Source organism: Medicago sativa, chromosome 3 (assembly GCF_051527215.1).
Source record: "Medicago sativa cultivar Bolivia chromosome 3, Bolivia_mono, whole genome shotgun sequence".
NCBI classification, from domain to species: Eukaryota; Viridiplantae; Streptophyta; class Magnoliopsida; order Fabales; family Fabaceae; genus Medicago; species Medicago sativa.
In genome coordinates, this window is record NC_140751.1 from 51,768,777 (window position 1) to 51,840,865 (window position 72,089).

At 32.8% G+C, this 72,089-nt stretch overlaps 2 protein-coding genes and 1 long non-coding RNA gene across 3 annotated transcripts; 2 read left to right on the top strand and 1 right to left on the bottom strand.

Annotated features, from left to right (window-relative positions):
* The first annotated feature begins 5,327 nt into the window (after window positions 1–5,327).
* LOC146938153 (uncharacterized) lies at window positions 5,328–6,517 on the top strand. The gene has a single exon (XM_085752164.1). It carries the CDS (start codon window positions 5,721–5,723, stop codon window positions 6,012–6,014), a length of 294 nt encoding a protein of 97 aa, XP_085608290.1. The 5' UTR covers window positions 5,328–5,720; the 3' UTR covers window positions 6,015–6,517.
* An 8,662-nt stretch (window positions 6,518–15,179) lies between these two features.
* On the top strand, window positions 15,180–16,392 carry LOC146938154 (uncharacterized). The gene has a single exon (XM_085752165.1). The coding sequence runs from the start codon at window positions 15,381–15,383 to the stop codon at window positions 15,684–15,686; it is 306 nt and encodes a 101-aa protein (XP_085608291.1). The 5' UTR covers window positions 15,180–15,380; the 3' UTR covers window positions 15,687–16,392.
* Window positions 16,393–27,420: 11,028 nt separating this feature from the next.
* LOC146938155 (uncharacterized) lies at window positions 27,421–29,328 on the bottom strand. Its single transcript, XR_015033352.1, has 2 exons — window positions 29,217–29,328; window positions 27,421–27,706 (listed from the first exon to the last, which is right to left on the bottom strand). It is a non-coding gene; the product is annotated as an uncharacterized LOC146938155 (long non-coding RNA).
* Between the last annotated feature and the right edge of the window lie 42,761 nt (window positions 29,329–72,089).

The following is a 72,089-nucleotide window of genomic DNA, read 5'->3' on the forward strand; positions in this document are numbered from 1 at the left end:
ATGCTGAACGAAAGACTCACAACATTTTTACAAGTGTCAAACCTTTGCTGAAATTGTTCTGCATTCACTTAGAATTTCTGTGTCTCAAAGTTCATCTTAGAAATTCTTAAGTTATTGAGTCTGTATCTGATTTGTATTGTGAGCACCTCTGATTGTATATCAAGTGTTCAACCTTAAACAATTTTCTGTGTAATTTTGTTTAGTTAGAAGTCTCTTGCAGTTGTGCTTGAGCAGGGAAGTCTCTTGATTGTGTTCTTGAGCAAAGGAAGACTCTTGCAAAGTGTGCTTGAGCAAAGGAAGTCTCTTGCAGGTGTGCTTGAGCAATTGTAATCAGATATTACTCTTAGTGAAATCTCCTTGGAAGTGCAAGGGGGACTGGACTACTTCCGGATTGTGGAAGGAACCAGTATAATTGCTTTGTGTCATTCTTCTTCTCTCTCTCTCTCTGTTTTATTCCGCTGCATTTAGATTCTCATTACCATTTCAGAAGCTGTCTCACTTAGCTTCTGACCAGTGTGCTCAGTTTTAGGAGAAACGAAGAATTTTCCAAAACACAATTCAACCCCCCTTCTTGTATTTTTCTCACCTTCAGATCAGAACTGGGAAAATCATGGAATGACAACTGTGCTTTAGTTGTTCCTTATAATGAGGAATGCAATTCAATAAACGTGGAAAACAATTGTAACTACAAATAAGACAAAACTAATGACTAAGTAAAAGAGAGAATATTCTTAAGTTGAGATAAAATAGGCTCATTTCAAGCATCAATACCAACCCTCATTTGCAATTTTGACTAAGTATATTAACATGTGGTCAAAATAATAGTTAAGTAAAATAAAGCTTATTTTTAATTAACTTTTGAAATAAAATAAAACTCTAAAATTACAACAATCCCCCACATATTTCAAAAGTTAAACTAAAAGGTAAAAAAGAGTTTTTCTGGGTAAACATCGTAGATGTAATGCATCGGAACGGTATAGCAAGCTGTGGTACCCGTCCTAGACTAATAAGACTTAACACACAGTGAATTGGTTTAGCAAGCTATGGAACCCAATACACTTGTTGTATGTTAGAGGTCTTATAATCACACTACACCCCCACAATTCTCGCTGTTACGCGGTTGTGCGCGAATAGGCCATGCGCGTGCCTGGTATTCATGAGTGCTCTAGAGACCCGCCACGGTCTCATGCAAGCAGTCCCACTCAACACCCATATAGGCGATTTCATCAAGTGTATGCTGCAAGTCATACACCACCCATAAGGGACATGATAATCGTTGAAAGCATTATAGCTTATCCTCTCAATATTGCAGTGTCTAGCACTTACTCAAATACACCATAGGAAAGAGACTAGGATTAAATTTAGCGCTAGCAGAACTAACATGTGACTTGTTCTTACCACATTGAACCTTCTTCATGGGATCTCCAATCACAAAGGTTGGGTTCCTATCACATGTCAATTTTGATTGGCTTAAGTCTCAATCCCCTCGATGCTCACAAATTTATTTCATCCCAGGGGCTTTATTAGTAGCTACTTTATACACAAATGATGAAGACAATTTTCTTTCATCATATAAGATTGACTAAGACGTCTCTAAGTCAATTAACCTCAGATATTTATCAAAGTCTATAACAATAAACTTGATCTCTATAATTATATTTATAGAGGTCTGATCTCTATAATTATATTTATACAGGTCTGCTTGAATGACTTCAAGCGACAACATCCCATAAAATAATTCTACATTTTGATCTATTCTCATTGAAATTTAATTTCAATTAACATCATTGCATTATTTTGATGCAATGGTTCATCAACTCTAAATAGTTCATAAGTACCAAACTGACTTCTTTGATATACTTCATCAGGTCTACTTAGATAAATTCTAAGTGACGAACCCCCACATTGAGAAAATATAACTCTGTGTTGATTTATATTACGCAGGTCTACTTGAATAAGCTTCAAGTGACAATACCCCCACATTGAGTAATATAAATAGATTTGTTCAAATCTACTTGGATGATTTTCAAGTGACAAGGTGAACTCAATATTTTCTTCAACAAGCGTTAAAATCATAAAGGATTCTAAACGATTTTAAATGAATATCTTATGATAGTTTTATCGTAGCACTCTTCCTTACGACTTATGAGTTAATTTCTTCCATTGCAATCAAAAATCATATTTTAATCATTGTACTCAACCACATAAAATAAAAGCTTTCCATTTTCATATATAGCCAACAATAATCTAATAAATCTCAACACATTTATCAGATGTTGAGTAGAGAAAGTTTTGCACACAACTACACTATATATTCCAACATAATAAATCATGTTTTTTAGGGAAACATTCATTCTCATAAATAAATTAGGGTCTTGTTAACGAGTGCCCCCGGGGCACTCTTTAAGCATCCCATATTTAGAAATTATTCTTTAAAAAGAACTATTACAATTTCCAATGCATTCAATACACAACTTTTCATTAAAAACTTACTATATAAAGTGCTTAAAGAGTGCCCCGGGGGCACTTGTTAACATTTTCCAATAAATTATGAAGTTAGTTTATATCATTGAAACTAGGATCCGAAGAAATCAGAAACTAGCTCAAACCAATATTACGTGTATCATTACTTCAACAATTAACTAATTATGACTTCACAACCAAAACATTACATATATAGTTCCCAACAAAACATTTCATCTTTATTCACATAAGCCTGGGCTCTTCAAGGTAAATTTAATGAGAGAAGAGTTTAAAGCTTACAAAAAGTTGATCACACCATACTGTCATCTCCCATCCTCTTACTTTTTCCATTCCTTTTCTATTCTTCTACCAGCATATGAAAGCTGCGGCAACAACTTACGATTGTGAGTTACATTGTAGGGTTTAATTAATAAAATCCTCAAGATTGTTGTAAATTTAGATGTGGAATTATTATGTATAAGAAGAAATTAAAAGAAGTAATAAAGAGAAATAAAGTAAAGGAACTTATCGAATTTGGTTGCCGACACAGCTCAATCAAAGTCTACACAAATCAAATTAGAAGAAACCTGCAAAACAACACACTGTTAAGTAACCTGAGGTGTGACATAGTCACTGTCCTTGAGGATTTTATCCGCCTCATAAGCGCATATTCTCCCAGGATACAACAGTTCTTCCTCGTTATGAATCATAAGCGGAGGTGACAGAACAACTCAAATTTATCTCATAGATATCATGAGATGTAACCCAGAAACTCAAATTTTTTGGATGAGGGAAAATAATTTGTGTATAGATAAATATGAAGTGAGGGAGTATATATGTATTGTATGCAGGTTGATTATTTTCTGTCTCTTGCGTATTGCTCAAAGCAATATATATATATATATATATATATATATATATATATATATATATATATATATATATATATATATATATATATATATATATATATATATATATATATATATATATATATATATATATATATATATATATATATATATATATATATAGGCTAATGAATTTATTGATCAGAACTGGGAAAATCATGGAATGACAACTGTGCTTTAGTTGTTCCTTATAATGAGGAATGCAATTCAATAAACGTGGAAAACAATTGTTCCTACAAATAAGCCAAAACTAATGATTAAGTAAAAGAGAGAATATTCTTAAGTTGAGATAAAATAGGCTCGTTTCAAGCATCAATACCAACCCTCATTTGCAATTTTGACTAAGTATATTAACATGTGGTCAAAATAATAGTTAAGTAAAATAAAGCTTATTTTTAATTAACTTTTGAAATAAAATAAAACTCTAAAATTACAACAATTAGGCTATGTGGAACGACAGAATTATTTAGTAAGAAGTGATGTTAGTCATCATGTATTGTCATGACATGGGAGTTATCCACAAAGTTACCAAGTCTGAGAAGTTGAAGGTTCCAAGATTTGAAGAGGTAGTTGTGGGTTATGTTTTTGATAGTAACAATATCTGTGATTATGCTAGTGCTGCTAAATAGAGGGAAGTATTCATGAAGCAAAGAGGTTCGATGGGAATGGAAGCATTGGCCAATTTGAATTAAGGTGTTGTGCTGTGTGTTGTAATCAATTTAGCCAATTGTAATAATTTACTTGTAGTGAAAGTAAGAAGTGTCGTAGTTCAGAATGTTCAGCACAAAACGTTCTGTGGTGACAATTAGTTAGTTTTAATTGTCTGTTAGTTACTCCATCCGTTTCAAAATGAGTGTCGTTTTAGCCAAACAAAATTGTTTCAAAATGAATGTCACTTTCAGTTTCCAATGCAATAATAACTTTTTCTTTTCAATTGTACCCTTCAATTAATACTATGTTACACTACTTTCAAAGTATTATTTTTTCTTTAATGAAAAACAAACCAATAGTTGATTAGGATAATTTGGTAAAATTGCTATGACATTTGACTACTTTATTCCATTCCTTAATTTGTGTGCAATTGGCTAAAGTGAGACTCATTTTAAAACAGAGGGAGTAGTTGTTTATACACAACTGTATCGTGTAAATTGTATAAATAGTTGTATATCATGTGAAAAAATATATATTTAATAGAAAGTGTAAAGTAAAATAGTATATCATATGAGGAAAGTGAACCCGTCATTGTAAAGTGAGAATCACAAGGGAAATGATCAATTTTATTCAACAATTTTCTATCTCCTTTCTAAACTTCATTTTCTTCTTCTTCTTCCAAAAACGAGCAAAGAGATCCTGGAGGAATGATGTATCGGGGTGGGACCTTAGTTGGGGGAGAACCATCTTTGTGTGGGATGAGGTGTTGGTGGAGAAGTTGATGTATAATCTATGTACATATCATACAAATTAGAGTCATTAGATATGATAGTCAAATAATTATGCTCAAATAATTAATAAATCTCAATTAAAGATATATTAGGATGAATCCGAACTCAAATTTTAACTAGACTATGTTTTAAGACATTGGGATGAATCCAAATTCAAATTCTAACTAGATTTTATTTTTTTACCATACTTTACTTATATCTTGATTGAATTTCAAATCATTAGAGCAGATCTCTTCCCCTAAAAGTCAAAGAAGTCATGAAACATAATATGAGAAAAAATAGTATTGAATCCTGCAATTGGTTTTCAATATGAAGCACGGATACGAACACGGACATCAGACACGACACGACACCGACACCTACACGCCGACACAGTTAAATTTAAAAAAAAAATCACATAATTCAGTGTAATTATATGTGTCGTGTTTCATAACTTTTCATGGCACAATTTTGTACAAACTAGTATACATACCAACAGACCAATTTGTGCATCATCCACACGCATACAACACTACTACTACTACTATACCTTTCCGTGGTGAGTTTATCACTAGAGTTTATCTAAAGTGTTTGGACTAAAATGATATGACTATCATTATCATCATTAGACAAAAACAAAAAAAGCAGCTACCATTTCTAGCATGGGCTCCACTCTCCCATTAATTTTCACCTAGGAAAATAAATAAAGGAAACAACCACCTTCTCTCCATCAAATAAATGAAGTATCGACTTATTCTCCCTTCCATGCATCTTCATTTTTTCTCTCCTATATATCACCCAACCATCTCCAATCTTTAAAATAAATCTCCCTCTCTCTCTCTCTCTCTCTCTCTCTCTCTCCATAATCTAAACAGCACTCAATTGAAAAAGTTGCAAATAAAAAAAAACTATTGCAAAACCAAAAATGGGAAACTGCATGAAGCATCAAAAATATGCGACGGACGACGAGGATGATTGGGATTTTCAGGTATCAGAAGGTAACTCTCCGGCCAAAAGCAACTGTGCCAGTGCCAAAGCAACGACTGAGGTGAAGATCAAGATTACAAAGAAGCAGTTAGAAGAGTTGTTAAGCAAAGTGGACATAAGGGAGTTGAGGGTGGAGCAAGTTTTAGCCCAATTGATGAACCATAGTAATGGCTATCAATCACTTCAAAGATCTTGGAGACCTTCACTTCAGAGCATCCCTGAAGTTGATTGAAGTTGATGAAGATGAGTATTGACCAATTGGGTCAATCTTGCTTTTTGCTCATTCAAAAAATATTGTCCATTTGAGGTGGATTATGACATTCGTCACACTCGGTTTATTCTAGTACTCATCAATAACACGCCTATGCCAAATAGAGAGAAAACGAAATTGCCAAGATTTTGAAGGTCGTAGACCAGATAAAGCTATTGTCGTGGTCATGGTTTATTTCTGGAGAAAGAAGAAACAAGAAACTATTTTTCAAATTGATGGATTTGAGTATAAAGGATTTTAATTTGTCACTGGAAATCAATGCTAAGTTGAAAGAGGAGACTAGCCGTTTTGTTGGAATTTCTTTGTGAACACATCCCGAATTTCTTTTTGGTGAACACATCCCGAATTTCTTTGTGACTAGAGGAAAAATTGTGAACTTAATGATACATGCTTGTGCATATTATAAACTTTTCCGTTTTTGCTTAAAAGCAAATCTACATGATAATTTTGGATGGTAGTGTAAACTTTGTAGTGTGGCAACTAGTAGGGACTGCTTTGACAAGAGCAAATTAGGAATGCATGTTGAGTTTATCTGCTAGGGTGAAGGAACCAACTTGGACCACTTTCAAAAGCAGTATAACATACACTCATAAAAAGTCTATAGTTATTAAAAAATAGTAGTAAATTAAAATAGTAGTTTAGCCATCACACTGACATAATACTCATTATTTCCCATCACATTAATTATGTGTGGATGTTGTTAACTAATACTCTAAGGATAAACATGTCAAGTTTAACCCAAATACATCTCTACTTTCTGTTTATAATACTAACATTTTGCTACGGGCAGGGACGGATCCAGACTTTAAGTATATGTGGAGCTAAAATTTCATAAAAACAATAATGCAAACTATATTAAAAATAAGAAATAACATTTTTTTTTGTTGAAATGGCAAATTTTATTCATCGACAAATTAGGTGTAAGACACACCACCAACTCGCGGGAAAATAGGAAAAAACAACAAAAAGCGCATCATATATAGGCGGCACGCCAAACAAGCAAACACATTGCTTATGCAAAGGATTCAAAATATTTTAAAACCTAAAACAAACAATTGGAGAATGAGGGGGAAATTGAAGAATCAATGGCTTACATTAGAGTGAGAGGTGAGAGTTGAGAAGGAGGAGAAATTTGAGATTGAGAGAGAAGGAGAGCTGCTATGTTAGTTGAGATTGAGAGAGGATGAAAAGAGAAGAGAGGGGTACGTTTACAGGAAGGGAAAATGAAAGAGTGAGAGTGAGAGCTGTCTTTTATTTAAAAAAAAAAATTGGGAAAAGCACGTGGAGCTATAGTCCCACATAGCTCCTACATGTATCCTTCGCTGGCTACGGGGAATGTTGTACTTGTTAAATAAAAAACTAAAAATTAAAAAAGTAAAGACAAAATAATTAATACTTATGTTTTATTACTATGGACTGGGGTTAATTCTTTTAATGACCGTTTAAATAAGCCATTGGATAATAATTTAGGAATAATAATCAACATACTCTAAAGCTGTATAGTCAAAGCTACCCAATTATTTAAAGACCAAATTAACACCACACAAATCATCCATAGTTTTCAGAAGGATGCATACCTAGTGTATAAGCTTTGAAAATAAGAATAGTTTTGTCCATATATAATTAGGTGATGATGATTAGGGAGCACATATTCTTGCTGTAGTTATAGTACTATAAAATTATGGACGTGGTGATCAATATCACCAAGAAGGAAAAAAAAGTTTACTCGTCTTTTATGGACGTGGTGATTTGGTGATCAATAGAAGCAAATAAAAGTTTACTCATCTTTTATGGACGTGCTGATCAATTGCACTGTTTAACTAACAAAATGTTGATCAATATCATCGAGATTGTCATTTAACCATCAATTACCCATCTTATTACATAGTTGACTCTTCATATATTTTATAGTACAGAAAACACGTTCAACACTTACGGTTGTTACCGGCAGAATCAAAGCTAACTTCATTGGATGAATGTGTATAATTTTTTTACTCTGTCAATGTATATATTAAATTGATTTAACAAAGTATCGTTTTTAAAAATTATTAATTTTTTACCATTTTTTGTAGGCCATCCATATTAATCAAGTTTTCTCCATTGGTTTGGCCATTTGTTTAAAATTTCTGAATCTTTTGTTACTCGACAAACCGTAAGATACATATTACTCCTTCTGTTTTGAAATACGTGTCGTATTTTTACAATGCGTGCCTTTTAAAACATACAAAAAGAATACATTATTCACATAACTTATTTTGATCCTATTTTTTAACTTAAATATAAAATAAATGTTAGCATGCAAGATGTTGTTTGATTTGTCTCGATAAATTTTTCAAAATATCTAATTTTTATAATTTTTACTATATATAATTAAAGATATCAACAATTAAAATTGTATCTTATCATGTGTAAAATAGTTGACAACGACATCTATTCTAAAATAGAGAAAATATATTTTCAAGGAGGATATAATGTAGAGAACCAAATATAAAATATTAATGGTACAGTTCGTGCATTCAATTTTTTGAAGTTTAAAATTTATCACTTCCAAAATGAAAATTCTATCTTTACATTTGATGACACATGTTAGCATGCATAACAAATGAGTGTTACCAACATACTCTCTAATACACTCTTTTTATCATTTAAATTTTATAGATTTCCACCAAATTTATATTGGATATATGATTTAAAAGACTCAATATTAATAAAAGATTAAGTGTTGGAATGTCAGCTGCGAGTGTGTTGATAATATTATTCCTTTTGGTACTGATTAAATCCCAATTATCTACCAAATCTATTGTATAAAAATGGGACAAATCATGCATAAAGCATAAACTGATTTTACTATTTCATAAATAAATCTCATCATTAAATTAAATAATTAATATATTACAACTTTTATATTTAATAGTAGAAAAGATATTTGTGTACAGAAAAGGAAAAAAACGACATTTGTGTATAATACAAATCCATATTATGTATGCATTTTATATAAATCAAATCCCAACCTAGATATGATAAAGATAAAGGAAATTGTTTTTGGGTGAGATATGTTGACGTGACTGTGAATGAGTAATGGCCAAATAGCATCATCTTCACCCAAAGATCCCTTTCGCTAGTTTGTGTTCACACGGATGGATCTATTTGATGTAGACCCTTTTCACACACTTAACGTAACCATTTAACACTCATTCCACTACTATGTCGGCTGCTCCCATGCCTCCATAAAACTATTGAAGATGTGAGTACCGACAGCAAAATGTCTTTTTTGTTAAAAAAATATTAATTCCAAAGAGATAGATTAAAAATTCCAAAACAAACAAATAAATAAATAAAAAGCTCATACTATATGTGGAAATCTCCTTCTTCTGCGCCAAGTATTTCGCAGTTGGAAAATATATGTTCCAGAACCCTCTCTTGAGTTGATCTCAGGTCGTGATTGTACCACTTGCTAGCGTGTTCAGCAAATCCTTTGTCATTCCGGTTAGAGAATATCCAAACAAACCTAAGTCGCTTGTCATATTATGATACCCCCTGCTGGATTGATTGTGTTGCAGGCATCCAGAAAGTGTGTTAGGTGTGCATTGCAATCTTTTGACTTCATACCTGAAAATTGATTAGATTTCAAATTAAGCATGACATTATTGTTATTGACATCAAACACCGCAGGGTTTGCTGGTTGGAACCCAAGTGATACTTCAACAAAGTTATCCAGCCTCACATAGTTTCCTAGAGTTATGTGAGGATTTTCGTCTCCCATTTTTGACTCGTCTGATTAATAGTCTTGAATTGGGATGATTTCATTTTGTTATAGCAATTCGGGTTGCTTTCCGAAGTGCTCGTTCGGTTCTGTCTATGTCAAGATCGAATTGCAGAATACCAGTTTTGGAATCACGCATGAAACAAACTACACACAAAGTTCTTAGTAAGACAGAGTCAATTGGAATATATCTTTTTTTTTTTGTATTTTTGGATTTTTAAAACAGAAAAATAAAATGCAGAAAAGTAAAAAACAGATACGAATAAGTAATTTAAATTGCTTAGTCGAAAATATCAACAATCCCCAGCAACGACGCCAAAAACTTAATGGTCGTATTAGGCGAGTGTATAAAATCGTTTTCCAGGTAATAAAGTGATAAGTAAAGTATCATATCTACAAGGAATGTCGTTTCAACCAAACAATTCGCGTTACTTAGTTGGGAACAATAAAATAAAATATAGAGATAAGTGTTTAGAGTTTTGCAATTTAATCTGTTTGCAACAGAGTAAAGTTTACCTGTTTTGATTACAGAATGTTAGCAGCGGTTAGGATTCTTCGAATCCCCTCTATTTATTTGTTGGAATTAAGTAACAGTCAAGTTAAGTTCAGTATTTCAAGGGGGACTATTTAAGTGATGAGTTTGTCAGGAATTTGACTACCTATCAGCTGTCAAGTTGCACCTGCTAATCAGATGGAATGGTACATGTGGGGCCTTACTCTCTCAGAGTTATGCAGGGGCGGATCTGGACTCACAATGTTGGTGAGGCACAATTTTTTTGTCAAATAATTAAACAAAACTAAATTTAATAAGAAATTATATTAAAAATAGTTGTAGCAAAACGATCATTTATTTGACCATTAATCATCCATCTTGGTACTTAATTGACTCTTCATATATTCTTCATCCTGATTCAATTTCAATTTCAAACAATATAAAATCAATTTTAGTAGTCAAAACCCAATAATATCTTGACAAACATACGATGCTAACGATGAAAACTCAATTCTTAGGTCTTTTGTAAAACCATTTTCCAACAAGCAACACAAAATACATAGCTTGATAATCACAAAAATTGATATTACTTATTATTAATATTAAATTAGATAATTAATTTCATTCTCTATTTTTTTATAGAAGTAATTTCATTCTCTATATGTCGAAAAAAATACTTCCAGTTATATATGCATGTGCTTTGTAAAACAGAAATAGATACCAAGTCCCACATCTAATGTATAAGTGAACAATTCCCTTTGTGCTTTATCCAATGCATTGTGGGTCATTGTTAGTATTTGGTTTGAACAATACTCACTAGTTTGAAACCCATAGGGTGAAAAACTTTAGGCTTTTCAAGTACGTGGTGGTACTGGTACATGGGTTCTTTGTTTTCTGCTAATTGTGCAAGAATTCAAGAGTACCAATTCATAAAAAGTTTTTGGCTGGGCTGGTGTGGCACTTGCCACACCAGGACCTGTTCAGGTCCGCCCATGGAGTTATGGTATATGTCCCTCCAACTGTCAATTGCAACTATTACACCAGAGTGCCTACGAGTTTCAGTTCTTAAGAGAAAAGTACACTTACACTCGTAGGTTTACGTGTAGGTTCTTACTTTGTCTGAGGTATTTGAAACAATAACGAATAGGGTTCCTAAATTCATAGTGTCCTAAAGGTTCTCATGCTAATGAATCTTAGAAGTACATAATACACTCTACCTTTTAGTAGTTCTACAAACGGACAGCTCTATAAGCGTCTACCTTACCAAGGTGAAAGGATAATTGAGTTACTGAGCTGATTTAAGTCATGAAGTCACCTGTTTTCTTAATTACTAACTAGTTACTTCCTGATTCTGGAAGATATGTATCAATAATAGGTATGTCACCTCCCTAAGTACCTTTCTCTCAGGGTTCTCCTCTCTTTCGGCGTGTTTTCCTAGTTACTAATTAATTACTTCCTGATTAGACAGATATATATCAAATTAGGTAATGTCACCTCCCTAAGTGCCTAAGTCAGGGTTATGCTTCAGAGGAAACAAGTCTTATGCACTATAGTAAAACTAAATAGCATTTGAGAAATAACTAAATAAAAGACTTTAAATTAAATAAATATCCAACAAACAAAATAGAGGTTCATCTTAGAACCCTAGCCTAAAAAGATTTAGTTACACATGGTAACTAAAGACAAATTACAAAAGAAATAAAACATACCCTAAAGAAACTTTGAGTGGGGATAGAGAAATTCCTATGTGGAAGCTCGTAATGCTTGCCTTCCTCTTGAATCGTTTTGTTTCGAATGAGAAATTATGAATGAAAGGCTTGGTATTTATAAGGAGAGTTTCCACCGGAAGATGAGCTTAAGAACCGCGCCTTTTCCACTTAAAAGTAGCAAAAAGCAATTTTGGCCCGTATTCAACAATGCTCAGAGCGTCTGGCTCCTCCTCGGGGTGCATGAGAGTGCATAAAATGCACTAAAATGCACTCTCGGGGCGCCTAGGCACATGGCCATGCTCGTGGTGCCTGTGAGTGCGTTTCGAGGCTTAAATTTCTGTTTCCTCGTCCTTTTGGGTGTTTGCTTCTATATAAGATGTATTGGGACCTGAGAACAAAATTTCTCCATCTGTAATGTCTTTTGAGGCCTCTTGGATCTTCATTATTGATCTTCCTAAAGTCTTCACAAGTCTTCAGATGTCTTTCTTTTTCGATTTGCATGATTTCTTCGTGAATCAAATCAAAACACCTTAAAATTGGTATGTTTCAGAAAGAATAGAATTACAAACTCAAATATAGAAAACATTACAAATGTTCCAAAATCATAAGCAATTGCTCTAATACTGCTCTATTCTGGATGTGAAACCTACTGAATATGACATAAAAACATGTTATGAATAACGTAAGATGATCTGCCATCATTGTTAAATTTGTTATAATGTATGTGAAAAATATATAATGAATAAAGAGAGTGTAAAGTAAAAGACCGTATCATATGAGGATATGAACCCATCATTGTAAATTGAGAATCACAAGTGAAGTGATCAAATTTTTTTTCCACATTTTTTCTCTCTCCTTTCTAAACTTTCTTTTCTTCTTCTTAATATTGTGATCGAATTGTGCTATGGGGAAAAGACAAAATTATTTAGCAAGAAGTGATGTTAATCATCATTTATTGTCATGACATGGGAGTTGTCAACAAAGTTATCAAGTATGAGAAGTCGAAAGTTCCTTGAAGAGGTAGCCCTGGGTTATGTTTTTTCTAGTAACATTATGTGTGATTATGATAGTGCTGCTAAATAGGGTGAAGTATTCATGAAGCTAAGAGGTTTGATGGGAATGGATGCATTGGCCAACTTGAATTAAGGTGGTGTGTTGTGAGTTGTAATTCAATTTAACCAGTTGTAATAATTTACTTGTAGTGAAAACACTAAGGGTGTGTTTGGATCACCAAAGAAAGTGAGAGGAAAGATTGTAAGAGGAAAGATTGTAAGAGGAAAGAAAGTATGAGGAAAGTGAATGGAAAGTGAGATGATTTGTTAGGTTGTTTGATTGTAGTGAAAGTGAATAGAAAATGAGAGGAAAGAAAGAAGTATACTTATAAAATGACATACATGCCCTTAAGTAAAATAAAATATAAAGATAATTTTTTTAAAATATAATCTTAATAAAATACACATCTTTAATAAAATAAATACACATATATAGCTGAAATATATCACTAAATATATAGCTCAAATATATAATGATAATATATACTCTTTATAAGATACTATTCTCACGTTTTTCAATAAAAAATATTATATAATAATAATAATATAAAATAAAGATTATATTTTGACATTAGGTTGTTTTTGTCTTTTTGCAATGCCCCCCTACCATCGAAAACTTTCTTCTCAAATTAGGAGGGATGGGAATCTTGTGTGGGACCCAGAAAAAAGTGGTCTTTCCTTCCTCTATCTTGTGCAACCAAACCATAGAAAGTTTCTTGAAATCTGTGTTTCTATCCTTGATGCTTTCTTTCCTTAGATGATCAGCTGTTCCAAACAGACCCTAAGTGTCGGAGTTCAGAATGTTGAGCAAAAACGTTCTATAGTGACAGTTAGTTAGTTTTAACTGTTTGTTAGTTGGTTGTTAAACACAACTGCATCTTGTAAAATGTATAAATAGATGTATAGTATGTGAAAAATATATAGTGAATAGAAAGTGTAAAGTAAAGAGTGTATCATATGTGTAAAGTGAACCCATCATTGTAAATTCGAATGCCAAATGAAGTGATCAATTCTATTCTCTCTCCCTCCCTCCCATTTCTAAACTTTGTTTTTTCTTCTTACAAGTGATGTATGGGGGTAGGACCTTAGTTGGGGATAACCTTCTTTGTGTGGGATGAGGTGTTGATGTCTATTCTATGTAATGTATGAGATAATACTTTCTCATACAAATTAGAGTAATTAGACATGATAATCAAATGATTATGCTTAAGTCATTATAAATTTCAATTAAAGATATATCAAGATGAATCCGAACTCAAATTCTAATTAGATTAATTTTTTATGAAACTTTACTTATCTCTATCAAATATCAAATCACTCTCTTCCCCTAAAATACCAAAGATGTCATTAAACTTAATATGAGAAAAATTAGGATTGAATGCTGCAATTGATTTTAGGAAAATGCTAACTTGTGCCCTCAAGGGCACATGTTAAGAAACTCGTTATAGAAATATAAATACTAAAGTTGTGCATTCAACTTCTTAAAAGTTGATATATTATGTTTTCTAATGCAAAGTTGCTCTCTTTAGGTTGTTTAACATGTGCCCTAAGGGCACAAGTTAGCATGACCTTTCATTTTATTGTACAATTTTGTACAAACTACTCCCTCCGTTTCAAAATGAGTGTCGTTTTAGGTGTTTACACACATATTAAGAAATGCAATGATTAAAAGAAAGAGAATGTTTATTTTACCAAATTATCCTTATTAACTATTGGTTAGATTTAAAAGTAATACTTTGGAAGTAGTGTGCAGAGTATTAATTGGAGGGTACAATTGAAAAGAAAAAATTATTATTGCATTGGAAACTGAAAGTGACATTCATTTTGAAACAAATTTTTTTGGCTAAAACGACACTCATTTTGAAACGGAGGGAGTAGCATCTTCCACACGCATACTACACTACTGCTGCTAGCTTTCCGTGGTGATCAGTTTATGAGTAGGATTTGTCTAAAGTTTTTGGACTAAAATTATTTGTCTATCATTATCATGAGACAAAAACCAAAGAACTGCTACTATTTCTAGCATGGGCTCCACTTTCCCATTACTTTTCCCTTAAGAAAATAAATAAAGGAAACAACCACCTTACCTCCATCAAATAAATGAAGTATTGACTTACTCTCCATTCCATGCATCTTCATTTTTTCTCTCCTATATATCACCCAACCCTCTCCAATCTTTAAAAGAAATATCTCTCCCTCTCTCCCTCTCTCTCTCAATCTCTCTGTACATAAGCAAAACAACAATCAATTTTTTCCTTTTAGGCAAAAAACAATACTCAATTAGGTTTGTATATAATTGCAAAAACAAAAATGGGAAACTGCTTGAAGCACCAATCATCAACAAAATACGTGACCAAGGACGATGATGGTGAATGGGATTTTTCAGCATTCGAGGGTAACTTTGCGGGAAAAAGCAACGGTGCTGCTTCCAAAACAACAACTGAGGTGAAAATCAAGATTACAAAGAAGCAGTTAGAAGAGTTGTTGAGCAAAGTGGACATGAAGGAGTTGAGAGTGGAACAAGTTTTGGCCCAATTGATGAACCATAGTAATGGCTTCGAATCACTTCAGAGATCTTGGAGACCTGCACTTCAGAGCATCCCTGAAGCTGATTGAATTTCAGAGTATTGACCAATTGGGTGATCAATCTTGCTTTTTGCTCATTGAAAAAATATTGTACTAGAATCTTGCTTATTCTAGTACTCATCAATAACACGCCTATGCCAAATAGAGAGAAAATGAAATTGCTAACATTTCGAAGGTCGTAGACCAGATAAAGCTACTGTCCTGGTCATGGTTTATTTGTGGAGAAGGATGAAATAAGAATCTCTATTTTTCCAAATTGGTGGATTTGAGTATGAAGGATTTTCATTTGTCACTGGAAATCAATGCTAAGTTGAAAGAGGAGACGGGCCGTTTTGTTGGAATTTTCAGCATGGTTGGTGCTTTTATTGTATCAAATGGTGTTGACTTTCAGAGGAGTGGCTTGAACCGGAGTTGCATTAAGTGTTGCAGGATATTTTTCTGGAAGTTGCAGATCCGTGGCAGGAAGTATTTTTCTAGTGAAGGTTGTGTTTATGCAACTATGCATATCTTGTGCTAGTGTGCTAGGACCATGAGGATAATTTGACATTTGGTTTATTAGGAAATTATTCCTTTTACAAGTATACTCATACCAAGTCTATACTTTGAATGTTTGTCACTTAAGATGTTTGTCTCGCAAGTCTTATACATTAAATTTTGCTTCTCAATTCTGTTGCAAACTTGCTCATGCAAAATTTTGATTTCATTTTGGCTTAAAAATCCATCTGGTCTTGGCAAATAGAGTTCATTTGGCTTTTGGTCCTTACAAAATCAAAATCATCCTTGTAAAATTTATGTCTCTTAAAAATGTCCTTGAACCCACCAAAGAGTTGAAGTGACATGGTTTTGCCGACGTGAAGGTTGATGACTGTGCAACTTTTGCCACGTGGCGCTGACGTCTCATTTCTCTTAATAAAAAAATTAAAAAAACAATTAAATCTTTCTGGAAATTAATTTTTGAAATTAAAAAATCTGAAAATAAATTTCCGAAAAAAATCTGAAAATAACTTTTCGAAAAAAAATTGCTTGTATGTTGTATTTTTGTCTCCCTCCAAAAGTGCCACCTTACTTTTGCCTTTTAAAGCCAAATAACTCCTTTATTAAGAGCAAATTCCAGGTTCTTTTGAGCCATTTTTCTTGCTGCATAAGAATATCATTATGACCATTATCTTGAATTTGCTTACAACTATGATTCAGCTTCACTTACCCTAATGTACATTGCCAAACACATCTTTATTCCAAGCTTTCAAGTTAACTTTCAACAACTGAAGCTTCTTGTTTAGAATGGACATCCAACAATGTTTGCTTTTCAAATTGAAGAAATTATGTTTTTACAATCATTATGAACTATGAAGGCTACAAATTTTCATAAATTTAAACTGAGAATTGAAACTATGAACTCCTAATTTATATTCTAGTGAAATTGGGAAGTGGTCTATTCTTGTCTTCAAAAGAGTTGAACATCGAATAAAAGTGCATATATCTAACCATTCTTGATTAAAAATGCTTCTATCTCTCTTCTATTGGTATTCCTTCTGCCATTTCTACGATTTCTCCAAGTGAATTCTACACCCCTAGTAGGCAAATGAATTTGGTCACCAACATTTGTCTAGTTCTTAAAATCTTCCATTGCAATTATAGAAGGAGAATGATTGGCTCTATGCTCATGTTTCCACATAATTCTGTTAAAATCTCCCATAAAACCCTAGGAAATTCTGAAATTCAACTGAATAGCTAGCAAAGTACTCCAAAGATCCATTCTTTTAACACAACAAGTGGAAGCATACACAACAAGAAATTTAAAATGAGATCACCTTAAATAGAATTAGAACAACTTTTAGAGATCTTATGTTAGCCCAACTTTTCTCATCTATCAACAAAGTATTGTCTGCAAATTGAAGATGGAATATCATAACTCCATTATCATGTGCGCTAACCTTATACCCAGAAAATAGGCCTTCGACTACAATGGCTTTTCATCATAACGTTCAGATCTTCTGCCGCAATTAAAAAAGGAAAGGTGAGAGTGGATCCCATTGACCGAGTCCTCGTTGAAAAGAGAACTATGCTATTGGGTTGCCAATGACAAGAATAGAAGTTATAGCGGCACTAATACACTCCTTAATCCACTTCCTCCAAAACGTTGGAAAATTCATTTTAGACAAAACAACATCCAAATAATTTTAATCCACCGAGTCAAAAGCCTTCTCAAAATCAACTTTAAAAATAATTAGTTCTTTTTCTAACTTTCGTGCTTCGTCCACCAATTCGTTAGGAATTAGAATATCGTTAAGAATTTGACAACCCTAGATGAATGATAATTGCTCCTCAGAAATAACCAAATCGATCACTGCTTTTAAATGATTAGCTAGAACTTTATACAACATCTTAAACAGACACCCAACTAAGGAAATCGGTCGAAAAAAGCATATAATCTTTGTGGACTATCCACCTTAGAAATAAGGACGATGGAAGTACTATTGATATGATCCTGTTACTAATTTACCATTGCAGTGAAAGCCTGTAATGAAGGGCATCAGATCCTCTTTTAATTCCCCCCTAAAACTCATTAATAAATCCAATATTAACACCGTTAGGACATGGACTTTTGTAATTGTCACAATCCCATATAGCCTTTTTCACCTCTTCCAGGCTAGATGGTTTTATGAGATCACTAGGTATTCAACCCGTGCGTTGCACGGGTTTCATTAAAATACTGTTAAATATAATTATTTTTTATTACAATTTTATATTGTTGATTTTGTCACAGAAACAATGATAAATCACAAATATTATTTTTTATGAAATTGCAGAAAATTAACTTTTACATGCATCAGCTTCTCACTTTTAATCTCTTAAATCTTACTTAAGTTCTCTCATATTCATTCAAAATTTAATTTTTGTGGCGATAATTTTCTTTTACGTTCCCTAATTATGTCCCTAAATAGTTGAACCCATTTTCTTAATGAATTATATTTAGAGCTGATTGATATAATTAAACATACTATTATTATATTTTGGTTAATTTAAAAAAATATTGTTGAAGTCATTTTCTTAATAAATTATCGTGACATTTAATTGTAATATACTATAAAGTTAGTTTTAGAATTTGAAAAGTGGCTTTACATAAGGTACTCAACAAAATTTAAGTTAAAATATGTAGGTTTAATTGTAGTTTTAGTCCCTTATTTGTACTTAGTTTTAGTCCTTTAGTTTTAAAATCATTCAAATTGGTCTCACCTTAAGATTATTGGATTTAAGTCCGCGATATAGAATTGTTACCTTCAGATTATTGGATTTAAGTCCGTGATATAAAATTGTTAAATGATGTGACATGTGATCTAATAATGTCATAAAATTTAAAAAATATCCCCGAAAAAGTCAGACAATTATGAATTATATTAGAAAATGTAAATCATACATTCGACGTAGATAGTTTAACATAAACTCCAATTCATTACTTCAACCATTAACCGAATTTAACAGAAAATCAATACGGGTTTGACTAAAATAATATTTGCCATATTTTTACAAATGAAGAAATAAAAAGTGCGATAAGTATTATCATATACAATTCAATGATTTTCTTATTTTTTTTTCTTTTCCTTTTCTGATGTAACCAAAAGAAATAGTGAGAATATAGCACTATTATCTTATAATTAGATTTCTTTTAGTATTATTAAATCATATATAAATATTAATAGAATAAAAAAGGTGTTTACATGAGTATAAACTATAACGAACCATTATATGTCTATATAGGAGTATAAATGAATCATCATATTTTTAACTAAGACCAAGAAAAGGAAAAGAGTGCAGCAAATAGTGCCAATGAAATAGAAAAAAGAACAAATTATAAACGATACATTTATACAAAAAAAAAAGGAAAAAAAAGATACATTTATGGTTCTAAATACTAATTAGGTATAATTAAATCCTATTTTAAAAGTTATTTGTGAAGTGTAAACTGGTGAGTTAAAATTCAATCTTGTATACAAACAAATAGCAACGAAGTTATAACTTACTCAATAAAAATGAATTTTGTGGAGTTTGATTTTATGGTTTTTTTTTTTTGGTTACGATTTTATGGTTTGTTAAGGAATGGTATTATATTTAAAAGAATTGAAAAATAAAATTAATTTTATGTATATGGTCATCAACTACATATAAAGAAACAATTTTCACAATTATTTATTCATTAAAATAATAATGCCATTATTAAGATGAAATAAAACAATAATTTCCACAATGATAATTTTATCAAATAATGTAATTGTTAAGATAAATTAGGTACATAATATAGAAGATACTATGTTGGATTGACAATTTAAATTTCAAAAGTGAGATAATTTTAAGAATAAGATGACATGTTGAATCTTACCTTCTTTTAAAAGTAAAATCCTTTTATCTAGGCCGGATAGTTAAAATGTAAAAGTAAATATATGACATCCAACATCAAAGCTTTTACAACAACCAAAATAAACTAAATATTCAAAGTTTTTTCGAATCAACTTTGTCATTTGTAAGTAGTATTTTTTTATTAGATTAAATAGTTATGAAAAAAATAGATTAATAAACATTATATCAATAAAAAAAAATGAAAGGTGAAATATTTGACAAATCTATATAATGGAGTAACTTGAGTCTCTAAGGCTTGTCACAAAAACCAATAAATAGTTGAGAGATATGTAAAGAGTAAAAAAAACAACAACAAAAACTATCATATAAAATGGAAGAGTATCACCCAAAAATTGTTTGGAAAAGATGACAATGATCCTAAACTTCACAATTCAGCCCTTTCTTCCTACTCCATTTTTCCTAATTTCGTATGACACTCCTTTTGTTGGGATGAAGGGTAAGATAAAAAGACCCCAAAGCCTCACCACATATTTATACACACAATGATCATGAATATGAATAGAAAAAATTATAACTAACCAATAATACAATGAATGAATGATGAATGTTCATATTTAGGTAATAGAAGTTAAGGAATAGGAATCAAATTGTAGTTTAAAGGTTGAAGTGATAAACTTATTTTTAAAAATAATAAATATGACAATACAAATTTTGGGAAATTGTAACTAATTAATTTATATATATTATTTTACTACATGTGGGTTGCTTGTTTTAAATTAATTATTTAATTAAAATGAATTGTCGCAACAATGAGTAAAAATTAATATGTAGTATCATGACAGCAATGGAATTTGACTATACTTATAACAGTCCTTAACTAAACAAACATGCCACTAATTTACAATGGATTAATTATTATTATACAATTATACAATTAATACATGACTATGCAATTTTCTAAACGTATAACTATAAACATACCAAGAAAATGAATAGTGGGATGAGTGTTTTATATAAGTTTAGATAAAAGAGAGAGTGAGGCTTTTTTAGAGGATGTATTAAATTGATATAGTGGAGAGTTGGAGAGTTTTAAGAGAGGTTAGATATTTAATTGATATAATGGAGAGTTTTGTAGGATTTTAAGAGAAGAAGAAAACTCTTTGTTAATGGTTTTTATGAATAATTAAGTAATGTATAAAAAATAAATAATTAAATTATAAAATTGATATATTGCTACAAAGCCACATCAATATCATTTTTTTTTTTGGGTATATCCGTGTAGATATGCCATTACAATGGATACATGCAATGAATTCAAAGTCACAACAATACCAAGAGGATATGCAGCAAAAACCAATATATAATCAAGAGTTAACCTTATACCTAAGGTCACAAACATTACCAAAGTTCTTACTTGTCTTCAACCTTCATACTTGTTAGGCTTGATTTAACCATCGACAAAGTTTTGAATAATAATAAAAGATAGTAGCTATATTCTCATAGCCAATCTACCTTATAGTGTGCTTGAAGAAAGCTATCTTACCTCTTGAGATATAAATCTATCGTACAATACTAAGGAATTCATATATGTGTTTGTGCTCTTGGTTGATGCAAAGTGTTACCACAACAACATGATAAGAGATGAGAGAAAAGATCAATATATAAATGGAACAATATTTGGTTTTCAATTGGTTAAATAAATATGTGAATTGAAAAGGTGAACTAATTAAAAGGTTATGTTCAAGTGAAAGGTATAGATTAGGAATACAAAGTGAACTTTTTTATATATTCTATTCTATATATCTTCTTTAGTGTTTATAACAAAAGAAAAAAACGTTCATAAAATTTAGAGCTTCCTTGACATATTTAATGCATAAGTATTTTGTTTTAGAATGTGTACCATTAGACCTTATTAAAAAATAATTACGTTGGAAAGGTGGAAAGGTTTTAAGAGAGGGATAATAGCAATGTTTCAATGCAATAGAGAATAAAGAGTTGAAGCTTTTTTAGATATGCCACATCATCCTAAAGCTTGCATGAGAACAACTCAAGTTTCCTTTACAAAGATATATAGATCGTCCTGAGCCATAATCAAAGATTTGAAAGCAAAATTACCCACCCCTGAGCGCTCAAAATTACCTGACTAAAAATACCGCTTCTATGGTAAATTTAACATTTTAGAAATATTCATTAAGACAAATCAAATATCTTACATATTAACAGTTGTATTTATATATTAATTAAAAAATGTTATCAAAGTTATATGAATACAAATTATAAAAATGCAATATGTATTTTAAAACGGAACGGGTGCATCATAAGACTAGGTAATCGTCCAGTCATATTGAGGGCACGATTGTTAAGATAATGGTCAAAATTAATCAAATTTAATAAGAGCTAGCCAAAACATAATGAATAAGGAGATAAACATGAGCCCTTAAAAAAAATATTGGTGGTGATTGGTGAACACATTCCAATTTCTTTCTTTGACTAGAGGAAAAAATTGTGAACTTAATTATATATCCTTGTGCATATCATAAACTTTATATTTTTGCTTAAAAGCAAATCTACATGATAATTTGGATGGTAGTGTAAACTTTGTAGTGTGGCAACTAGTAGGGACTGCTTTGACAAGAGCAAATTAGGAATGCATGTTGAGTTTGTCTGCTTGGGTGAAGGAGCCAACTTGAACTCACCCACCACTTTTAATTGTACTATGATGTACACTTCGTAAAAACGAAATGATATTTGATCAATTATTTTTTAATAATCTTAGAGATAAAAAAAATAATAAGAAAAATAAAAAAAGTTAAGACAAAAAAAATACTTATGTTTTATTAATTACAATATTTTTTAAGGGACTGGGTTTACTGTTGATAATCCCCGTGAGTTTAACTCAGTTAGTAGGTGCCGAGGTTTGAACCCCGGACACTCCACTTCTCTACAATTAAATTGTGTGAGATCTAGCCACTAAACTACTTCAAAAAAATAAATAAATAAGACTGTTGATACTAATTTAAGAATAATAATCAATCCACTCCTAACTTAAAAACAAAAATAACTCACTCTAGCCATCCATTACTACATGTCGTGATCAAGGAAAGCCACTAGTTACCAACTTACCATCTTCATTTGTGTTAGTAGCTACCTAGTCATTTAAAGACCAATTAACACCACACAAATCATTCACAATTTTCAGAAGGATGTCTACCTAATGTATAAGCTTTGAAAATAAGAATAAGTACGGTCCATACATAATTAGGTGATGATAATTAGGGAGCACGTATTCTTGCTGTAGTTATAGTACTATAAAATTATGGACGTGGAGATCAATATCACCAAGAAGCAAATAAGAGTTTACATTACTTTTGCTAAAAGAGTTTTACTCTAACGGAGTCTTGCCTCAGGCTTCGTTTCATAGAAGGAAAAAAAAAAAGTCTTGCCTTGATCAATAAAATGAAAATAATTTGCTAAGTAATTTTTATCTATCACATCAAATAAATTTAAATAACCGGAGAGATCAAAGCAAATTTTAGTAATTAGAGGATTTCATGGTTTTAGACCGAGCCAGCCCAGCCAAAGAAACTCCAACTTAGAACGGATCCAGACATAAATTATTAGTGAGGCTAAAAATTTTGGTCTAAGAAATGAATTATGCTTTTTTTTTTTTTTTGAAGGGTGAATTATGCTAAATTTACTAAAAAAGTTATACTTAAAATAGCTGCAACAACTAAATTTATAAAGAAAATAGTACATATTCCATTTGTTGAAAATGAATTAAAATAACATCATTATTAATTGTTTCAAGAACATCTCTATATATAAAAGTTACAAAACGATCATTTAAGAACAATTACACATCTTATTACAAGCTTGTATACCACATCAAACTTAAAGAAATTATTGTAATTAACTACCTTGAACTAACTCATTATATATAGGAAACTAACTACTACCTTGAACTAACTCATTATATATAGGAAACTAACTACCTTAACCTAATTCAATATATCGTTCTACTCAAATTCATGTTAGAAGTAATTGTCATGCACTAGTTAATCATATAAATATCATTCTACACAAATCACAATCATTACCAAATGAACCTACAAATGGGTAGCTTTCTTTTTGGTCAAGCAAGATGTGAATTGCAATTATAAAAACTTGAAATAAAATCTCAAAGATAACCTCACAAATTGACCGTGTAAAGTAAGCATACAGCTTTACAAAATAAGAAAAATGAGAGGTTAATAACTTTTTTTTGTTATCTGTAAAAAAAAAAAACTTTTTTTTGTTATCAAAAGACAGTTTTAAAATAGATCAAATGGATCCTTATTTATAGATGATGAAAACCCTAGAGAAGATGGGATGAACGAGGATTTCAATATGAGATTTGAATTCAAATAAACAAAAGAGAGAAGGGATTTTTAATCAATGATACTAAAAATAGACAACGACCTTGAATCGATGGTGAGAGATTTAACACATGGACGGTAGGAAAAAATGATAGGTGCACCCCTCTTCTCATAAGTATACTAAGCATTTTTTGATTATTTTTTTTGCTAAAAAAAGTGTCAATTACATGTTTGTTCCTTTATTTTTATTAAGGTTTCAATTTGGTCATTTATGTTTTAAAAGTTTCAAGTTAATCCAAAATATTACTCACGTTGGAAAGTCTCTTCCATCAGTTGACCGTTTCAATTTGACATGTGGTTAATAGATCACACACGTACACACACATTTTAATAATTAAATAATAAAAAAATGTTACATAATATTTTTAGAAAACAGAAAAAGCTTAATAAAAAAATATAAAAATGTTTCATATTCATTCTCTTTAAAATATAAAAAAGCTTAAACAAGCGTTGAATGAGAGCCAACCTTAAGGTGTGATTTTCACTTTTTAGTTATAACTTTGATAAAAGACACCTTCCTAAAAGTAAGTTGGTGTCTTTTCGCAAATGCTCATAGAGTAACTTGATAAAAGACACATTCATAAAAGGTGACTTCTATCATAACCCATATATATATATATATATATATATATATATATATATATATATATATATATATATATATATATATATATTCCAATCTATTTCTACTCTTTTCTTTCATTATGAGTGTTCCATGTTGGATTCTTATTTTTCTCGAAATTTCGGTCGTTCTTTATGGACTATTGGTTGTATTGTCATACATACGAGGCATTTGTTTTTGGTACCTAGAGCCTTTAAAATAGCCATCCTGAATATCATTATTAATTTATCCTTTATGAAACCACGTTGAGCCTCTATGCATTAATTTTTTATTCGTTACTTTTATGTGATTTTGCATCATGAACCTAAATGATTATATATCTATTTGATTTCCCTTTTAGAGTTAGATAGGTTAGTGAAATACTTGTCATTGTTTGAAATTAAGTTTGGGGTTGCTCTTTGGAATTAGCAACATCTTAAGTTTGGAGTGGGGAACTAGTAGAACTTGGTTATCAAAAGAAAGAAACATGTAGATAAAACATAAAATGATGGTCTACTGATGACAGATCATCTTACGTTATTCTTAGCAAGTTTTTCAGACTATTTTAGTAGGTTTTACGAACAAACCAGAGGAGTATTAGAGCAATTTCCTATGATTTCAAGATATTTGTAATGTTTTCTATATTTGAGTTTGTAATTCTATTTTTCTCGAAACATAGCAATTTTAGAGGGTTCTTGAAGTAAATCACGAAGAAGTCAAGCAAATCAGGCAAATCAAGACCTCGGAAGATTATTGGGCTTTGGAAAGATGAAGAATGAAGATTCAAGAAGCCTCAAACTTTAAAATTGTAGGAATTCTGTTCTCCATGTCCAAGACAACTAAACTATGAAGAAAACACCCCAACAAGCGAAGAAGTCAGCAAAACGGAAAGTAATGAAAGTAAAAGCCTAAAGCACCTGGCGCATGCATTGGGGCGCCTGGTGCATGAAATCTCAATGCACATGCGCCAAACACATGACTCTAGGCGCGGGGCGCATGAGTCTTGCGAAAATTCGTTTTTTATGACTTTTTTGCCTTTGAAAGCCTGTAATTTTAGCCCATGTTAGGTGGAAACTTTCCCTATAAATACCACCTTCCTCATTCATAATTTCTCGTTCAGAACTAAAGCAATTCAAGAGGAAGGCGATTCTAGGAAGCCAAAGAGGAGTTCTATCTTCTTCTATCTTTTCTAGGGTATGATTTTATCTTTTAGTATTTTTGTCCTAGTTATCATGTGTAACTAGATATCTATATGTTAGGGTTCTAAGACGAACCTCTGTTTACTTTTGTTAGATAATTATTTAATTTAATGTCATTTTATTTTAGTTTATTTTATATTCGCTATTAAGTTTTATTTAGGATTTATTTATTTCAGTGAGGTGCTAACCTAGATTTGATACAGGGTCGTTCCTATGAAATAGGAGGCTCGACTCTCCTTTTAAAATAGGCCCCTAATAAAATAAAAATGCAATTTTTTTTTTGTATCTAAGCTTCATTAAGAATCAGAAGAACTTCTAAACATGAAACGTAATAAAAAAAAATTAAATGAAAGAAAGGTGAAATTTACCTAACGGTATCGTTTGGATTTGTCACTCCTCCATTGTGGGAAAGGGGAAAACGAATGGTTTGAGCGAAAAAGAAATGATTGTTGTGATTCTGGTAATAAAATAGCTTTCCAAATCGACTGATTAAGTGATTATACAAATTGGGGGTGGTTTAATAGCATCAGATTTATGTCCAGAAAGGAGAATTAGAGTCTAGAAAAATCGCAAACGTGTAACGAAGAAAGAAAAAGAAGTAACATATAATTTTTTTATTTAAGTGGGGTATGAATATTAGACTTAATTATTTTTTTGAGGCTCGTAGCTTTTAGAGGCCCGGCTTGGTTGAGCTGGTTGCACACCCCCAAGGTCGGGCCAGATTATATGCTTAGGTTGTGGCAGAGCTTAAAATTGTTATTACTATCTGGAAGCATATATCTTGATATTTATTTCCTTATACGTTTAAGTATATCTCTAGGAAGTAAGTGATTAGTAAACTAGCGAAAGATATCGAAAGAGAGTTGACCCTAGTAGTAAGTACTTAGGAGGTGACATTATTAATATTGAGTAAAATCTGCTTAACCTAAGATGTAACTAGTTTAGTAATTAGGGAAACAAGCACTGATGAGGATAAACCTAAATAGAACCATTGTCCTCAACATCTAGGTAAGGTATACCCCGATTACTTCCTGTTTGTAGAACTACTTAGGGGGAAAGGAGAATGTGTTGTGAGTGTCCTAAGATTCATGGATTGGCTGTGTAACACCCCGTTTTCCCAACATGTAAAATAATACATAAAGATCAGAGTATTCAACTTAAAATAGGATGTCACACTTCTTAAAAATCATAAATGGAATAAATAACAATTCATCCTTCATAAATTGGTCAACATAAATATTCAAAAACTTCGCAGCGGATTTTAATTCAACAACATAATTAGTCTTGGCACGAAGGCCTCATCAAAACATCTCGTAATAATCCAAAAACTAAATCATAGTCATGTAAAATCATAAGCAGTACGTAAGGAATAGAAAATAGCCACAAAAGTTCCCATCCCGTTACGTATCAGAGCACCTAAAGACACAGTGAGAGATAGCCACTCACGACAGCAATCAATAGCTACTTATTCTCGATCACCTGTAAGTTACTCATACGAAGAGCAACATTTCCAAGCAGAAGGGGTGAGATTTCACATCCAATAATAATAAGCATATAATTCATCAGCAGAATTTAACAACATAAATAACACTTATTTAACTATGTTACTTCTTCGTAATACTTCTTAATTCAACTCCTTAATTTATTGATAACTTGACAACAACGACAATAGATCAACTACGACATCCACAACTTCGACTAGACATCAAGGACGATGCAACAACAACTCTTTAACTTGACAATGCAACAACAACTAAGACATCATGCATGTGGTACCATTCAGGGCATAAGCCCTCGTCTCTATTGAGCATAAATGGCTCCCAGGGCTTGAGCCCTCGTCACTTTTGAGCACAAGGCTCCAGGGCTTGAGCCCTCGTCGCTATTGAGCAAAATGCTCCAGGGCATAAGCCCTCATCTTTAGGGGTGATTGACTAGCATTCCAGGGCATAAGCCCTCTTCTCTGACAATGATGATGCATGGACTCAACAACAATACTTGACGACCAACGACTTCGACGACATCGATAAACAACTTACAACTTTAACGACATTGACGACAACAGTGGTGACGACAACGACAATGACTTCACATCATAATTTCATGCTCATCAATCATAAACAACATCATATAACATCGTATCAAATATCAACAATTCATCATGCATCTTTGTAAAAACATAATAAATTATTAACAACATATTTTCATGTTAAACCAAGGCTACTGGAAAGATATCACAATTATCAACAACTTTCATGTTTACAACAAAGATCAATTCAAAACAGAAACATATGAACAAAACGCAAAAACATGAAACAGAGAATGTTGTCACTGTTCAATTTCGCTAAGACCTCCTTGGAGTATTTTCATCATAACTCAAAGACCAAACATCATTTTTACGTCAAACCAAAGCCACTGGAAAGCTAACAAAATTATCTAAAACTTTTATGTTTACACCTAAGACCAATTCTGTACCGATCAATACCAGTTTTCATTTCAAATTCGGAAAAGTTGTGCTGAAAGTCCATAAAAATTCACTGTGACCTACGTGCAGTAATTTGACCATAACTCAAGTTCTATAAATCCTTTTGAAGTCAAACCAACAACATTAGAAAGCTAACCCATACCTACAACTTTCGTGTTTACACCTAAGACCAATTCCATACCGATCGATACCAGTTTTCATTTCAAAATTCTGGACAGAGATAAGAAAAAACTAGGAAAAGCAACTTATATTATTCAAGCTTCACATTCATCCAAAATCATCACAATCAACAACAACAACAACTCAACATAATTCATACCCAATTCATAATATGACATTAACAACAACAATCATCAACAACCACAACTCAACAACAACATAACATAAATCATCAATTATCACTCTTAACCCTAATTCTCCAATTCTCAAAAACTAAACCTACAACATGTTAAATGAAATTGTCAGAATCATAGACTCAAGATTATTGAATGATAGTCCCACCCTTACCCTAGATTGATTGATTGCAAGGATTCTACAGACTTCTCTTCTCTGGTTCTTCTCTTCTCTAGGTTTCTCCTCTTTCTCTAGGTTTCTCCTCTTTCTCCCAAAAACAATTTGCACGTAATCATTATTCTCTAACTCTAACTCTCCTCTTTATATATAAATCCTTAACCTACTTGTTTTCCCTTATTTCTATTTCTGCCCCAAAGCCTCATTATTCTAAATAATTATATTTTTTCACTAAATATATTCTCTCACTAAATATATTCTTCCACTAAATATATTCTCCCTCTAAATATACTCTAATAAATAATAAAATAAAGTCACTCAATAAAATATCAACATATCACATAATTAAATAAATCATATATTTCGACTCTATCTCAAGAAAAATAAATAAATAACAAGGAGGGCGTTACAACTCTCCCCAACTTAAAAGAATTTTGTCCTCGAAATTCAGAGCACAGGAGAAAATGAATTTAATTATTGCCTACATATCTTAAACTATATATAACAAAATAGAAACTTCAAACAATACACAAACCACATTAAAGTTAGTCAGTTAAACATGATCACATAATAAAACATAACCATTAATTAGAAAACACAACGACAGTATTCAACCGTCACACGACACAACGACTCATCTACTTGGCCGGACGGACCGACCTACTCTGATACCAATTGTAACACCCCGTTTTCTCAACATGTAAAATAATACATAAAGATCAGAGTATTCAACTTAAAACAGGATGTCACACTTCTTAAAAATCAAAAATGGAATAAATAACAATTTATCCTTCATAAATTGGTCAACATAAATGTTCAAAAACTTCGCAGCGGATTTTAATTCAACAACATAATTAGTCTTGGCACGAAGGCCTCATCAAAACATCTCGTAATAATCCAAAAACTAAAGCATAGTCATGTAAAATCATAAGCAGTACATAAGGAATAGAAAATAGCCACAAAAGTTACCATCCCGTTACGTATCAAAGTACCTAAAGACATAGTGAGAGATAGCACTCACGACAACAATCAATAGCTACTTATTCTTGATCACCTGCAAGTTACTCATACGAAGAGCAACATTTCCAAGCAGAAAGGGTGAGATTTCACATTCAATAATAATAGGCATATAATTCATCAGCAGAATTTAACAACATAAATAACATTTATTTAACTATGTTACTTCTTCGTAATACTTCTTAATTCAACTCCTTAATTTATTGATAACTTGACAACAACGACAATAGATCAACTACGACATCCACAACTTCGACTAGACATCAAGGACGATGCAACAACAACTCTTTAACTTGACAATGCAACAACAACTAAGACATCATGCATGTGGTACCATTCAGGGCATAAGCCCTCGTCTCTATTGAGCATAAAAAGCTCTCAGGGCTTGAGTCCTCGTCACTTTTGAGCACAAGGCTCCAGGGCTTGAGCCCTCGTCGCTATTGAGCAAAATGCTCCAGGGCATAAGCCCTCGTCTTTAGGGGTGAATGACTAGCATTCCAGGGCATGAGCCCTCTTCTCTGACAATGATGATGCATGGACTCAACAACAATACTTGACGACCAACGACTTCGACGACATCGACAAACAACTTACAACTTTAACGACATCGACAAACAACTTATAACTTTAACGACATTGACGACAACAGTGGTGACAACAACGACAACAACTTCGCATCATAATCTCATGTTCATCAATCATAAACAACATCATATAACATCGTATCAAATATCAACAATTCATCATGCATCTTTGTAAAAACATAATAAATTATTAACAATATATTTTCATGTCAAACCAAGGCTACTGGAAAGATATCACAATTATCAACAACTTTCATGTTTACAACAAAGATCAATTCAAAACAGATGAATATGAACAAAACGCAAAAACATGAAACAGAGAATGTTGTCACTGTGCAATTTCGCTAAGACCTCCTTGGAGTATTTTCATCATAACTCAAAGACCAAACATCATTTTCACGTCAAACCAAAGTCACTGGAAAGCTAACAAAATTATCTAAAACTTTCATGTTTACACCTAAGACCAATTCTGTACCGATCAATACCAGTTTTCATTTCAAATTCGAAAAAATTGTGCTGAAAGTCCATAAAAATTCACTATGACCTACGTGCAGTAATTTGACCATAACTCAAGTTCTATAAATCCTTTTGAAGTCAAACCAACGGCATTAGAAAGCTAACATCCATACCTACAACTTTCATGTTTACACCTAAGACCAATTCCGCACCGATTGATACCAGTTTTCATTTCAAAATTCAGGACAGAGATAAGAAAAAATCAGGAAAAGCAACTTATATTATTCAAACTTCAAATTCATTCAAAATCATCACAATCAACAACAACAACTCAACATAATTGATACCCAATTCATAATATGACATTAACAACAACAATCATCAACAACCACAACTCAACAACAACATAACATAAATCATCAATTATCACTCTTAACCCTAATTCTCCAATTCTCAAAAACTAAACCTGCAACATGTTAAATAAAATTGTTAGAATCATAGACACAAGATTATTAAATGATAGTCCCACCCTTACCTTAGATTGATTGATTGCAAGGATTCTAGAGACTTCTCTTCTCTAGTTCTTCTCTTCTCTAAGTTTCTCCTCTTTCTCTAGGTTTCTCCTCTTTCAGCCAAAAACAGTTTGCACGTAATCCTTATTCTCTAACTCTGACTCTCCTCTTTATATATAAATCCTTAACCTACTTATTTTCCCTTATTTGCAATTCTGCCCTAAAGCCTCATTATTCTAAATAATTATATTTTTCCCCTAAATATATTCTCCCACTAAATATATTCTTCCACTAAATATATTCTCCCACTAAATATACTCTAATAAATAATAAAATAAAGCCACTCAATAAAATATCAACATATCACATAATTAAATAAATCATATAATTCGACTCTATCTCAAGAAAAATAATTAATAACAAGGAGGGCGTTACAGGCTGACCTAATGGAACACCGGCACTTCCTAGCTTTTGGAAAAACTGGAATGCCAATTTAAGTCTGTGTCTCAATTACCTTTGAATTAGCAAGACCCCGCATGTAAAGATCACAGTGCGAGCAGCAGGTGCAGTTAGCCATCGAAGGGATAAACCTAGATCAACTGCACATAAGCATCACCGTACGAGCAGCAGGTGCAGCTTGACAATCGACTAGGTTAGAACGTCTCAATGGCCTCATCACTTGTATAGTCTACTTAAGACAACTAAAAGCGACATGAATGTTATTTAAAATACAACAAAGTAAATAGGGGGATTCAAAGAGTCCTAACCACTGTTTCCTTTTATGCAACCAAAAACAGGTAACTTGCTATGATACAAATATATAAAAATTGTAATCTCTAATCCTTATCTCTTTTATTTTATATCGTCAACTTAAAATATGTAGCGCGAATTGTTTGGACGAAACGACAATCCCTGTGGATACGATACTCTACTTATTAATTAATTACTTGGTAAACGATTTGGTACACTTGCCTAATCCGACCATCAAGTTTTTGGCGCTGTTGCCGGGGATTGTTGATGTTTTCGACTAAGCAATTCAAATTACTCATTTCTATCTTTATTTTTCTGTGATTTGTTTTTCTGTTTCAAAAATTAAAAAAATTAAAAAAAAATTAGAAATACCAAAAATATTTAGTCCTAGTTGAGTCATTTTAATTTTGCATTTAGGATTAGATTTAGCATCTAGTAATAATAATAGTCTTAGATTCATAAGTAGGTTTAGGTTTTATTAAGTAATAGGTAATTACTATATTTATTAGTTTAGATCGAGTTTGCATAACATCTAGATATTAGGAGTAAATCGAGTTTAGAAACTTAGGAAATTAATCTTAGGATTAATAATCATATAATCAGTAACTAAAATCCAATCAATAAACAATTATCATAATCTTAGGCTAAAATACGAACTTGTTGTTTTATTGTTCCTAGGAAAAATGAAGCCTTTGAGGATCTTTTTTAATTATCTTTTTATTTTATTTTATTTTTGTCATTTCTATTCTACTGATTTAGGTTTATGTCTCCCAACTTTTCTTTTTCTTTTTTCATAGATAAACTTAGGGATGACAATGGGTACCCTATGGGTAGGGTACTACAGTGCCTTTTCCCATACCCGCATTTGTAAAAAATACCCGTACCCATGCTCGTACCCTCGTGAGCAACAACTTTAGTGCCCTTCCCCATACCCTATGGGTACCTAAGTGTCCATACCCGCACCCATTACCCGCACTTCAAATATGAAAAGACAATAAAAACATCACAATTGAAATAAAACTATGATCCAAATTTTTTAAAATTAACTCATAAAATAGTACGAATCGTAGTATTTAGTCAAATAAAAAAATCCAAAATATCCGTAAAATATTGTACATCGGCAGGATGGAGTTGTTATTGTATTAAGTAGTTTTTCTGGTTTATGTTTAGGTTTAGGCTTAAATAGCTAAATAAATTTATTAATTATGCACCAAAAATAAATAAATTATTTGTGATATTATATAAATATGTATATGCGGGGTTGCGGGGCTGGACAGTATAGTACCCTTATTCGTGCCCATACCCATTAAAATTTGTGAGTATTACCTGGACCTGTGCCCAAACCCATGAAAGCGGGGTTTTACCCTACCCATTGTGGGTATTTTTTGCGGATACCCACGGGGCCTGGGTCCAATTGCCATCCCTAGATAAACTTGCGAATTTATCTATAAAAGATATTTAAGTTTCATTATTTTAATATTTGCTGTATTTATATTCATGTATCCTAATTGTTTATTAATAATTTTAAATCTTGAAAGGGTCTTGGATCCCAGCAGGTACAGAACTCATACACAATAGCCATCAATTTAATTTTCACGTTTTGCATCATATGTTTCTTAGTATAAGCTATAAAATTCAAAGTCAAGTAAAATATGGCAATTCAAAATTGGCACATTGACAAAGAATGAAAACAATCACCTGAAAAAACTTTTCGGTACAATTTGAACATTGTGACGATATTGATCTTCTTCTTTTTTTCTTTCTTTCTGTTTTATATTGATCTAGATAACGATGACCGTATAAGAGAGGAAAAAATGGTATGTTATTAGTAATGATCCATAAAACTGAATTTCAACAATAATATAAATTGCAATTATCTACCCAAAAAAAATAAAAATCGACTACTTGACTAGAATGATTGTAGCACATTGAATTTCTTGAATTTTACATGGACTGCTTGACTAGAATTATTAAGATTCAAAACAGCTAAATCATCTTTGAAAGCAGAAGCAATATGTTCTAGAGGTAGTATTATGCATGACATATTTTCCAACCTAATTTTATTACTTCATTGAATTAGTCAAATCCTATCTTAATGAATTTTCATTATAAAAATATATACGTCCCACTCAAAGCTGAATTCTTAGTTACTTTTCTTTTTGACTGAAGCTGAATTCTTAGCTTCTAATAAGTATTATTTATTAATAAAATCAACAATTTTAATTTCTTACCATGTAATAGGTGTTTTGGATGGGTCATGAGTGTTTTTTCCTTTTGAAGGAAGGAATGGGTCATTATGAGTTATGACTTATGACGTATATATTGGTGTTAAGACCATGTCTTTAAGAATGATTCCTTATAAGGAGGTTTTAATTTTGAGTATCTTGTTCTCTGAGTTATATATATACACACACACCCCCCTTTTTTTTGTCAAATAAGATATTTCATTAATTCAATTAGCTAAAGAGCGAACATTACACCATGTGTAGAACACTACCCACTATCGGGGTAAAGTACAGAATTAATGCATAATCAAACACATAAAAAAATTAAGCACTGGATTTACTCCTGACTTGTACATCTACAAGATCACGGCTAACTTCACAAGCTAAGAATGATCATGGTTTAACACATACAAACAACAACAACAACCATCAAAGGCACAAATACATAAATCAAGAAGAAACTAGAGCAAAAATTAAACACCAGAGTCAAATCTCCTCTCATGCTGCAATACAACTCCAAAGCAAATTTGTAAACATGTGGACCCTAACTATGTGCATCTAATGCTGCCACTAAGTTAATTATACTTAAAAAGGATTGATTTCTTCATATGGGCCATGCGATACTTTCTTTTTGAAGGATGAAGCCATGCAATACTTAAATATGTTACTTTTATTAATTATGTTTGGTTCAAATAAGCTAACTCAATTCAATCATTAATAACAAGTCAGTAGAATAATTCAACCTCAAACCCTTGTTTGAACCGGTATTATAACATTTGGCGGTCTATAACCCTTGTTTGAACCGGTATTATAACATTTGGCGGTAGTATTAATTCCTTAAAAAAAAAAAAACTTATATTAATCGAAGGAAGTAATACCATTTGGATGGACTAATCCATTAAATTTTTTTGTAATAGTTCTTTTTATTTTTATTCCGGTCTTCCTTACTTATTTCTGATGTAACTTAAATTTTCTATTTTCTTCTCTCTAGAACACCTTATGTGAGGCAAGTAAAAAATTTTGGTTATTGAAATTTCATTTTCACTTCAACAAAAAAAAAAATCAATCAAAATCAACTAATGACTTATTAATTACTCCCTCTGTCTTTTTTATAAGCATCCATTATCTACTACTACTAGCAATAAACATGACAACAAAAGCCCTACATGCGGGTATCTGTCCAAACTCATCCCAATTTGACGTATTTTCCGCTTTAATCGGGTTTAGGTATGAGTTTGAGTTTTCTCTTATTTCAAAAAATGAGCATGGGACATCTCAAATAATTTTATATAATAGAAACTCAAATCTTAAATCATTTCACTTACATAGTCAGAGTGTGAGACAACACTCACTCACTTCTCTGAGTCCTCTCTTCTCTTTATATAAATTTTAAATGGCATAATGACGTGGTTTGTATTTAGTTATGTCATTTTGATAATTTGAAATTATCAGTTAATTTAAAACATTAATATTTTGGCTATATGTTGATATACCATGCTATTTTGTTTGATAATTGGGATGTTATAAAATCTGTAATTCATATTTAAAGGAGCAATCAAATAATTATTCGGTAAAAGAAAAGTTAAAGTGAGCATATTGCTAGATAATGCATTACAACATTATCCTTGGGGTTTTAATAAACTTATTTTTTGTATGAAAAAAATGCAGGGATTAGATGGGACGAAAATACCGGAACCTGTCAGAGACAGGAATGCAATTCAATTTCTCATCCCTGACGGATATGGGTAGGTAACAGGTAAATACATGAGAGTCTGGGATGGAGACGTATAAGGTAAAACATGTTCCCATCTCACTCCATTGTCATGCCTAAATTGAAGTGTTTAAAATGTAATATTAAGAAAATTACATAAAGATTTGTTCATTTTAAAAACACTCACAAGTATAGAATACATTACATAATAAACTTGTGGGATAACTTTAACGTCCCAATTTGAGTATTAAAAATTTAAAACTTTTTTTTATCTTAAATGGAATTTTACTTTGAAGTTAAAGTTTCAACTTAAAAAGTCAATATAATTTAATAACCTTTAATGACTTTTTACAAGAAATACGTACAAAATATTTACAAATACGTAAATGACACTTTCTAAAATACAATGGATGAATAGATTCTAAATTAGACTTTGATTGTGATCCAACATCTAATGATACATTAGATTGACTTATACCAGAAAAAATAGAATCAACGTGGGTTGAGATATTGACTATCTCAATGAGCTTTCTAAGTGGGAGAAAACATGACCTTGCCATTGAACAAGATTATTAATGAAAATATAAATATAGATGAAAACTTAAATACGAACAATTAGAAATTCATTAGTTAATTATATTTAAAATTATATATATATATATATATATATATATATATATATATATATATATATATATATATATATATATATATAAGGCTTAAATATGCAAAACGTCCCTGTAATTTGAGCGTGTTTTGATTTTCGTCTTTGTAAAAAAAAAAAATTTAAAAACATCCCTGTAAAAAAAAATTGTTTTAAAAAGGTCCCTGGCCCCACCCAAACGGTGAAGTGGCATGGATTTCGCCGCGTGGTAGTTGCTGACTGTGCAACTTTTGCCACGTGGCACTGACGTGGCATGCCACATAATTAATTTTTGTTTATTTTTTTTAAAAATATAAAAATTCTTTTCTAAAATTAAAAAATCCGAAAAAAATTTAAAAATTGGAAAAAAACTGAAAATTAAATTTTTCGATATTTAATTAAAAAATATTTTTTTCGAAATTCTGAAATTTTTTTTTTTAAAATTTAAAAATTAAAAAAAAAAATTAAATTTTAGAAAATACATTTTTTTAATTTCAGAAAATTATATAATTTTACATTTTTTTGCATATTTCAAAAAATTACATTTTTAAAATTAATTATATAATCGGAAATTATTTCGAATTTATTATTATGATTTTTAAAAAAATCAGATTTTTTTATAATTTTTGAAATTATATATTGAGATTTTAAAAAATTAAATAATTTTCCATTTTTTTTCATTTTTCAAAAAATTATATTTTTTAAAACTATATAATCGAAAAAAAATTTAAAATTTTTTTACAATTTTTTTATTTTTTAAAATTATTTTCACATTTTTTAATTTAGAAAAACATTTTTCAGAATTTTAGAAATGTTTTTTGAAATTTAATATTACGTGGCAAGCCACGTCAGCGCCACGTGGCAAAAGTTGCACACTCAGCAACTACCACGTGTGCACGGCCATGCCACTTCACCGTTTGGGTGGGGCCAGGGACCTTTTTAAAACAATTTTTTTTTTACAGGGATGTAATTAAATTTATTTTTTTTACAAGGACGAAAATCAAAATGACCCCAAATTACTGGGACGGTTTGCATATTTAAGCCTATATATAATTAACTATTCGTCTAGGTCACCGAACGTGGGAAGACTCTGATAACCTACGTTATTCTCATAAATTATTTGGTACGACGGAGATAGATTAACTCCAATAGACAATGCCCCCATTTACTACTTCTTACATGTCCCATTGTAGACGGAAAATCCACCTAAATAGGACAATCCTTATATTCCCACTTAATCCTAAACATTTTTTTAAACAAGAACAAAATAGCTTGTAAATAAATTCAAGTCAACTTCAACGGAACATTTAACATTTAGAGGACAAGAAAGACAAGTCTAACTTTCCTTATCATTCTTTTTAATTAGTTCAACCATTCTAATTCATACCATTTTCTAATCATATCAATTCACATGTACTTAAATCATAATTCTTATTCCAACATGATTCATCATTTCAAAATTTGTTACAACAATATTTTAAGCTAACTGGATTGTACTTATTAATTGAACTCTAAACAAATCCACAAGTATATATAACACAATATCGTAAGTTCAATAATGACGTCAAAATAGTTCAATTTGGCACAAAATAATACATACAAGCAATTAAACTCAACTATCACAAAATCCAACATATTTGAGCATGCAACAATAACCATATTCTTAAATGTATCATGCATACATTATGAAACCCATTCTTAAATGTATCATAAGTTAATTTCAATATCCCATAATCCCAAAATTAACAAATTAAAGATTTATACATGAAGAATGAGGGAGAAGGAAACCCACCTCAATTTAATGATGATATATTTGCTCTCAAAGTTTGTTTCTTCCTCCAATTTCCAGATTTTCCCGAATTATTCTTCTTCACCTACCTGAAACCCTAGACCTTTCTTGATTCTTCATATTTCAGCCCTCTTTTCTTTAAATTGGTACTAGCTTTTCCATTTATCAATTGCATGTGGCTTTGTGTTGGAAAAAAAAAGTTGAAACTTTGATGATAGTATATGGTGATTTAATGGTGAAAGTGATGTTGTTGTTGAGACCGAGAGTGAGGCATAGGGAGAAGAGGAAAAATGATAAAAATTTTGGTTTTCCTTTGCTTCAATCCTTTATATAGTTGTGTGGACCAATAACCCTTTTTCCCTCACTTAGAAAATTGATCTTCTCCATTGCTCCCTCCCACATGAACTTCCTAAATGCTGCTCACGTGACTTAAGCCATGTTCGGTAGCATCAACGTGAGTTAAGTCACTTTCAGCCAACGTGAGTTAAGTCACGTAGGTACAAAGTTAACGTGACTAAGTCACGTTTGTTTTAGGTAAGTTAAGTTTTCATCAATTTTTTGCACAAAGATGCTACTTTTTGAAGACCCCAAACATACAATGTGTTATGTTCATTTTTTAAAAGCATGTCATGTCTTAGAAACAACAATAACAACAATTCCTTCATGATCCAAAATAAACTATAACTAAAATTATTTACTTATAATTTAATCTCCGTTCAAATAAATGAAGCGCTACGTTGCAATACATTATTTTTAAGGATGTTGTATCATCATGATGTTGGATTAAAATTAAATTCATGAAAGTTTACCGAAAATGTTGGCATTGAAGTGTCTTATACTTAGTGTAAAAATTTGCAAGACTCTTTCAAAACTCAAACGAATGAAGAGAACACAACACATGTAGACCGAATCAACTATATAGGTTATCACATCGAATCCCTTTATATAGGAAGAGTCGTCACAAAAAGGAATGCATTTAAATATATTCTTTTGAACTTAATCCTTTACAAAGGAATTCGATGTGAAAACTTATATAGTTGATTCGGCAGAATACATGTTGTGTTTTCTTCATTCTTGTGAGTTTTGAAAGAGACTTGCCAAACGTTACGCTAACTATAACACACTTCAATGCCAACATCTTCAACAAACTAACAAGAATTAAAGTAAAATCCAACAAAATAATGGTACAACAAAATAATCCAACAAAATAATAATACTACCTAAATCTAATCATCTGGCAGAATCAAACTCTTGAGAATATCTTCAGGAGATCTCAACAACGTAGCATCCATCTCAATCCTCAGGAACATGTTGTGTTGACCAAATATAAAGAACATGCTCCTCACGTCGTTGTTCATTAACTCATGCCGACTAAACGTCAATCTCCCCTCTGAGTCGAACGATGGACGTTCATACCAAACGTATTCAACCCACCTTGTGTCTCCGTGGTTTAGTCCTTGGTTGATTTCATTTAGTTGATATTTCATATCTTTAACGTGACATCTTCCTGAACCTTAAGCAAATTAGGGCTTCCACCGTTGAAGCATACTTGAGTGCTGAATAAATTGGTCATTTTTTCAAATCTACACCATATGAAATTAAAAACAATCAACGAAAAATTCATTCAAACACATTTCATCAAACACATGGAATGCAAATTATACATAAACCCTAAAACTAAAAACTACAATATAAACATATAAGCATCTAAATATTTATGCAACATAAGTCATTTACATGTAAACATTATATCATTTCTTGCCAAAAAAAATCAAAATTTAAACAAACCTTAAAACTAAAAAATCTCTAATTGAAGAGGAAAAATGTAATATATAAACATAAAATGTCAATGATACTTGATTACGGAAACTTACTTGTCGTTGGAGTGTTGGTTGATTTAAACTTTGAAATTCTGGCACGCAGTAAAAGATGTTGAGCACGATGTCAAGACATGAGGAATGTCAAGAACAATGTCAAGACATCATGACAACACAAATAACAAACTTAAGATAAGTACTAAAAGTAAAAGGCACAAGTTATTTACTTTTAGTACATCTGGGGGCTACCAAGCCCGGAAGGAAATCCACGATAATAGTATTAGTTTGAAGCCTGCATAAACTACCTCCGGTCTACTAGCTTCACACCTAATCACTACCCATGATATTTTCATATAAGACACTCCTAGATATGACACCCTTCTCACGTTCCCCAATCACTCACCAGTGATAACAACAAGTACAATAGAAATGGAGTCACATTCCGTGAAACATAATCCACTCTTATTTAAAAGCTTATGAGTGATTCACAACTTAGAACTTAACTACAAGTCCAACTTAAGCATCAAGGTGATACGTGAGTGGCTCACAAACAATAAGGGACAAACTATAACCTAAATGACTCTTTTGCAAATGACGGCTTCAGTAGTTCTTTAGGTCTTGAGCCTTCCAATATATAGCTTGAATATAGAATGGGCTTGATGAAAAAATCAGGCTAAACACACAACTGATCCAATACCGTCTTCAACATAATTTTTCGGAAGCATATATATTGTTTCCTTAAATGTTACAACATCACACTTAAGAAACACGGCAAAGCTTAAACAACTTATCACTGCTTCTAGAAAACACATGCTTCTTGGTAAGAACTCCACATGAATCAAATCTTCATAGAATCTTCTGAGATCTCATGTTAAAAATAAATCTCCAATAAAGCTAAACAAGGAACATTATGATGTCGTACCAACATGTCAAGACATCTTGCCATGATACTTGTTTTAACAAAATGCGGCCAATTACAGTCTACAGACCTAACAATCTTCCCTTTTGACAAATTTTAGCTAAAACAACCTTTGCACAGCACATCTTTAATAAACCAAAAAACTTGCACAGATATAAAGAACAGGAGGGATACAATCATACCTTCTTTCATTTTAACACAAGAACTCATCACATTACTTCAAAAGGATTCATGAAGCAATCAACTCTAAAAATCATTTTCAACAAGGTTCGTCTCTCGAAATCACAACAATAGAAATAATTGAGCATTTAAGCTAAAACCAAGTAAACAAGTTCCGACGCCTCAAATAAGCATACCTCTAGGCCACATATGAGTGCAGTAGAGGATACAATGACGTTTCACCGGCCAAATACGATGAATTCATGAAAATCACAAAGTTCGTCTCACTTTATCATTTTTCCAAATAAGCATACCTGTAGGCCACATATGAGTGCTTAGTTTACGGGTTTCACACCATTTTCACCCCAAAACCCAAATTTTGATCCCCCAACATCCAGATTTATTCCCAAAGGTTGTTTACATGTATATGTACTCAAAAGGTTTGAAAAACACAACCAAACATGAAATCCAACATCATTCCAACACAATTTAGTAAATTAAACCATGTTTATTAAACCTTCAACAATCCTTCAATTCTCATCATAATTTACCAACGGCTTAATACATGCTTTGGTCCCTTAACTTATTTTTGAATTTCATTTTGGTCCCTTAACTTTAAACTGTCACAATTTGGTCCCTTAAGTATCTCTCCATTTACCAAAGTGGTCCCTTCCGTTAGTTTTCTGTTATGTTTAATAAAAAAAAGTTAAATGAGGGACACGTGTCATTTTGTCATTTGTTGAGAACTTTTTTAAAAAAAAATAAAAAAATCTCAACAAATGACAAAATGACACGTGTCCCTCATTTAACTTTTTTCATTAAACATAACGGAAGGGGCCACTTTGGTAAACGGAGAGATACTTAAGGGACCAAATTGAGACAGTTTAAAGTTAAGGGACCAAAATGAAATTCAAAAATAAGTTAAGGGACCAAAGCATGTATTAAGCCTTTACCAACACATGACACCCAAAGCATCAATTCATCAGCAACACATCTAACAACCACAACAACAACATCTAATCATGATTTCATCCTCAAATCTAACAACCACAACATTGTTCATCATCAAATTCACTCAAACCCATCATGTTCATATATACCCATTTTGACATACAAATTCAACAACAGCAACACAATTAACATTCAATTCATGCACATAATCATGTCATCAAAATTAAGCACGAATTTCTACAACAAAATCCCAATTAACTACTTAAACAAAGAATTAGGGATAAACTACAACTATTGATTATGCTTGAATTCTAACCCCCTTACCTTAATTCTTCACAATCAACACTTGGGCTTCACTTTAGCTCCAATCCTAGCTCCAATCCTTGAAGCTTGACCTCCCTCTAGCTCTCCCTCTCTAGCTTCCTCTTCTTCAAACCCTTTTCTCTTCTTTTGCTCTTTCTCTCTCTACCTCTTCTCTCTAATGAAAATGAAAATGTTGGTAAAACCCTATTTCCTCTACCAACTAGAGTTTATATAGGCTTTACTAATTGGGCTTAACTCACAATGCCTTAATGAGTCTAACCCATTTCTATTTAAACCCAAAATGTTACTACTCACTTAACGGTAAAATGTAATACTAACGGTCAACTACCGGTAATAAAATAATGGCTTAAATATGGAAATGGTCCCTGCAAATATCTGGCGTTTTGGTTTTAGTCCCTATAAAAATATTTTTTTTGGTTTTAGTCCCTGCAAATATAGAATATTTTGTTTTGGTCCTTGGTATTTTGTTTTAATCTTTGTAAAATCATTTCATATTGAAATTGGTCCATATAATATTCATTTTAGTCCTCATTTTGAGGGACTAAAATCAAATATTCTACATATTACAAGGACCAGATCCAATATGAATCAATTTTACAAGGACTAAAACAAAATACCAAGGACCAAAACCAAATTTTTTATATTTGCAGGGACTAAAATCAAAAAAATATTTTTACAGGGACTAAAACCAAAATGTCAGATATTTGCAGGGACTATTTTCATATTTTAGCCTAAAATAATTTACCACACTCTCTAGTAACTTAGTAAAATAACCACTCTCACTAAGGACTAAAAATAATCCTCATCAAAATTACAAAATTACCCCTACTCACAAAAAAAAACTAAAATACCCTTCTAACACCGAATTCTACGGTCCCCAACCAAAAATACACACAGAGGCAAATAATCACATATGCGCACATATAACACACATAATTAAATAATAAATCTAACGAAAAATCGGGCTGTTACAACTCTCCCCCACTAAAAAGAATTTTCGCTTCGAAAATTACCTGAAGGAAACAACTCTGGATACGAAACCTTCATCCTACTCTCCGATTCCCAAGTGGCACTCTCACCAGTTGGTCCAACCCAAATCACTTTAACCAAAACGACCTCCTTGCCACGCAAACACTTCACTTCACGATCCTCAATCCTAACTGGCCAAGTCTCAACGGTCAAATTATCCCTTACTTCCAAATCATCCACCTGAATCACATGAGACACATCATACACATACTTCCGCAACTGAGACACATGAAACACATCATGAAGATTCGACAAAGATGGTGGTAACGCAATCCGATACGCTACAACCCAACTTTCTTAACAATCTCAAACGGTCCAACAACCATGAGTTCTGGGCACATATGATTGCATACCGTCTGTCAGGACAATCCTATATGTGAAGGGTTACTTACTACTTAAAATAATTGAATTCCGTCCGGGGGGATCCTGTCGGGTTCCTCCCCCCCCCCAAAAAAAAAAAAGACAAAATGTACGTGATAGTTTCCTTTCATACGGCTCGAATCATTCTCAGATGCCAGGCATCCTTTCCTTTTTTGTTGGAATAAGTCGCCACACTTTAAATAAGTCGTTCAGGATTAAATTGGGTTTAACACATAAGGAAAAATCTCAGCTTAAATATGATGTTATTGGTACCACATGCATTTGCATTGTCAAGATGATTTAAGATGTTAAAAGTTGCATAGTCGAGTGGAAGTTGCATAGTCGAGTCAAAGTCGTCAAGTCGTTAAAGATTAATTTATGAGGTTGATTATGAAGTTGATGTTGATGATTGATTATGAAGTTGATGTCGATGATTAATATGAAGTTGTTTATGATGATGCTATGATTTTACATGATCATTATTATAATATGTTGATGATGTTTATGCTGTTAAATGAAATTGATGCATTATATGCTTAATATTGTTGTTTGTGAAATCTCACCCCTTCTGCTTGAAAATGTTGCTCTTCGTATGGGTAACTTGCAGGTAACCAAGACTAGTTGCGGTCGTGAGTGGACTCCTTACAAGTGTGTGTGTTAGGTGCTCTGATACGCAACGGGATGAGAATATTTGTTGTTGCTTTATGTTCCTTACGTATTACTTTATGAATTTTTCAAGAATTATTGTTGAACTAAGATTTTATGTTGAGGACCTTGTGCCAAAGATTATTTAAGATGTTGTGTAACACCCTCCTTTTTATTTAATTATTTTAATTAGTTTTAGAATATATTTATATATTTATATGATGTATATGAGGGATATATGATTTGTTGAGATTAGATGTCTTTTTATAATTTAGTTAATATATTTTGTTGAGTGATATTTTGTTATGTTATATGTTGGTATTTACTAGCATAATATATTTGTTAATTGTTATAGATATATATTTGTTATTTGGTGTATTATTATATATTTAGTAGAGAAATATTATTTATTAGAATATGAGGATTATTAGTGTGAGTGGATTTGGGGTTAGAATAGAGAGAAGAATAAGTTGTTGGGCCTAAATAGATTTGGGAAGAATATTTTAGTATTATAAATAGAGAAGCTTAGGTTGGAAAGAGTTTACCTTAAACCGCTTTTTGGAAAAGAGGAGAACAAGAAAGAAGAGAAGAGAAGAGAAAAGTCAAGAGAAGAGGAGAATACCTTAGGAAAGAAGAACGCTGCTGCTGATTAAGGAATTAATCTAAGGTGAGGGTGAGACTATCTTGCATTAATATTAAGTTGTTAAATCATTAGATTACATCTAACAAGTTGGGGAGAGTTTGTGAGATTAAGAGGATTAGGGTTTATGAGCGATTTTGATGATTAGATGTTAAAGAACCATAGAATTGATGAGAGAATCATGAACAGACCTTAGATATCCTATAGGAATGTTATTAGAAGTAGTCTGATGGTTAGAACCATGAGATTTGATGAAAATTGAGATTCTGAGAAAAAGTGATTTTAAGTGTTTTTGAGAAATAAGTGATTCTAGGATAAGCTGTTTTGGAGATTTAAAAATATGATTTTTCAGTAAAATATGATAGGATTTGTCGAATAGAACGCGTACGCGAAAACGAAATTGGAATTAGGGTAACGGTTAGGTTTTTACGGACGAAACGGTAAAATCGGAAGAAAAAAAAAACCAGGACTGCACAGAGCTGCTGCGCAGGTCACTGGCTACTGCCTTCCCACGCCTGGGCGCAGCTTTCCACGCTTGAGCGCAGCAAGGCAGCCCCTCATGGGTGACTGCTTGTTGTGTTTTCGTTGCGTGCTGTCAGAACTTCGATTGTTGTGTTCTTGTGTCTTTATCACCCGTTTCCGTGTTGAATTAGCTTTCGGTGTAAACATGAAATTTGTAGATAATTTAGTTAGCTTTCTAGTGGCTTTGGAGTGACTAGAAAATTATTTGTAGATTTTGAGTTATGATGAAAATAGTCCAAGTGAGTCTTCAGAAAACTTTAAGAAAACTTAGCATAACTAATCCTAAGTTAGTCCAAAAACTTATGGTTGGTTTCCCAACTTCAACTTAAGTATTAGGGATTTAGTTGAGGTGTTTTATGAGTATTTGGCTTATGTTTCATTGATCAAACTTGATTTGCTTTTGAAGAATGTTTTGGACTTTGATATGAATGTAATTGATTAATGTATATGTGGTTATTGTTGTTGATATGTTGGAATACATTATGTGAGTATTGTATGATACATAATATTATGATGTTCTATGACGTTAAGTTGATATGATTCATTTCTTATTGATGATATGATATTCAAGCACTGTTATATGCTGCAATTGTTGCTGTTTGTTGCTGCTGAATCTTAGTGAAGATGTATAAGTCGGTCTAAGTAGTAAATATCTAAGAGGTTGTTCACATTAATGGAATTATGTGAGACGTTCATGAAGTTGTTTAAGTAGTAGAAAGTTGAGTCCATTGCATACTCATATACGTTGGTTGGGGGCTTGATGCCTAGAATGCTTAGTCATTCACACGATGGGTGAGGCCTTGATGCCCTGGAGCTTTTGCTCACTATGTTGAGGGCTTGATGCCTTGAAGAGCCTATTTACGCTCATATAAGTTGGTTGGGAGCTTGATGCTCTGTATTGGTACCAAATGCATTTGCATATCAAGAGGTTTTTAAGATGATTTAAGATGTGAAGTTGTCAAGTGTCAAGTTGTTAAGTTGTCAAGATGCTAAGATGATTTGAGATGTTAAGAGTTGCATAGTCGAGTTGAGTCGCATTGTCGAGTTAAGTGAGGTTTGATTATGAAGTGTGATTGTGATTCGATGATTATGATTTAATGATGATGTTTGTTTATGAAGTTGATTATGAACTTGATTATGAAGATGTTTTCGATAAATACTATGTTTTGCTCATGAATATTATTGATGTTAGATGTTGATGCTTATGATTATTATTGATGTTAGATGTTGATGCTTATGATTATTATTGATGTTAGATGTTATGTGATTTATGATAAGATATTATATGATTATGATAATGCGTTTGTGACTATTATTTGATGACATGTGATGATGTTTTATGATTAATAATTAAGGTTATTGATGAAGTATATGACTAATGTAGGAAGAATAATGACACTAGTTAAGGAAGTTTAAGTTATTAGATATGATTAATGAATTATAAGATGTTTAAGTTGTTGAATGTACTTTATATGATTTATATGTTTAATATTATTGTTTGAGAAATCTCACCCCTCTGCTTGGAAATGTTGCTCTTCGTATGGGTAACTTGCAGGTAATCAAGGTTAGCTGCAGTCGTGGGTGGCTATCTCTCACAGTGTCTTTAGGTGCTCTGTGTAACGCCCTCCTTTTTATTTAATTATTTTAAATGAGTTTTAGAATATATTTATATGATTAGTGTGATTTATAAGATTTATGTGATTTATATGATTTTAGAGAAATTTATGAGACGTTGTGACTTATTTTATTGTTTAATAAAATAAGATTCGAAAATAAAATAAATATTAAGTTGTGGGGTTATTTTGTGTAGAAATATATTTGTTATTTGATGAAGAGATATATTTGTTATTTTGTGTAGAAAAATATATATTATTTGGTGTAGAAATATATTTGTTATTTTGTGTGGAAATATATATGTTATTTAGTGTAGAAATATATTTGTTATTTTGTGTGGAAATATATATGTTATCTGGTGTAGAAATATATTTATTATTCAATGAAGAGGTATATTTGTTATTTGGTGTTAAAATATTATATACATATATATTTTGATGAAATATGTTATTATTTGTTATATGGTGTATTATTATATATTTAGTGGAAGACTATATTTAGTAGAGAAATATTATTTATTAGAATATGAGGATTATTAGTGTGAGTGGATTTGGGGGTTAGAATAGAAAGAAGAATAAGTTGTTGGGCCTAAATAGATTTGGGAAGAATATTTTAGTATTATAAATAGAGAAGCTTAGGTTGGAAAGAGTTTACCTTAAACCGCTTTTTGGAAAAGAGGAGAACAAGAAAGAAGAGAAGAGAAGAGAAAAGTCAAGAGAAGAGGAGAAGACCTTAGGAAAGAAGAACGCTGCTGCTGATTCAGGAATTAATCTAAGGTGAGGGTGAGACTATCTTGCATTAATATTAAGTTGTTAAATCATTAGATTACATCTAACAAGTTGGGGAGAGTTTGTGAGAATTTGAGAATTAGGGTTTTGAGAGAGTTTTGATGATTAGATGATGAAAACTTGATGAATTGATGTTGAAATTGTGCACAGACATTAGATAATCCATAGGATGATTATTGGAAGTAGTTTTGAGGTTAGAACCATGAGATTAGGTGAAACTTGGAGAAAATCTGCATTCTGCTCGAATTTTGATATTAAAACATGTATTGATCGGTGCGGAATTGGTCTTAGGTATAAACACGAAAGTTGTAGGTATGGATGTTAGCTTTCTAATGCCATTGGTCTCACGTCAAAACAATATATAGAACTTGAGTTATGGTCAAATTACTGCACGTAGGTCACAGTGAATTTTTATGGACTTTCAGCACAACTTTTCCGAATTTAAAATGAAAACTGGTATTGATCGGTACAGAACTGGTCTTAGGAGTAAACATGAAAGTTTTAGATAATTTTGTTAGCTTTCTATTGGATTTGGTTTGACGTGAAAATGATGTTTGGTCTTTGAGTTATGATGAAAATACTACAGGGAGGTCTTAACAAAATTGTACGGTGACAACATTCTCTGTTTCATGTTTTTGCGTTTTGTTCATATGTTTCTGTTTTGAATTGACCTTTGTTGTAAACATGAAAGTTGTTGATATTTGTGATACCTTTCCAGTAGTTTTGGTTTGACATGAAAATATGTTGTGGATAATTTATTATGTTTTTACAAAGATACATAGTGAATTATTGTTGATGTTTAAATATGATGTTATATGATGTTGTTTATGATTGATGAATATGATGTTTTAAGATGTTGTTTATTATCATTTGATATTGTTATATTATGATATGACATGAATTATTTATGTGATCCATATGTTGTCATGATGCTAAGATGTTAAGATGTTAAGACGTTAAGATGATATGAAGTTGTTAAGTCGTCGAGTCGTTATCAAGTTGTTAAGATGTCATAGATGTTCATGAAGTTTCTAAGACGTACGATGTTGAGTCCATGCATACTCATTTAAAGATGAGGGCTCATGCCCTGGAGCTTTTGCTCAACCACGACGATGGAGCTTATGCTCAACCAGAGACGAGGGCTCATGCCCTAGGAGCTTTTGCTCAAATAGCGACGAGGGCTTATGTCCTAGGAGTATATTTATGCTCAATAGCGACGAGGGCTTATGCCCTAGGAGTATACTTATGCTCACAAGCGACGAGGGCTTATGCCCTAGATTGGTACCACATGCATTTGCATTTTCATGATGACTCAAGATGATAAGAGTTGCATAGTCGAGTTGAGTCGCATTGTCAAGTCAAGAGTCGAGTCGATCATGAAGTTGTTTATGACTATGATTATGAAGTCGATTATGAGTTTGATTAAGAAGCTGTTATGATGATTATAAGATGTTAAATGATTACAGGATTCACCCTCAAAAACACATGATCACCAACCTGAAACTCAATGTCCTTCATCCTCTTATCATGATAACTCTTCTGCCTACTCTAAGACGCTTTCATCTTCTCTTGAATCATCTTAACCTTTTCCGTAGTCTCTTGCACAACTTCAGGTCCTAACAAAGCACTTTCACTTGACTCATACCAACACAACAGCGTCCTACCCCTCCGACTATACAAAGCCTCAAACGGTGTCATTCCGATACTAGAATGAAAACTGTTGTTGTAAGTAAACTCAATCAACGGTAAACATTCAACCCAACTGACACCTTTCTCCAAAACACAAGCTCTCAACAAATCTTCCAAACTCTAAATAGTCCTCTCCGTCTGACCATCATCCTGGGGATGATAAGCAGAACTCAACCTCAATTTAGTTCCCAAAGCAACTTGCAAGATCTCCCAAAACTTAGAAGTAAACCTCGGATCCCGATCCGACATAATACTAGAAGGAATACCATGCAATCTAACAATCTGCTCAATGTAGATCTCAGCCAACTTCGCCACAGACATACCGGTCTTAATAGGAACAAAATGTGTCGACTTCATCAACCGATCAACAATTACCCAAATCGAATCAAAGCCCTTCGCAGTCTTCGACAAAGCTCCAACAAAATCTATAGAGATACTATCCCACTTCCACTCTGGCATAAACAACGGTTGCATCAAACCTGACAGTTTCTGATATTCAATCTTAGACTTTTGACAAACCAAACAAGCATACACAAATTTCGCGATTTCCTTCTTCATTCCAGGCCACCAAAACAACCTCTTCAAATCCTGATACATCTTAGTCGCTCCTAGATGAATACTCAAACTACTTCAGTGACCTTCTTCCAAAATCATTCTCTTAAGCTCAAGAACATCTGGTACATAAACACGATCACGAAACATCAAAACACTGTTCTCATCCAATCTGAAGTCTCCGCGTTTACCTTGATTAACCAACACCACACGATCTACAAGTTCCAAATCTTCCTTCTGACCATTCTTAATTTCTTCCAAAATATTACTCGTTAGTTTCAACATTCCCAACCTCAAACCATCCGGTGTCAACTAACTAACCAAGCTCAAGTCTCGAAACTGCTCAATCAACTCCAACTCTTTAACCATCAAAGCAGACATATGCAACGACTTCCTACTCAAAGCATCGACAACAACATTCGCCTTTCCAGGATGATAACTCAGCTGGAAATCGAAATCCTTAAGATACTCCAACCACCTTCTTTGCATCATATTCAACTCTTTCTGATCAAACAAATACTTCAAACTCTTGTGATCACTGAACACTTCAAACTTAGAACCATACAGATAATACCTCCAAATCTTCAACACATACACAACTGCCGCTAATTCCAAATCGTGAGTCGGATAATTCTTCTCATGCACTTTCAACTGCCTTGAAGCATAAGGCACAACCTGACGATTCTGCATAAGCACACCACCAAGACCCATCTTAGAAGCATCACAATACACAACAAAAGATTCCTTCGGATTCGGCAAAATCAACACTGGAGCTGAAGTCAGCCTCTTCTTCAACTCTTGGAAACTCTTCTCACACTTAGCATCCTAAACATAAGCTTGCCCTTTCCGAGTCAACTGCGTCAATGGCAACGCCAACTTAGAGAATCCCTCAATGAACCTCCGATAATAACCTGTCAATCCAAGAAAGCTTCTAACTTCAAAAACAGACTTAGGTGATTTCCACTGCAACACTGCATCAACCTTCGAAGAATCCACAACAATATCACCTTTAAAAATCACATGACCAAGGAAACTCACTTCCCGTAACCAAAACTCACACTTCGACAACTTAGCAAACAACTTCTTCTCCTTCAAGACTCACAACACAATCCTCTGATGCTCGGCATGCTCTTCTTCCGACTTCGAATACACTAAAATATCATCTATAAACACCACCACAACACGGTCCAGAAAAGGATGAAATATTATATTCATATATTCCATGAAAACACCTGGCGCATTAGATACTCCAAATGGCATCACAGAATACTCATAGTGTCCATACCTCGTTCGGAACGCAGTTTTGGATATATCTTCTGCCTTCACTCTAATCTGATGATATCCTGACCTCAAATCAATCTTGCTGAACACTTCTGCACCAACCAACTGATCCATCAAATCATCAATCCTCGGAAGCGGATACCGATTCTTAATCGTCACCTTGTTCAACTGCCGATAATCCACACACAACCTCATGCTTCCATCTTTCTTCTTAACTAACAACACTAGAGCACCCCACGGAGAAACACTCGGCCTGATAAACTGCTTCTCGAGCAACTCTTCCAACTGCTTCTTCAACTCACCCAACTCTGATGCAGACATCCGATAAGGCGCAATCAAAATAGGTCTCGTTCCTGGTACCAAATCAATTGCAAACTCAACTTCCCTCTCCAGTGGTAACTCAGTAATATCGTCCGGAAAAACTTCTGGAAACTCTTGCACTACCGGCAAATCACGTACTCCTTTCTCACTGCTCTCCTTCAAGGAAACAAACATCATGAACACACTAGCTTCACCATCCAAGGACTTCTTCAGTTGTTCTGCGGTTAAGAACTTCCCACCTTCCTCAGCTACCGACTTAGAAAACGTTACACTCTTGGTCAAACAATTAATGTTAACACCAAAAGTCAACATCCAATCCATACCAAAAATCACGTCCATATGCTTCAACGGAAGACATGGAAGATCCAACTCAAAATCAACGTTACCAAAACTAACAGGGCACTTAGAACACACTAAAGAAGTAGTCACCGAACCACTAGCCAGGGTGTCGATAACCATCCCTCGAGACAACGGAGTCACAACCAAACCCAAACGCTCAACACAACTAACCGCAATAAAAGAATGAGTAGCACCAGTATCAATAATTGCAATCAAATGAGTAATATTGATAAAACACATACCTCGGATGAGATTATCCGGATGCTCCACCTCTTCCGCATTCAATGCAAACACCTTTCCCATCGCCTTCTTCGGCTTGGTACACTTAGTACTGATATGCCCCTTCTCACCACAATTGTAGCAAATGATCTCCTTCTTGCACTCAAATGCCTTGTGACCTGCTTCCCCACACTTGTAGCATTTCTCACCACTCTGCAATCGTTAGCAAAATGTCCCAATGTGCCACACTTGTAGCACCTCACGTCAGTAACATTCGGCTTAGAGCCTCCACCAGATTCTCTCTTCTTGCCTTTGTCCTTGTTGTACGGCTTCCCAAATCCATGACTCTTTCCCTTCTTCTCATTCATCGCCTTGTAATGGTTCACCTTGACCTTCCCAGCTTCATCAAACATACGACACTTATGCACCAAAGTATCAAAGTCTCGGATCTCCTGAATACACATGTACTGGTAGATATCGGGCCTCAAACCGCTTTCAAACTTCACACACTTGGAAACCATAGCATCCTCCGCATTGATGTACGGACAAAACCTCGAAAGCTCTTCAAACTTTGCAGCATACTCAGCCACAGAACGGTTCTCTTGCTTCAAGTTTAAGAACTCCACTTCCTTCTTAGTCCTCAAATCCTCAGGAAAGTACTTCCTCAAAAACTCAGTCTTGAACCTAGCCCAAGTTACATCTCCACCAGCCTCGAGCCTTCCCTTTGCATTGGTCCACCAATACTCAGCCTCCTCAGCAAGCATATGAGTAGCCAATCTGACCTTCGGATCCTCACTAGTCACCACAGCACGAAAGATCCTCTCCATGACCTGCACCCATGTCTGAGCTCCATCCGGGTCATACCTACCCTTGAACGTCGGGGGACTGTTTCTCAAGAAATGATCAAGCATCCGCTCCTCAGCCTCTCCAGAATCACGATGACCAACTGCTGCCTGCTCATTAGCCCGAGCCAACACTTGTGCCATTGCAGTCAGAGCCTCTGTAATCGCTTCATCATCTCTACCACCAGCCATCTCACTTGTACACAAAACCAACCAACAGATAAGAACAACAGCACAACAAGGCAAGTATCGAAGGTAACTCATTACCATTCGCATGCTAACAAGAAATTCAACGAATACTAGTCCGGACAAGGACTGACCACGACCCTCATACCAACTTGTAACACCCTATTTCTATTAAAGCGATAAAACACGAGAATATAACAAATATTCATGAAATAGACGCTACGTCTAACACAAAATCCAAATTTCAAACATACATGCATATATATAACTCTCAACAGTCGCAGCGGATACAAACATATATCTCCAAATCAATACATGTGCCATGGTCAAATAACATCAACATAAAATTCTCCAATCTCGACAACGAGTACATCTCAAATAAAAAAATAAAATCATTTCAACACAACTAACAGACACTGACTCGACCTAATCAGAGCCCTAACTATAACTCCAAAGTGATAGCAGAGGCTAACTCCAGCTATCCAAGCACTCACCGCAAGCGGATTACTCCTGCACAACGTCTACCCATCCATACAGACAGGTAGGCGGTCAAAACCACTGGAGGTTAGCATTACATCAATCATAATCAATAAATATTACTTGATATATATAAGACAATTCAAATCTCATTTAATCATCATGAAACATTTAACCTCCACATACATAGTCATATAACAACTTCAATCATTGCAAGTATGTATTCATAAAGCACACTGATCATCAACATCCACCATTCAATACAACAAACAAGACTCATGCAATGTGATATGCCTAAACTTGACACATACATGCATGTGGTACCCAAATCTCCTCAAGGTTGTCACCTTCGATGCAACAAAAACATCGTAATCACCTCAATTGGATATAAAATCCGCCACCATCAGTCATGAATGCATGAACATATGACTCAACTACAATGCATATGTGCACACAAACAATAATCACCTCAACATCACCAATATTTAGTATATATGTAATTGACAACAATTCACCACCACTTGACATATATACAATCACCAACACTTCACCATAATATATACAATCACCAACAACATCCGTAATTCAATCAAGATATGGTTGTCACATATATACATCATCAATCATCTCCACATAATTATAGTAGCCATCCACAAAGGATTCATAAAGCAATCAACTCTAAAAATCATTTTCAACAAGGTTCGTCTCTCGAAATCACAACATTAGAAATAATTGAGCATTTAAGCTAAAACCAAGTAAACAAGTTCCGACGCCTCAAATAAGCATACCTCTAGGCCACATATGAGTGCAGTAGAGGATACATTGGCGTTTCACCGGCCAAATACGATGAATTCATGAAAATCACAAAGTTCGTCTCACTTTATCATTTTTCCAAATAAGCATACCTCTAGGCCACATATGAGTGATTAGTTTACGGGTTTCACACCATTTTCACCCCAAAACCTAAATTTTGATCCCCCAACCAACATCCAGATTTATTCCCAAAAGTTGTTTACATGTATATGTACTCAAAAGGTTTGAAAAACACAACCAAACATGAAATCCAACATCATTCCAACACAATTTAGCAAATTAAACCATGTTTACTAAACCTTCAACAACCCTTCAATCCTCATCATAATTTACCAACACATGACACCCAAAGCATCAATTCATCAACAACACATCTAACAACCACAACAACAACATCTAATCATGATTTCATCCTCAAATCTAACAACCACAACATTGTTCATCATCAAATTCACCCAAACCCATCATGTTCATATATACCCATTTTGACATACAAATTCAACAACAACAACACAATTAACATTCAATTCATGCACATAATCATGTCATCAAAATTAAGCACGAATTTCTACAACAAAATCCCAATTAACTACTTAAACAAAGAATTAGGGATAAACTACAACTATTGATTATGCTTGAATTCTATTCTTCACAATCAACACTAGGGCTTCATTTTAGCTCCAATCCTTGAAGCTTGACCTCCCTCTAGCTCTCTCTCTAGCTTCCTCTTCTTCAAACCCTTTTCTCTTCTCTTGCTTTTTCTCTCTCTACCTCTTCTCTCTAATGAAAATGAAAATGTTGGTAAAACCCTATTTCCTCTACCAACTAGAGTTTATATAGGCTTTACTAATTGGGCTTAACTCACAATGCCTTATGGGTCTAACCTATTTCTATTTAAACTCAAAATGTTACTACTCACTTAAGGGTAAAATGTAATACTAACGGTCAACTACCGGTAATAAAATAATTTACCACACTCTCTAGTAACTTAGTAAAATAACCACTCTCACTAAGCACTAAAAATAATCCTCATCAAAATTACCCCTACTCACCAAAATGACTAAAATACCCTTCTAACACCAAATTCTACGGTCCCCAACCAAAAATACATACAGAGGCAAATAATCACATATGCGCACATATAACACATAAATAAATAATAAATCTAACAAAAAATCGGGATGTTACAAGGATGGCTTTGGAGCCTACTCGTTTACTTATCGCTTTTGGGAGTCTTTATCGAGTCGAAGCTCTGATCTGTGACACTAGGGATTGAGGATCTATTTTATTTTAGATTATGTTTTAGAATTCTATTGAAATCAGTTTTTGTTGAAATTGTGAAGAGATGTATACTTTAAAGTTTTTGAAAACTATTCTGTTAAGACGTTTTTTTTTTATATTTCTAAATAAAGTACTTTTGAATGGATGAAGATGTGTGACACCCTTGCGTGCTTTAATAATTATTATATTTTTATTAAAAAAAATGATATGTGGGGTTTAGGGTGTTACAAAACCAGTAGCAATCGTAGAGGTTTGGTTTATGGGCACCCAATTTGCAGCTCCAATTATGTGAAACATAACATATTTGACACTTGGCTTGCTAGAAGACTGCTTACCCTTTATAGGCCACTGCTTGACTTAGTTGGTCGTGATTTCATTGCACACAATGTTGTCTGTCACATCCACCTCTACACAAGCCTCCTTACTTCTGCTCAAGTAACTGTTAATCACCTCAGGAGAGAACTCCACACACTTGCCACGCACAAAAACTTTCCTATATTCTTTGCTCAGGGGAGTGGCACAATCCTTGGGAAAGTTGACAATGAACTCATTTACCAGCTTCTCATAGCAGCTTCCAAAGCCAGTAACATTTTTCCTCAGACCAGCTTCATCAATCAGGTCCATCACCTCCTTGCAATCAAGTGCGTCTTTGCCCAACTCCCTCTCCAAAGTCAACCTCCTTTGAAACGCATACTTCCAATTCTCAACATTAGCAAAATGATGGAAGGGGATGTTATCAATAGGAGCCTATGGGACATTTATAGGAACATGTTTGTCTGCTTCAATTCTTTTCTTTGCAACTGGCACAATGTCCTGAACATCTTCCCCGCCATCACAGCCAGAGTCACTCATGGGAACTCCCTTCCTCTTCAGAGACTTCTTCTTGGTAGCCAGAAACTCAACCTTGCTTCATCCTTTAGCAGGATCAGCAATAACCTTTTTCTTGCTAACCTTGAAGGGTTGACTTTCAGTCATAACAACTTTCCCTTTTCTACTTTTCAATCTTTTAGTAATACCAGCTAGGGGCTCTTCATCAGAGTTTAGGTCATCCACATTCACATCCTCTGTAGTCTTATCTTTACCAGTAGATTCTTCATTCTTTCCTTCCTCACCATAATCAGACATGCCTTCATCAGTTTTCTCTTCATTAGAGCTTTCAACTAACACAACCTTTTCAACTGACTCCTCCTCTTCAGAGCCAACTTCATCACCAGAATTATCTCTCTCATCATCAGAACCTTCCTTCTAATCACCTTCAACAGACTCATCCTTCTTACTACTTCCAGACTAATCATCATACTTATTACTAGACTCAGATGGGTCAGACTCATTATCAGATTTACCAAAGGTTTCTAGGATGATTTCATTGGGGTGAGTAGGTTGAACCAAGAATGTCGTGACATTCGGCGCCACATTCGTATGGGTCTGGGTTTCCTTGAGAGGACCAACAACAAGATCATCAACAATTTCATTGGGGGAAGACAAAGGGTTAGAACCCAAAACATCAGAAGGAGATACAATATTACCAACATCATCAACATGCTTAGTACCAACATTAGAACTAAACTGAAGCCAGTTTATCAGAAGTGGTAACATTCACCACAACATCATAAACAACAGGATTATTGTCAGATGTAACAACATTATTATCATACCATGTGGTTTCTTGATAGAAACTAGGGTTTTAACAGTTCTAACATTTTCAGTAGGCAACTGAACCAACATAGAGGGGTTAGAGGGTTCACTTGCATTCAAAGGCTTGGCCTTTTCCCAGTAGGAATATTGGTCCTTCTTTTGGTTGGAACACGACCAGGGACAATAGTGAGAGTGTAACACCCCGTTTTCCCAACGTAAAAATTTCATAATAAAAATCAGAGTAATTCAACTTAAACGGAATGCCACATTCTTTTTCTAAAAACATAAACTGAATAAATAAATATTTATCCCTCAAAATCCAATATCATATTATTTTAAACTTCGCAGCGGAATAGTTTGACAACTTAAATAATCTTTGGCACAAGGGCCTCAATATAAAATTTCATAAAACTTAGTTCAACATCAATTCTTGAAAGATTCATAAAGTAATACGTAAGGAACAGAAAGTAAAGACATAATATCATCCCGTTACGTATCAGAGCACCTAAGACACACTTGTGAGGAGTCCACTCACGACCGCAACTAATTTTGGTTACCTGCAAGTTACCCATACGAAGAGCAACATTTTCAAGCAAAGGGGTGAGATTTCTCAAACAAAAATATTAAGCAGGTAACTCATAAACTACATTTAACAACATATACATCATATAATTCATTAATTATATCTAACAACTTAACTTCTTTAACTAGTATCATTAATCTTCCTACATTAGTCATAAACTATCATAACACTAATCATAAACATCTTCATATATCATCAATTACTAATCTTAAACATCATCCTATAACATTAATAATAGTCACCAACAATTATCACATAGCATCAATGTTAGTCACAAACATCATCACATTTCATCAAACATTATTTATAATCATCAACATCTAATATCAAATATAATCATAAACATCATCATGTAATTCACATAAGTATTATTATCAAAACATAGCATTACCAAAACAACTTCATAATCAAATTCGTAATCAACTTCATATATCAACATAATTATAAACTTCATCTTATAGCATCCTAAGTACAACCACAACGTTATCATGTATCATCATAAATATATTCATAAAACATCACATATCATCATATCATAACTCACGTAACATCTTATCATAAATCATATAACATCATAATCAATCATCAACATAAACATAAACATCATAATCATTCGTGTTCATTCATCATAGCACTTCATTAATAACTTATCAACTTGACATCTTAACATCTTAACAACTTGGCAACTTGACAACTTGACATCTTAACATCTTAAATCATCTTAACATCTTGATAATATGCATGTGGTACCAATACAGAGCATCAAACCCCCAACCAACTTATATGAGCGTAAATAGGCTCTTCAGGGCATCAAGCCCCCAACCTAGTGAGCAAAAGCTCCAGGGCATCAAGCCCTCACCCATCGTGTGAATGACTAAGCATTCCAGGGCATCAAGCCCCCAACCAACTTGAATGAGTATGCAATGGACTCAGCTTCCTACAACTTAGACAACTTTATGAACATCTCTTATAATTTCATTATCATGGACAACTTCTTAAATCTTTACAACTTAGTCCGACTTATACAACCCTTATCATCTTAACGTCTTAACATCTTAACATCTTAGCATCTTGACAACATATGGATCACATAAATAATTCATGTCATATCATAATATAACAATATCAAATGATAATAAACAACATCTTAAAACATCATATTCATCAATCATAAACAACATCATATAACATCGTATTTAAACATCAACAATAAATCACTATGTATCTTTGTAAAAACATAATAAATTATCCACAAAATATTTTTATGTCAAACCAAAGCTACTGAAAAGATATCACAAATATCAACAACTTTCATGTTTACAACAAAGATCAATTCAAAACAGAAACATATGAACAAAACGCAAAAACATGAAACAGAGAATGCTGTCACCGTACAATTTCGCTAAGACCTCCCTTAGTATTTTCATCATAACTCAATGACCAAACATCATTTTCACGTCAAACTAAAGCCACTAGAAAGCTAACAAAATTATCTAAAACTTTCATGTTTACGCCTAAGACCGACTTTGTACCGATCAATACCAGTTTTAATATCAAAATTCGGGCAGAATGCAAATTTTCTCCAAGTTTCACCTAATCTCATGGTTCTAACCTCAAAACTACTTCCAATAATCATCCTATGGATTATCTAAGGTCTGTACACAATTTCTACATCAATTCAACAAGTTTTCATCATCTAATCATCAAATCTCTCTCAAAACCCTAATTCTCAAATTCTCACAAACTCTCCCCAACTTGTTAGATGTAATCTAATGATTTAACAACTTAATATTAATGCAAGATAGTCTCACCCTTACCTTAACAAATCGATGGGCAGCCTCTTCTCTTGGTTCTTCTCTCTTCTCTTCTCTTCTCTCCTCTCTTGTTCTCCTCTTTTCCAAAAAGCGGTTTAACGTAAAACTCTTTCTAACCTAAGCTTATCTATTTGTAATATTAAACGCTCTTCCTAAATCTATTTTGGCCCAACAACTTATTCTTCTTTCTATTCTAACCCCCTTCTTATTTCTCTTACACCTCAAAACTACTCTATTCCTCATAATCTTATTTATTTCTAAATTAAATATATCTCTCCCCCACTTAATAATAATAATACACCAATAACAAATATATCTTTAACAAATAACAAATATATCTATAACAAATAACAAATATATTTCTACACCAAATAACAAATATATCTATAACAAATAACAAATATATTTCTACACCAAATAACAAATATATTTCTACACCAAATAACAATTATATTATGCTAGTAAATACCAACATATAACATAACAAAATATCACATAAATCGTGTAAATCATACCAATCATATAAATATATTCTAAAACTAATTAAAATAATTAAATAAAAAGGAGGGCGTTACAACTCTCCCCAACTTAAAAGAATTTCGTCCTCGAAATTCAAGCACAAGAGAAAATAAATTTAATTATTGTTTCTTCAAACAAAACACAAAACCACATCAATGTTAGTCAGTTAAACATGATCACATAATAAAACATAACTACTAACTAGAAAACATGACGACACGACACAACGACTCTTCTACTTGGCCGGACGGACCGACCTGCTCTGATACCAATTGTAACACCCCGTTTTCCCAACGTAAAAATTTCATAATAAAAATCAGAGTAATTCAACTTAAACGGAATGCCACATTCTTTTTCTAAAAACATAAACTGAATAAATAAATATTTATCCCTCAAAATCCAATATCATATTATTTTAAACTTCGCAGCGGAATAGTTTGACAACTTAAATAATCTTTGGCACAAGGGCCTCAATATAAAATTTCATAAAACTTAGTTCAACATCAATTCTTGAAAGATTCATAAAGTAATACGTAAGGAACAGAAAGTAAAGACATAATATCATCCCGTTACGTATCAGAGCACCTAAGACACACTTGTGAGGAGTCCACTCACGACCGCAACTAATTTTGGTTACCTGCAAGTTACCCATACGAAGAGCAACATTTTCAAGCAAAGGGGTGAGATTTCTCAAACAAAAATATTAAGCAGGTAACTCATAAACTACATTTAACAACATATACATCATATAATTCATTAATTATATCTAACAACTTAACTTCTTTAACTAGTATCATTAATCTTCCTACATTAGTCATAAACTATCATAACACTAATCATAAACATCTTCATATATCATCAATTACTAATCTTAAACATCATCCTATAACATTAATAATAGTCACCAACAATTATCACATAGCATCAATGTTAGTCACAAACATCATCACATTTCATCAAACATTATTTATAATCATCAACATCTAATATCAAATATAATCATAAACATCATCATGTAATTCACATAAGTATTATTATCAAAACATAGCATTACCAAAACAACTTCATAATCAAATTCGTAATCAACTTCATATATCAACATAATTATAAACTTCATCTTATAGCATCCTAAGTACAACCACAACGTTATCATGTATCATCATAAATATATTCATAAAACATCACATATCATCATATCATAACTCACGTAACATCTTATCATAAATCATATAACATCATAATCAATCATCAACATAAACATAAACATCATAATCATTCGTGTTCATTCATCATAGCACTTCATTAATAACTTATCAACTTGACATCTTAACATCTTAACAACTTGGCAACTTGACAACTTGACATCTTAACATCTTAAATCATCTTAACATCTTGATAATATGCATGTGGTACCAATACAGAGCATCAAACCCCCAACCAACTTATATGAGCGTAAATAGGCTCTTCAGGGCATCAAGCCCCCAACCTAGTGAGCAAAAGCTCCAGGGCATCAAGCCCTCACCCATCGTGTGAATGACTAAGCATTCCAGGGCATCAAGCCCCCAACCAACTTGAATGAGTATGCAATGGACTCAGCTTCCTACAACTTAGACAACTTTATGAACATCTCTTATAATTTCATTATCATGGACAACTTCTTAAATCTTTACAACTTAGTCCGACTTATACAACCCTTATCATCTTAACGTCTTAACATCTTAACATCTTAGCATCTTGACAACATATGGATCACATAAATAATTCATGTCATATCATAATATAACAATATCAAATGATAATAAACAACATCTTAAAACATCATATTCATCAATCATAAACAACATCATATAACATCGTATTTAAACATCAACAATAAATCACTATGTATCTTTGTAAAAACATAATAAATTATCCACAAAATATTTTTATGTCAAACCAAAGCTACTGAAAAGATATCACAAATATCAACAACTTTCATGTTTACAACAAAGATCAATTCAAAACAGAAACATATGAACAAAACGCAAAAACATGAAACAGAGAATGCTGCCACCGTACAATTTCGCTAAGACCTCCCTTAGTATTTTCATCATAACTCAATGACCAAACATCATTTTCACGTCAAACTAAAGCCACTAGAAAGCTAACAAAATTATCTAAAACTTTCATGTTTACGCCTAAGACCGACTTTGTACCGATCAATACCAGTTTTAATATCAAAATTCGGGCAGAATGCAAATTTTCTCCAAGTTTCACCTAATCTCATGGTTCTAACCTCAAAACTACTTCCAATAATCATCCTATGGATTATCTAAGGTCTGTACACAATTTCTACATCAATTCAACAAGTTTTCATCATCTAATCATCAAATCTCTCTCAAAACCCTAATTCTCAAATTCTCACAAACTCTCCCCAACTTGTTAGATGTAATCTAATGATTTAACAACTTAATATTAATGCAAGATAGTCTCACCCTTACCTTAACAAATCGATGGGCAGCCTCTTCTCTTGGTTCTTCTCTCTTCTCTTCTCTTCTCTCCTCTCTTGTTCTCCTCTTTTCCAAAAAGCGGTTTAACGTAAAACTCTTTCTAACCTAAGCTTATCTATTTGTAATATTAAACGCTCTTCCTAAATCTATTTTGGCCCAACAACTTATTCTTCTTTCTATTCTAACCCCCTTCTTATTTCTCTTACACCTCAAAACTACTCTATTCCTCATAATCTTATTTATTTCTAAATTAAATATATCTCTCCCCCACTTAATAATAATAATACACCAATAACAAATATATCTTTAACAAATAACAAATATATCTATAACAAATAACAAATATATTTCTACACCAAATAACAAATATATCTATAACAAATAACAAATATATTTCTACACCAAATAACAAATATATTTCTACACCAAATAACAATTATATTATGCTAGTAAATACCAACATATAACATAACAAAATATCACATAAATCGTGTAAATCATACCAATCATATAAATATATTCTAAAACTAATTAAAATAATTAAATAAAAAGGAGGGCGTTACAGAGAGGAGTAGCATCAGTAACAACCTCTGAAGAACCTTCCTTTCCCTTAGAACGCGTAGCACGAGTCTTAGAAGGAGTTGGTGTAACAACCAAATTTTATTTATTTAATTTAATAAAGTTAAATAAATAGTGCCTTAATTATTATTGTGGTGAAGAGACAATTTACTTAAAAAAATGTCATCGTTGAGAAAAAAAAAATAGAATTTTGGCGGTTGTTAATATTTTATGTCAATTAAGATAATAAGGAGAGGAATAAATAATAAATATTAGAGGTGAGAGGTGAGAAATAGAAGCAATAAAATAAGTGAGCTTAGCTCAATTGGTAGGGATATTGCATGTTATATGCAAGGGCCGGGGTTCGAACCCTGGACACCCCACTTCTCCACATTTAATTGTGTGAGCTATAGCCACTAGGTTACTTGACAAAAAAAAAAAAGTGGGGGAGGAGGCAGTAAAATTATGATAAGAAGAGGAGATAAAAGTAATAACAGATGGTTAACCTAGTTTCCTAGTATAAATAGAAGAATAGAAAGTCAGAATCAGAGGGCAGTTGTACGACAGAAACAGAGAAAGGAGGAGAGAAAAGGAGGCAAACCCTAGCTAAGGAGAATTGAAGCAAAAGATGCGGTTTTTTTTAAGAGAATTCGAGGTAAGGGGAGAATCCATCGTCTTTATTTTTTTTTTTTTTAAAGGGAGCAAAGGGTTCTCACTCTTAGACCCTCATATTGTGTGGTGTCCATTGATTCCAAAATTTAGAGTTGTTATGAGCCTTATGATGCTCTGCTATGATCATAGAAAAATCAGTAGGGAGGATAGGTGATGGTGAGCCTTATGATAGCCTTTTGATTAAAGCTTTTCATTCAAATCTGATATATACACATATATAATTATGTTTATACGATAATTTGTTCATAATTATAAGTCAATGATTACTGCATTTAATCATGTACATGTACGAGATTGTTGTTGATTTTAAGAAGAAAAGGTTGTTACGGGATTAGTGATTGTCGTTTGAAAGGAGTCTTAAATTGTTTTGATATTTTGAACCCAAAAACAAATTATAATCAATCCTTAATTTGTACACATAGTCTGGAAAACTAGGATAAATGAAACCCTTAGGTTGTTCAACATATACATCCTCGTTCAAATACTCATTTAAGAAGGCACTCTTCATATCCATCTGAAATAACTTGACTGATGTCTGTTCAATACGATGTTTATATTTATTTTTCGTTGTATTGATCAAACATGTATAAATTAAGGCATCATTTCAATTATAAAAATAAGGATGATGAATAACATCTATTTCCAAAAGACGACGTATGTGGTCGTTGGAGTTTTAAACATTTTTTAAGTTCTAGTACACGATTAACCACCTATGAAAATGAATCATATTAGAATTTGTCCTACATTCTTTCCTTCTTAATTTCCATTTTAGGAGTGTTTGCACATACCAATAAAAACTCATAAATTTTGACAACTACTACTCATCATTTCACCTATATTCATCTCTCTTCAATAAATATTAATTAATATTATTTTATTATTGAAAACAGAAAGTAATATATATATATATATATATATATATATATATATATATATAAATTTTGTAAAAAATATGAAAAGAAACAATGGAAGTAAGTTTGATCAATACACTACCTCCGTTTCAAAAACATCGCGTTTTTGCAATATGCATATTCACATGATTTATTTTGACTGTATATTTTAACTAATATATAAATACAAATGTTAATATGCAAGATGTTGTTTGATTTCTCTAGATTAATATCTTCAAAAATAATAATTTTTATAAGTTTCTACTTTAAATAATTAAAGATATTAACAAATAAAATTGTGTATTCCTCTTAAAAAAATAAAATTGTGTATTGATATATGTAAAATGGTCGACTACGATATATATTTTAAAACGGAAAAGTATAACATAACATTCATTTAAACAAACTCCAATTGAGTCGATAAAAGTTACCCTATATATTACACCATGAGACTTGGTAAGTAACTATCCAGTCAGAGTGCACGGTTGGTAAGATAAGGTCAAAATTTAACAAATTTCATAAAAGCTAGGAAAACATTTTGAAAAAAAAAAGTGATAAACATGCGCACAACATTTTCATACCGAATAACTGCACGTATAATAAAGTGATTGATGCCACATAACATGCAGATCAATAGTCAATCAAGTTGTGGACAACTAATTTAAACGAAATTCATAGGTCTGTATTTAAGAATTTTTTTATTTTTTTCTGAAAAAGAATATTTTTATTCAGTTCACATATAAAAACGACTTAGAGGATAACATTATGAACTTTTATATATATAGACACACACATTTGTGCAATATTATAATTTTTCTCTCTTTTGCTTAAAAGCAAATCTACATCTACATGATAATTTTGGATGGTAGTGTAAACTTTGTAGTGGCAACTTGTAGGGACTGTCCTGACAAGAGCAAATTAGGAATGGATGTTGAGTTTGTCTGCTTAGTTGAGGGAGCCATCTTGGACTCACCCACCACTTTCAAAAGCACGATACAACACTTGATAAAAAGGTTTATGACACCAACATAATAGCCATTACTTCCCATCACATTAACTATATATCGGTGTTTTTTTGACTAAACTATATAATTGAATAGCCATTACTTCCCATCACATTAACTATATATCGGTGTTTTTTTGACTAAACTATATAATTGAATTTTTGTAAAGAATTTAGAATTTGAGACAACTTATATTGCCTTCATTTTCTCTTTAAAAAAAATTGTCTTTATTTTTCAATATTTTTGTTTGGATAAAGTAATAATATAGTTCTTTGTTAGTAAAAAAAGAATTTCCTTGTTAATATTTTTGTGGTACTGTTATAAACTTAATTTTTTAGGTCAAATTTATAAATTAAAAAATATGGACCAATTTACAAATTTCGCATATTTTGTGGGGCCAATTTGAAAATTTTAAGGGCCAAATTTATTTTTTAAATGTTGAGCTATCAATTTGAAATTTTATAAAATTTGGGGCCTATTTACAATTTCTGAAAAGTAGAGAAGTGAATTTCAAAAAAAAAAATAATTATGACATGGGTACCAACTTGCAAATTTTGAAAAAAATGATATAAGAATGTAGGAATTTCTAGCTTTTAGGTGTCTATTGATATCCTTCAAAAAAAAAAGTTGTCTTTTGAAATCATAGAAAATTAACTATGACAAAATACCTCATAAATTTTCATAATTTTAAAAAATCTCCGAATTAATCATCCAAACAATAAATTTACTCCTTCAAAAAATGACATTACCTCAAAACAATCTTTCACTAAAACTCACACTAAGTTTAATCCAAATACATATATAATTTGATACATAGGGAATACTGAAACGGAATTGAGGAAAAAAAAATAAGTACTTATGTTTTATTAGTATATTTTCTTACTATGTTTTATATTTTATTACTATATTTTTGTGTGTTTCTTTTGATGTTATAATCTTCTTAGCAGGGCCGTTCCTACGAATTCGGAGGCTCAGCTCTGTAAGTGAAAAGAGGTTCGTAATAAAATAAAATTGTACTTTTTTTTAAAAAAGAACAATGTTCTATTTAAATTTTTAAAAAGATAAATACATGGTGTCGTATATATGTTCTACACCCAATGGTGAAAATCATTACCGTATACATAAGGAACCTCAAACCACCATCCCAAAAAAACACCCACCTAACATCAAAAGCAAGAAGACATAATTCTAATAGGCCTAAAACAAGACAACATAAAAGGAAAGTCGAAACCTGGGGAGTAGTGGGGTAGTACTCAATAGTACTATTGGACTATAATTTTTTTTAGGCCCATACCTTTGTGAAACCTAGTTTCATTGAGCGGTTTGCACACCCCAAGCTCCGGCCCTCTTCTTAGTATGAATTGGTGTATTGCTTTGCTGTAGAATTTAAGTTGTATCCCAAGCCATTGGTGTTGACACTATATATGTTGTGCTTATTCTATGTTAAATATTTTGTAGGGTTTTCTTATCCTATCTTTCTAGTAACCATATGGTCCGTACATAATTAGGTGATGATGATTAGGGAGCACATATTCTGCTATAAAATGACGGACGTGGAGATCAATATCACGAGGAAGCAAATAGAAATCTATATTTGCTAACAGAGTGTTGCCTTAGGCTTCGTTTCATAAAAAAAAAAAAAAAAAGGAGTCTTACCTTAATCAATAAAATGAAATTACTTTGTTTTTTTTGAACAAGCTAAAATGATGTATTAAAAACGGGCAAGATTCACCCCGCACGAGAAGTGCAATAGGGGAACCTACCAACAGTATTTACAAAGTCAAAGTGCCATAATACAGAGGCACAACCAGAAACAGAAAACAGTTACATGTGGACACCCATACAAAGTAGCGGATGTTTCCACCAATCATAATAACTATAACTAAAATTCACCTGCTTTGCTTTCAACCAAAGGAAAGACTATTGTTTAACTTTGTCAATAAGAATAGAAGGATTTGTTACCGTATTTTGAAATATTCGGTTGTTCCTTTCCTTCCAAATCACCCACACAGAAGTAAACCAAATAATTTTAAAGAAGACAGAAGTAGCACGAGGTAAGCCTGGCAAGTTAGTAAACTGATGAAAATGAAGTTTTAGATCACCAGGCTGAACCGAAGAAATGCCCAACCAATTCCACACTTGATGCCAAAGCGAGCCAAAAATAGCACAATCCAAGAATAAATGATTAGCCGTTTCCGACTGTTGACATCCTGAAATGCAAGCCGAGTCATCTGAATGAAGCACACGCCTTCGAACCAAATTGTCTTTAGTAGGCAATCTATTGCGTAGTAAGCGCCAAACAAACAGTGACACTTTTGAGGGGATACATTGATGCCAAACGTTGTCAACAAGAGACCTGTCCGGTGGGACCTCTGGAGTAGTCAGAAAGCGATAAGCTTCCTTCACCGTATATCCCTTAATAGGGTCTAAAAGCCACCTCCAACTATCAATGGTATTTTCCTGTAAAACAACAGTAAATAATAAGTGTGAACACTCCCTCACACTCTCCTCCTCCCAAGCTAACAGCCTACGACGCCATCTCCAAGCCCCACCCCCCTCCACCCACCCTAACCTCCACATCTCCTCCACACTACTCTCTTTGTTCAAGGCCAGATCGAATAGGCGAGGAAATTTAATACTCAAAGGAACTTCCCCAACCCAAGTGTCGTGCCAAAACATAGTATTCCTCCCATTTCCCACCTCCCTCCGAATATTATTATCGAACCACCTACCGACACCCTCACCGACCCCTTCACGCACCTTACACAACATCCGCCACCAAGACGAACTAAACCTACCTCCCTCCTGTAACCGCCCCCCAGACTCTCCGTAACGAGCTTTTAAAACTCGGTACCACAAACCCTCCGGTTCCGTCAACATCCTCCAACACCATTTGCCAACCAAAGCAACGTTAAAAGCTCCTAACCTCCTAACCCCCAACCCACCATCCTCCTTAGGAGTACATATCGACTCCCAATTTATCCAATTTATTTTCCTAGTATCCTCACCACCCCCCCAAAAAAAATTTTTAAACAAAGATTCAATAGAAGAAATTATACCTGCAGGGGCTTTGAAAAAGGAAAGAAAGTAAACCGGTAGTGAGGACAGAACTGACTTCAGAAGAACCAGACGGCCACCGAAAGAAAGGAATTTATTGTTCCACGACGACAAGCGAGAGGCAATGCGATCGACAACAGGTTTCCAAAAAGACAGTTTCCTTGAATCACCACCGATAGGCAAACCCAAATAGATAAACGGAATATCACCCCTTCGACAACTCATTACCGACGCTGCTTCTGACAACCAAGAATCAGGAATGTTTACACCTGTCAGCATGCTTTTGTGAAAATTCACCTTCAAACCCGACACTTCCTCAAACAACAATAAAACCGCCCGCATGGTACGAACGTTTAACCAACTCTTTTCACCAAGAATAATAGTGTCATCCGCAAATTGGAGATGAGTCAATTTAACCTCACCGCCAGTTCCAACTCCATACCCGTGAAATTGATGCTCCCTCACCACCGTGTTCATAAGGACATTTAAACCTTCAGCAGCCAATAGGAATAAAAAAGGAGACAATGGATCACCCTGACGGAGACCCCGGTGTATAGGGAATTCGTCTGTCGGACACCCATTTACCAACACTGATGCCGTTGCTGATCCAACACATTCCATTATCCATTTCCGCCAAATTGTTGGAAAGTTCATCTTAGCCATCACCGAGTCAAGGTACATTAAGTCCACTGAATCATATGCCTTTTCAAAATCCACTTTGAACAACATTAACTCCTTATTCATACGCCTTGCTTCATCTACCACTTCATTAGCTATCAATATGCCATCCAAAATTTGCTTCCCCTTTACAAAAGCCGACTGAGATTCGGACACCACACTACCCACTACTTCACGGAGCCTGTTTGCAAGTACTTTAGCCAGCACCTTATATATACAGCCAACCAACGATATAGGCCTAAAATGAAATTACTTTGTTAATTAATTTCAATTTTGTGATTTGATGGTTATTTATGACATCGCAACTAATTTATAATACAGGAGAGATTAAAGCAAACACAAATATTAAGGATCTGTTTATTTTTCAAGTAATTATGATTTATAATTCCTCAACTTGTTTTTCTACTAAAAAATAGTTTTGATATCCTTATTTATTAATTTTGTTAAGTCTGCAGCAACTTAACCTAATTTTTTCCCGCTCATTTGCAAATTAGGTTTGCAATTATTTAACCTAACAAATTCCATCTAAAAAAATGCATCGCACCAATTTCATTCATATCATCTTGCCTTTTTTTTTTGAAGCAAATATTTTCTACACTTTTAGGTTTGCAATTATTTAAACTAACAAATTTCATCTAAAAAAATGCATCGCACCAATTTTATTCTTATCCTCTTGCCTTTTTTTAAGCAAATATTCTTTACCCTAATCCATATCCTTATTTATTAATTTTGTTAAGTCTGCAGCAACTTAACCTAATTTTTTCCCGCTCATTTGCAAATTAGGTTTGCAATTATTTAACCTAACAAATTTCATCTAAAAAAATGCATCGCACCAATTTCATTCCTATCATCTTGCCTTTTTTTTTGAAGCAAATATTTTCTACACTTTTAGGTTTGCAATTATTTAAACTAACAAATTTCATCTAAAAAAATGCATCGCACCAATTTTATTCTTATCCTCTTGCCTTTTTTTTTTAAGCAAATATTTTCTACCCTAATCCTTATCCTTATTTATTAATTTTGTTAAGTCTGCAGCAACTTAACCTGATTTTGTCCCTCCATTAATCCCTTATTAGGTTTGCAACAACTCAATCCTAAAATTTTGGCTCTAAATTTGCATCATTAAATGCTAATCCTCAACCCTAAAATTTTGACTCTAAATTTGCATTATTAGTTTGTGATTATCCATGCTACCTCAACCCTTATTATAGCATTCAGATAGAATCTATAGAAGAAATTGAATATATCCTAAACATTAGTGTTTATTACATTTGTTATTTTTGCTGTTTTTTTTAGTCATCACAGACATAAAGATAGGTTATGGTAAAGAAAGATTATTTTGATTGGAACAATTTTAAAGAAACAAAAGTATTATTTATACCACAGGATACCAATTATTTAATCTCTTATACTTTACTTTTATATATTACAGTCTATTCGACCCGTGCGGCGCACGGGTCAACAATCTAGTTCATATGAATTTTTTATGCAATAAAATCGTATTATTACCTTCAAT

Bases quoted from the DNA above. Each gene is read 5' to 3' on its own strand.
- LOC146938153 (XM_085752164.1), top strand. From the start codon at position 5,721: ATGGGAAACTGCATGAAGCATCAAAAATATGCGACGGACGACGAGGAT.
- LOC146938154 (XM_085752165.1), top strand. From the start codon at position 15,381: ATGGGAAACTGCTTGAAGCACCAATCATCAACAAAATACGTGACCAAG.